The following is a 72,089-nucleotide window of genomic DNA, read 5'->3' on the forward strand; positions in this document are numbered from 1 at the left end:
CTTCGAGTTCTTATACGTATCAATAATAGAATTCACACTAATATTCATAGTTAAATAGATTCCTGATATAAAGGATATTCCTTTGAACGTAACGTACAAATATCTGGTATGCTACGTACAAAATACACGAATCTAGTCCTTTCAATCGAACGTAAGTCTCTTTTAGCCATGTCCAATAATTTCAATATCTTCCGATCGGGCCTCACAATTACTCCAGAACAACTTAAACCTTCTAAATATCTCCCCCTACTGGAACAATAGACATACGAATTCATGATCTGAAGATAAAAACGAAATAAAACTTGGAGCAGAGTGATTGCGCAGTGGAAGCGATTTCACGATTGTTTGTTCAACCATGCAATTGGGAAGCTAGACGACGAGCACTATAACTTTTGTCTACGACCATGATTTCGATTAAAAACGATCTTTCTAATCCTACGTTTATTTACATAATATATACATTCACATATTTGAATACAATGTTTACCGATCGAACTCTGATTTCTAACTGACCATAATTATGTGCCGAATCTGAACAAATAAACCCAATTAACCTAAATGTAACTCCCCAAATTACCAATTTGAACTTTTACCTTCTCATTGTCTGTCTGATACAGATCATTAAATATGTTAAACAGCTGACCGCTATCAAAATAATTAATTAGTTCCAAGTACTGGATGACCAGACAAACAACGACTATCTTATCTTAACTAGATCAAGGTTACAATTCGATTTCTATGTAAAATTATCAATGAAAATTAAAAGTGAAAAGAAATAAAACTAGCTAAAAAAACGTTATCTAAAAACATATGAAAATTGAAGTCAAAAAACATAATTGTCTTCTAAACATTCTCCCCTTCTTGATTGAGCATAGCCAATCAACAACAACAAAAAAAATAAAAAAAATAAAACGAAATAAATGAAAATATTCGATAGTCTATAATTCATAACTATAGCGATAGTCCATATAAACGGAGAAAATTAAAGTCACTGCTTCTTGATAGTTATTGCACGTTAAATTTAAGTCAATTAACTTCCAACGGGCACAGTTTGGTAATTGGTCGTACTAAAACAGTTTGTCCAAGTCTAATTTTGGCGACTCGAACATGATTGTCCTTTCCTGAGTACACCTCGATGATTCTGCCTAACGGCCAATGTCCTCGTGGAAGATTGGGATTCATTACAAGCACAATGTCATTGGGTTTCAAGTCCTTTTCAGTTTCAGTCCATTTATGTCTTCTATTTAGTCCTGGTAGCCACTCTTTAATCCATCTTTGCCAGAAATGTCTAACTAATTCCTGGATTCGACGCCATCGTTTACGTGGGTTAAAGTCAGTTGTATCAACGGTCTCTGGTGCAAACGCTCCTCCGATTTGTCCATGTAGGAAATGGTTAGGCGTTAACGGTAAGTCATCTCTGGAATCTGCCGACTGGTATGTAAGCGGACGCGAATTAATGACTGCTTCGGCACCAATAAATGCAGTTAACAACTCTTCGTCAGTAATGTCCGCATTTCCTAAAATGGAATAAATTGCTTTCTTTGCGGCTTTCATCATCGTTTCATGTACGCCTCCATAGTGAGGCGCGAGAGGAGGATTGAAATGCCACTTCACACCTCTATTCGACGTATTGTCACATATTTTGTCTTTATCTAATAGTGAAACTAGTTCCTGTAATTCCTTGTTTGCACCGATAAAGTTTGTTCCATTGTCCGAAACAACTTCTTGTGGCATTCCACGTCTACTGGCCATTTTATAAAACGCATTAAGAAAAGAGTCAGTATCTAGTCCAAAAGCAACTTCCAAGTGCACGGCTCTCGATGCCAAGCACGTAAATAAACACAAGTATCTCTTTTCACGTCTCTTTCCTCGACCCTGCACTGTTATAAATGGACCACCATAGTCCACTGCGATACGCGCAAATGCATGTAATGGCGTTCTGAAACGAATGTCCGGTAAAGGAGCCATTACTTGCTCTGCTGTTTTCGCCTTTCTCTTACGACACGTATAACACTCATTTTCACACTCGCGTATTTCCTCTCTGGCGGATATAATCCAATATTTAGATGACATCATGGATAATGATTGATTTGTCCCGCACACATGTCTACCTTTGTCGTGGTAGTATTTCACGATTAGTCTTGTCACGCGATTTTTCCTCGGAAGTATTATAGGATACCTAGTGTCATACGGCAAGAAATCTGCATGTTCAAGACGCCCGTCACATCTAAGTAGTCCATATTCATCGATTTTCGGTTTTAAACTTAGAAGTTTACTGCCCGACGGTAACTGTTTTTCTTTCATAATTGAATTATAATCCTCTAGAAATTCACACCTCTGCGCGTCGCGCACGATTTGAGTCTCTGCCTCTTCGATTTCATCTACACTAAGTCCACCTTTTCTACGCAAGTCACGCGTAAGTTTACAATTTTCAACGAATCTGTTAACCCATGAACAAACACGAACGAGTCTCAACCAGCTCGAATAATGTTCTGGATTTAAACGCCAATCCTTCTCCGATACAGACACAATTTTCATTGTAAATATTTCACTGTCCTTGGCAGTCTCTAATTTAGCACCCGATTTAGCGCTTTTAACTTCTTTTTCGCACGATAGTCCTTTGTTAATACGACATTCAGGCCAGTCACATTCTTGTTTTGATAGAAAGTCTGGACCTTCCCACCATATAATGTCCGATTTCAGCTGAATAACAGTCCTGCCTCTCGATACCAGATCCGCGGGGTTTTCTTTCGTTGGTACGTAGCGCCACTGTGTTGGACTCGAAGCCCTGTGTATCTCTCCAATGCGGTTCGCGACAAACGGCTTGAAGTCTCTGCTTCGACCACGTATCCACCATAAAACATCCATAGAATCTGACCAAAACACAAGTTGTTCCGTCGGTATTCTAAGCGGCTCCGCAATGGAAAGTGCAAGTTTTAATCCTAAAACAGCAGCCATCAACTCTAATCTCGGAATACTAACTGCAATAATTGGTGCAACTTTCGATTTCGATGCAATAATCCTTGTCGAAATTAATCCACTCTTATACTCGATTCTCATATACGAAACGGCACCATATCCTTCTTCAGACGAATCAACGAATGTATGAATATTAGTATGAATAATTTCCTCATTTTGATCCACAACTTGTAAACACCTTTGAACTTTGATTTGATTCAAATCATTTAGCTCTTTAAACCAAGATTTTGCTTTACATATTAAATTTTCATCTAGTAAATTATCCCAATTATATCCAGTTAACCACATTTCTTGAAGCAACATTTTAGCTCTCACTATATACGGCGAAATAAATCCAAGAGGATCGAATAACATAGCCACTTTTCTCAAGAAATTTCGCTTTGTGTACACAAAGTCCTCGCCTGGAGGATTTGCTTTGAATGTGAATAAATCTACATTCGCTTTCCACATAATTCCCAAGGTTTTCACAGTAGGCAAACTACCATCATCAAGATTAACTTCGGACGCGCGATCTTCCTTCGGAATAAAATCTAACACTGCCTCTGAATTTGATAACCATTTGCGTGCGTACATTCCAGCTTTCCACCATAAATCAGACAATTGATTATACAATAATATTCCCTCATGTTCATTCATTACTGAATCCATGCTATCATCCATGTAAGTCGAATGAAGTACTGTTTCCGCAGCTCGCGGATGCGACGCTTTCATGCACTCGGCATGCTTCTGCACAACATATTGGGCCTGAAATGGCGAAGAATTAACTCCGAAGACAACACTATTGAATTCATATTCATCCGGTTCTCGATTTAATTCCATTGAGCGCCACAAAAACCTGTGAAACTGCCTATCAACCGGAGCTATATTTATCCTCAGATACATTTCAGCAATATCACAAACTAACGCAACTGGATTCTTTCTAAATCGCAATAGAACATCAAATAAATCCCTCTGTAATTTTGGACCTTGATGAATGACACTATTTAACGATGCATTTTCACACTTTGCAGACGCGTCGAATACGATCCTTGTCTTTGTAGTTTCCTTGTCTGGTCTTACAACTGGAAAGTGCGGTAAATACCATTTTCCCGATTTCGGCACCTCTTCTTCAGCTGGCACTTTACGGACGTAACCTTTGTCAAGATACTTTTCAATAGTTTTAACGTAATCGTTCTTCACAGTCGCATCCTTAATTAACCTCTTCTCAGTATTCTCAAGTCTGCGATAAGCCATATTATAATTGTCCGGTAAATTAGCAGGGTCACTCTTCCAAGGCAAGGCTACTTCATAGCGACCATCTTTGAAACACATTGATTGTTCAACGATTTTGACAGCTTGTTTATCTTCGGCACTTAACATCTCATTCTTATCGATAGGTTTGACGTGTTCAATGTCCCAGAATTTCTTTAACAATAAATCGTATTCATTTGATTCATTGATACTTCCGACGAAGTATGTGTAATTGTAATGTGTCAGATTGTCATCAGTGTCTGGATTCCCAATACACGTCCATCCAAGGGGAGTTAATCTTGCTATCGGCTCGCCTGGTTTACCACGAATATCCTTGTACGAATAATGTAAATCGGCATAATCCAAACCAATTAACATATCAACTTTAGGCTTCGAACCTATGTCCGGAAACTGTATGCCTTTCAAATGTTCCCACTTAGAACTGTGCTGTCGCCAATCTATGGGTTTCATATTCCCGGTCACCTTGTTTGTCGTGAAAGCTACGATTCGATTTCTTGTTCTGCCATTCACACTTTCAATTTCGAACTCAACTGGCATTGTTTCAAACGATTCACATTCATCATTTAAAACATTTACTGTCATAGTTTGTAACTGTCCATGGAGACCTAACTCTGCGGCTACATCCGAATTAATATAAGTCTTTGTACTAGCATCATCGAGTAGTGCGTTCACTTTCAACTTTCGATTACCAGTTCTGACAATTACTGGTACAGTTCTTAAAATTACATTATTTACCTTTTCTCGGTCTTTAGCGATCATCGTTCTGTTTTGACGCTCCCCTTCAGTGTTCGGCTCTGTAACACTTTTGAATATTTCTGAATGTCTGTGCACATTGTTACTGTCCACTCGCCTGCGTTGATTAAAATTGTTAATCCTTTCATAATGTAACATTCTATTATGAAGCTCCCTACAACCATCGATTCCACACGTTCTACTTCTTGGACACCTTTGTCCGAGGTGATTATCTCCTAAACAACGATAGCAAAGTTTATGCTCCTTTGCAACATTCCACCTTTTTTGCAAATCCATTCTTTTGAACATTTCGCAGTTCCACACACCATGCGGCTCATTACATTCTTTACATAGTCGTCTACGAGCATTTCTATCTGTGTTTTCAGTGTTACTGACGAAAGTTCTGTTTGTACCCGGTCTCGGACGCCTGACGTCATTGTTGTTCAAGTTGTCTAATCCTCGGACAGTTTCGCTCGCGATAGTTTGGAATTCCGCTTTCTGAATTATCCACTCCCTCAACGATTCGACTGATTCCGGTCTCCGTTTCTCGAATACCCATCTATGGTACTGCGCAAGCATAGACTCGGGTAACTTTTGCTGTAATTTATTGTATAACGATCCATTACCAAGTTCTTCACTACGACCGGCATCCCTTAGATTCACAACAGTTACGTCAATTAAATCTGCGAATTTGTCAATGTCTCTTGAATTTCCCACTCGAATTGGTTTGAAAGTTTCTAACTCTTCTATATAACGTGCGATCTGTCGTCGTTTACCTCCATATTTACGCTCCAATCTGTCTTTTGCAGCCACGTACGCTGATTCCGAATATCCAAGATTTTCAACCACTTTTAATGCTTCTCCCGATAAGTATTGTCTTAACTGTCTTAACTATATTCAGGTGTAGCCGGCGCTTTGTCCACACACGACATGAAGGCGGCCCTCCATGCTTCATAACTTCGTTTGTCACCCGAAAATATTGGAATCGCAATTCGTTTCAAGTGCTTCCACATGTCATTTCCGATTTCGATACGATTGTCACTTTGAACTTCAACTGGTATGTCACGATTAATCCGATCTGCTAATTGTCCAATGTCATCTTTAATTTCACGTCTATCGCCACTATCGTCGGTAACTGGAACATCTTGTCTATCTATTTCTTCTCTATAGTTCGATGAACGCGATGAAACACTAGAACCGTCTTTTGTACTTATCAAAAAGTTTTGACATTCATTTATCGCTTCAGAAAATTCTGATTCCATTTGTTCTAGTTCATTAGCTGTTTTCCGTACATTTAATATTTCGTTTCTCTTCTTATATTCGTCATATAATAATTCCATAATGTTCATAGCATTTTCTTCTGCATCTGTAAGTTTTTGTCTTATTTCTTTGATGATATCACGATCTGGAATTTCGTCCGGTTCATCGATTAATTGGAGAAGGTTATGTCTCAATTTTGTGAAGGCCGATTTAGCTTTTGCCTTGTCCTTTTTAATATCCTCGATTTTTTCATTTTGTTGTTCGATCATTGTCTCTTCCATTTTTTCGTTTCTAAGATCTAACTCCCAATTGCTCATTTTCGATTAACGATCACTAAATGTCAATATTAATTCCGATTATGAATTATAATTTCGATACGATTTCGATAAGTCCGTTTTGTCCATATTAACCACGCTCTGCTACCAGAAAATGGAGCAGAGTGATTGCGCAGTGGAAGCGATTTCACGATTGTTTGTTCAACCATGCAATTGGGAAGCTAGACGACGAGCACTATAACTTTTGTCTACGACCATGATTTCGATTAAAAACGATCTTTCTAATCCTACGTTTATTTACATAATATATACATTCACATATTTGAATACAATGTTTACCGATCGAACTCTGATTTCTAACTGACCATAATTATGTGCCGAATCTGAACAAATAAACCCAATTAACCTAAATGTAACTCCCCAAATTACCAATTTGAACTTTTACCTTCTCATTGTCTGTCTGATACAGATCATTAAATATGTTAAACAGCTGACCGCTATCAATATAATTAATTAGTTCCAAGTACTGGATGACCAGACAAACAACGACTATCTTATCTTAACTAGATCAAGGTTACAATTCGATTTCTATGTAAAATTATCAATGAAAATTAAAAGTGAAAAGAAATAAAACTAGCTAAAAAAACGTTATCTAAAAACATATGAAAATTGAAGTCAAAAAACATAATTGTCTTCTAAACAAAACTAAACAAGAAAGTAAAACTGGAATAAATGACTGGTGTCAAACTGATCTAGTTGTGGCAATGACCGCGCAACAGTCAATTCGACTTAACTTAATAAATATCAATAATAAATAAAATCTCCAAATCTATCCGGAGGATTAACATTCCTTCTACTTCTGTGGACTAACTGATCAGAACTGTTAGAAACTGAATGACTTCTATCCTCAACTACAGATTGATCCGTATTATCATGAACATCCTCACCATGAAAAGTAGAATTTGAGAGAGCAAGGAACGGTTGTCTATCTATTGAATTAGGTGATACATTGTAAAGTGGCGAATCGTGAGATTCAACCGTAACGCGGGGATCAGAGCTCGGAACGGTGTCCGTTACTTGAGACGGCGTAAATTCGGGCGCGGAAGGATTCAATTCCCTCGCAACCGTAACTCGTCGTACAGTGTTCCTATATGGTACGAAACACTCAACGTCCTCTGAAGTATCAGATATAGAATCTTCTACCTCCTCCTTAGAATGAGTAATAGGATCGGACGTACACGTAACGTCAGCACGATCTTCTGACGAAGTTATCTCTGGTGTGGACTTACATGCATCAGCGGATGAAACTTTGCTTGTTAACTTCTCATAGAGTGGTAACGAACCGATCGGAAGCAATATGTTCCGGTGGACAGTTTTCATATCGCCTTGTCCATACTCACATTTCACGACATATACAGGTATATTGACATCGGGCTGAAATTTCACAATATATTGGATACGATTCCATTTGTTTGCGAGTTTGTGCATTCCTCTCAAACCTACGTTCTTAAGCAGAACTCTATCGCCGGGTTTAAGTACAGAGCTACGAACTCTGAAGTCGTATCCAGCATTGTGTCGTTTACCCGCCTTTTCTGCTTCCTTCTCGGCCGTTTTGTAAGCAAACCGGAGACGTCGCTCTAATCTCTGAACATACGAATCGCGAGATTTATCGCTCAAAGAATCAGTCTGAGTACCGAAAAACGCATCAATAGCAAGTCGCGTATCCCAACCTAAAAGTAGAAAATGTGGACTTTATCCCGTACTCGCATGGCGCGTCGCGTTATAAGCATGTACAAGAGGTGAAACAAAGCTCTTCCAATCTGATTTGTGGTCATCATTTAGTGTACCAAGCATACAAAGAAGCGTTTGGTTAAATCTCTCGCACTGTCCATTACCCTGAGGATTATATAGGGTCATGCGAGATTTCTTAATTCCTGCTAGGTTACAGAGCTCCTTAATGAATTTGGATTCAAAGTTCCGCCCTTGATCACTATGCAATCGAGCTGGAAAAGAATAACGTTGAATAAAATTCTCCCATAACACCCTCGCTGTCGTATGCGCGGACTGATTTTTGGTTGGAATTGCGTGCGCGAGACGCGTAAAATGGTCAGTAATTACTAGTATATTCTCGTAACCTCCCTTACATCTCTCTCGCCATTCAAATCACAAAACCTGTACAATACACCATTTTTAGTGACAATTTATTCCACTCATTCAAAATTCTACGAACCTCTTTCGATTTCCTCGCTAAAACACTTTTTGACGGTTTTCGACCAGACAAAAATATATCAATAATGTTCAAATCCGCATGTTGCTCATCAGACCAGATAACATCACCTATAGTATGATCTAAAGGTGAAAAAGTATCTTAACTCTCAGCATCCTTAGCCACAAATATAGATTCAACACTCGGATTATCTGAAACTACAGCAGATGTACACACGGCCTTAACAACATGACAATCAACTGAATGATATATTCGGGACAGAATATCGGCGTCGACGTTAGTTTACCCGCTTCTGTGAGTAATAGTGAAGTCATAGTCGGCTAATGAAGCAACCCACCTTTGTGCAGTCGCGTCTAATTTTGCTTTATCCAACACATAAGTAAGAGGATTATTATCAGTTTTAACTTCAAAACGACTGCCAAACAAATAATCATGGAACTTGTCCGTTACAGCCCATTTTAAAGCCAAAAACTCTCTCTTATGTGCAGGGTAAAGTTTTTCCGCACCGCGTAAACCACGATTCGCGTAAGCTATAACTCGGTCTATGCCGTTTTGCCGCTGATATTAAATAGCCCCCAACGAATCTGAACTCGCATCCGTATGAACTTCGAACGGAAGCTATAATCTGCATAAGCTAGAATAGGAGGAGAGATAAGTTTCTCAATAAGGGTATATCTAGCCTGCTGCTCAATATATGTCCAACGCCAAGGAGTTTTAGCCTTCGGTTTCGTTTTCTTACCAACTGATTTGTTCGTAGGGTGTCCTACAAGGAGATCATTTACAGGTTTTGCTATTTTACCGCAATCCTTAACAAAGTTGCGATAATATGAAGTAAACCCTAAAAACTTCCTTATATCTTTCACATTTTTTATCTCTGGCGAATCTCTAACAACCCTAATCTCGTCATCGGGCAAAATACCGCCCTCAGAGACCACAAATCCCAAGTACTTAATTTCAGTCTTGAAAAAATCGCACTTGCTTCCTTTCAACTTAAGACCATTATCCTTTAACCGACTGAATACGGAATCGAGGCGTTTTAAATGTTCGTCAGAAGTTTTCGAATATATAATTATATCGTCGAGAAATACCCAACATTCTCGTAAATGCATCTCGCCCATGCACTTTTCCATAAGTCTCTGGAAGCAAGCAACGGTGTTCGTTAGACCAAATGGGAGTCGATTGCATTCATAGAACCCGAGCGGACTCACCGAAAAAGCGGTCTTGAATTGATCGGACTCCTTAATTCCGCATTGCCAGTACGCCGATCGGAGGTCAATTTTGGAGAAATACTTAGACCCAGCTAAGAAATCGATCGTTTCGTCGACTCGTGGTGTCGGATAGGCGTCTTTAACCATTCGGGAATTCAACTTCCGGTAATCGATGCAGAAACGAAGTGAATTATCCTTTTTACGAACAAGCACGATATTGCTCGAAAATGGGCTATTCGATTCACGAATCGCACCTGCTTCTAGCACCTCCTTTAAGTGTTCACGGACTTTGTTTGACATAGCCGGAGAAATTCGTCTATATGGCTCTTTGAGGGAAGTTTCGTCACTCAACTTAATCTCATGTTCCACCAACGTAGTGAAACCTAAGTCGGTCGGTTCCGTAGAAAAAATATTGACTTCTACTTACCTATAAGATCGTAAAATTACGTTTTGACATCGTCTGATAGATCCGCGTCTACCTTAAAACCTATAGCATCAAAATACTCTCGAGCGTCTTGTTTAGATATATCAGCGCTGCCGACTGACTCGGTCTCGTTATCTGCGTTGAAAGGATCGGCGTGTCGAAATACTTTACCTTCACTTGCACTACAAAGAATTGATTTGGGCTTAACCTTAATGACCTTTGCTGTCATGTTACAAACTCGTACCGGAATTCAACATTTACCCTCTTTCTTCAACTCAACAACCCGAGGACAAACCATAAGGCTATCAGAAAACTGACTATCGATACCCTCTGGAACAACTGTAATGGCAGAACTGTTGCCGTTACGAACCACACCTGACAGAGTTTGGCTTGACATTGGCATAAGCGTAATAGGCTTTTTGTTCGTTGAATAGACCAGAATCGAGTTTGTATGTGTAAGTGAACGGAACGCCACGTTCCATTCCGGCGGAATGTTTTCATATACCTCGGTATAAGATCTTAACATGTTCAGTACATTTGTACCAATAATAACTGGGACATTCTGGTTATATTCAGTATTTGAAACTACCAACATAAGAACTGGAACAGTCTCGTTGTTCATGAATGGTACTGTCAAGTTAACCTCTATATAAACTGAATAAGGTAATTTGTCACCAGAAGCTATACTTACGGATATGATTTCTTTAACTTTTGATGACACTTTTAATTGCTTTATCATCGTTTCAGAAATCGTCGAAATCATAGATCCACAATCCAAAAGAGCTTTACATAGTTATTTATTGTGACGTCGGACTCATTCCTGTACCAACTTATCATTAAATGGGCCATCATTTCTTTCGCCCGAGTCCCTAACCTGCCCTACGTTTGAGACTCCTCCTACCCGTTTAAATGTCCGTCATTTGAGTCTCCACCGCGGCCCCGGTTATTTCCTCCACCTCGGTTACGATTCCTGTCTCGGCCCTTTCCATTACCTCGATAATAGCCGCGATTCGATTGGTTCGAGGATTTATCAGTTTTCAGACTTTTAAGTTCCGACTCCATTGAATCCATTCTTTTGTCGAATGTGTCTAGTTTTTTTAACACTTCGGTTATTTTCTGGAGTTCAACAGAAACGGAACTCTGTTGTACACTATTACATGTAGCCGCTGTGTCATTCGGACTCGAATTTGTTAGTTCAAGTTCGATTGCTCGGACCTCTCGCCTTAGCATATCAAAACTAGAAACAGAGTCATACTTATGTCGGGTGGCATTTCTCAATAAAGGGTCATGTAAACCAGACCAGAATTTAGATCTTAACATGTCATCCTTAGATTCAGGATTTACATGGCCTCGCTCTATAGCAGACTGTACAAGAGACTCTAGTTTCATACCGTAGTCAGCCACTGTCTGATTAGGCTGCTGTTTCTCAGTATAAAATTTCTGGAGCAATGCTTCGCTCGAATATACATTACCGTATATACCCTCCAACTTATCTATGATTTGCTCAGGACTTACATCCTCTGGCAAAGTCAATAAAAGGTTACGGGCTTGCCCTTTCAATGAATTACTCAGGGACTGAACTATAATAGTTTCATCAAAATTCCCTTCTCTAAGTATACACCTGACCTCATACTTCCATACCTCAAAAGTTGCCTCTCCTTTTTGATCACCAGAAAAAGTTGGGATCCTAGGCCTTTGCCAGTTGCCATGGGAATTATTCCCGTTCTGGTCAATAGGAATCAGGGAGTATTTCCCTATAGGAGTAAGAGGGTGTGGTCTAGGGGGTGCGTGCTCGGACTTAACCTTGGGTGCCGGGGTGCTACACTGAAATTTATCAAACTCCGCCTCAGTAACAACCATATACTCTGTATGATCAATCAAATAACTGATCATTCTCTGTATATCTGTGGTATCTAAACCCAAAAAGTCTAACTTCTGTTTTGTTACAGATTTGTCAAAACCTGTCGCCATTTTAGTGTCTGAATGGCACTTAGTAAAATTTTAGCAAAAATGATAATCAATGAAAATGAATGATATATATGATGCACTTACCGTCCCCTAAGTAGTCAAGTGCATGCAAGTCATATTATTAATGGTGCAAACATGCAAACTGTAGTCTTCAAAATACACCACGCACTACAAAACATGAATAAACATATGAGTAAATTTAAATTAAGCGAAAAACAATATTATATACAATTTATAATATTTCAATTTAAAGTTTTTGTTATTGTCAATATAATAAAAAAAAATAGCTGGAAATTTATAAATGTTCATGAATAAAGTTAACGGACATTGCACATTCTTCCATGAAACATATTAAATTGACCGACTGGTGCACTCGAATGTTTACTGTTTATATATCGGAATGTCGATGCAATATTGGTGTTCTCAACTCGAAATGAAAGTTCAATAACTACGAATGAGTAATCAATAACATCAAATAACAGAATGCGCTTCAAGAAAACGGAACATTTCTTATTCTGTCGTCGTGAAACAAAAACCCACTGTATGTACAAAGCATCATCGTAATACACAACGTTGTGATTTTTGTCGAGCTTCTTTTACGCTATCGCACATATTTGTGCATGTCCATTTAACAAAAATCGTAAATAACGACTCTTTTCAATAATCTGGAGTTGCGTATTATCATGAAACCATAAACAGGTCAAAGATGAGCTGTGGTTATAACGATAATTCATACTACTATGAAATTCCTTGTGAAGTGAACGATGATAACGTCGTCGGCAGACAATGTCGTTGACAAGAGTCTTTGGCATAAGTCATTGACAAGAGTCGTTTGCAAAAGTCGCTGACAAAGACGTTGAGTCAAATTAAGGGATGAATTACCAAAACCAAGGTTTGTAAAAACTTTGTAATATAAAATTACAGTAGCGAGCTTAACATTTCTCGTATTGAACTATTAAATAATTCCGAACATTTATTATATATATAATTGACTAACCTGAAAATATAGGGAACTGTTGCAAAACAGTCCACTCTATTCCACGTATGCCTATACAATGTAATGACTACAGGCAGTTAGTAAACAGGTGGTATTTTCCATGCAAGAGTGCATTCAAATTAAGGTGTGTTTGACTTTTAAATTTGGTCTGTCAGTTAATATGAACTGATGATATAATGAATGAATAATGAGTGAAATTACTTGAATAAAATGTTTATCATATTTTATCAAAATCAATAGTTTTAATTAAATAAAAACAAAAATACGGAAAGTTTAATGGACCTTCCCGTGACAAAAATACGGAAAGCTAAAAAAAAATACGGAAAGCTAAAAAAAATACGGAAAGCTTAATGGACCTTCCCGTGACAATTGTAAATATCTAATGTACATGAATTATAATACATAACTTACACAACACATGTGCAGCCTCCACTTTTAACATGTCCATCAGACATGACCAGTACCAAGGTTGAGTATGGCTTTTCTGACTGCATTGTTTCTGGTATGCAGCTGGACATTATATACATAAAATCTGTGTTAAATAACTGTGTGATTTCTACATTCTGTATATGGTTAGCCAAATGCAGTTTGTAACCATTATAATCTTCCAGAGATGCCAACCTATCTTTACTCCAGCTACTATTCTTCATCAAATAAATCAGAACATCATAAGGCTCTATCATCGGAAGTGTTCTTAAATTGGTGGACCAGTTTTGCACATCGTTTATGTTAGGTAGAACCACTTTTGATCCATTCACCTGAACTGTTCGTCGTGTTATGTCCATATCGTGATAATCGTCTGCTGCTGTTACCACTTCCAAGTCTAATTCCATAGCTGTTTCAGACAAAGCCGGTATAAAACGATAGAGGCTATATATAGAATATGATAAACTTGCATTAAACATATATATGTAATACTAGTCTTCTTAATTTGTTATGCATATTTGGTTAACAATTAATGCATCCCAGTTTACTGATCCTTGTCTTTCAATTATCCACCATCGATGATATATATAGATGATGGCATCTGCATACAAATGATTAGATAATAGTGTAGGTGTGCCACATGCTGCTATTGAAATAGGTCAGAGTAAATTTTTATCAGTGTGGGTCTTATTTTCCACACAAGTGCACTGAGCACACACTATTTAGAAGACGATTTAAAAGGACTGGATCTGTTCAAAAAGATGAAGGTACAATTCTTTGTTATAAGATAGTTAAAAACTGTATGCCAAAGAACTTTGAATTAGTCTGTGTAACATTTTTTATAAACATAACTGATTAATTAGTCATTTTACAAAGTTAGGACAAACACTCAAGTGATTTCTGATTTTGTTTTTATTTTATTTATGAAATGCCCCGAAAATTTGTACTGCTCCAGAAAATTAACGTGTTTCTCGGTTTCCGTTTTTTTATTCAATTGCATGTCTGGAGCTGTTAACCCTGCACGGAGAAAGTTTTTAACTTTTAATTATTTTCTGATGATAGATAAGTTTCTCAGTTAAATTTATTGATATATTTATATTGCTGAAGTTTGTGTAAATAGGTGTATTTTGAGCATCACAAAAACGTCCTAAATATTAATCCGATCACTAGTTTTGCCAATGTTTACATTCAAACTATACATTAATTCCTGATCAAACTTGGTACCTTTCGTGTATTTGTCAAAACGAACAATTTTTTTCTGAATATAGACGTTAGTTGTCAACAGTTTAAAATCATTTTGAAGAGTGTATTTTCCAGCAGTTTCGCATTATATATGTATGTTTAAACCGTTTTCATTGTCATGATAGTCGTGAAAATTGTGATTATGTTTATGAATACTTAAGCTGATATTTTGCATTGAATCTGACCAGAACATTATTGTTGAAACTTTGCAAGTTATTTTTAGAACTTATAACATTACTTCATGTACTACGTGAGTGGAAAGCCAAATTGACAGAAACTTTGAAACATTTACACTACACATATTGTCAAAATTGGATTTATGATATTGAATATGTTCTGTTAGTTTTGAATATTATGATTTTTGGTTATTCGTGTTTGTAAACCGTGTTTTTTATTTCTTAATTGTAGTGTTTTAACCTCTCCGGGGGTTTGGATCAAGCTAATAAAGTTCACAGTTTTGATTATATAATGCTTGTTATTTTGAATTTATTTCTTTATAAAAAAATACACATGATTTCTCTCTTTTTTTTCAGGGAATATGGATTACATAGAAGCTCATACTTAATGATTTAATGTTCTCATTGGACGATTTTTCATTCCCTATTGTCAAAGATCATAGGGTGTTAACATATCACAGTTTACTCGATTTGCTCATAGTTGTATCAATGATTCGAATTCTAACGAAAGAAAGGCCTCGTTGCAAAAGATTTGAATTTATTGAGTTTGGTGAAGTTAATGTAGCTCTTTTTTCAAATAGCAAATAAAAAATATTTCTGTTTCTGACTTGTCCTTCAACAAACGGGGGAGGGTTGGATGTGTACATTTCATTTTTGGTGTATATTTGTGGTAGTAAGTGTTTTAAGTCGACAGTAACTTAGAAAAAACAAGTAATTATTCAATAAGAATGTATGAAAGAGTTGTCAAATCCACGAATTCAAGGATCCACGAAATGATATTGTTCCCCTAAACCACGAATATTGGGACCCACGAATATATGTACTGTCACAGTATTACATAAAATATCGAAGACATGTAGGTAATTGTTCTAATAGAAAATAGTGCCCAATACATACACGTACCTGTCCTTTTGTAAAACAATTTGCAAGTGTATTGGGTTTTATTTTTTTCTGCCAAGTTCTGTGTGCAAATATATGTTAACATCAATGAATGCTATCTTTATCTATATCCGTTGCGAGTTAGTCTATTCGATTTATTGGGTGCTTGCTGAGCTTTTCGTGCGTTGTATAGAATATTAATTTATAATATAGGATGGGAGATACCCGCACGTAATTACCGTTTTAAAGTACAACTGTTTTTAAGAATGAGTTCCGTGTATTGGTTGAAACATTTTCTGCATGCTTTTACGACCTTGTGATATCAAAAACATTGATGACGTAACTTGACTTGAATAATATGGTATTTCATCATTTCAGCAACTCAGCGGGTGTTTCTAGAAACGCAGAGGACGCTTACCCTACCGGTGCACCTGGTCCATGCTCCCAGTTTTTAGTGGAGTCCGGGTTGCTCATTTGCCTTTGTTACTTTGTATGTATGATTTTAGTTACTTCATGTTCTTTGTTGTGTATGTCTGTTTTCTATGTCTGGTCTTTGTCCATGGATTATATTCTTTTGTTTACCGCTATAACCTTGGTTCCCTTGATTATTCTTTTTAATGTAAGTTTTAATGATACAAAATCAAAGAAACCATAGAAAGTAATTACTAAACCTATCACTTGCCTTGCAGTGGGGACAACTGGAATGCATTGAATCCTAGATTTTATGGTATTCCAATCAAAATGTTTTATTTTTACCACTTATAGTACAAAAGGAGACTGAAATATCTTTTAAAAAAGCACAACTTACGAATTGTATTTAATGGCAATGACATACACTTAGTTCTTTAACAGTCTAATTGAAAGCCACCTTTGAAAGTGGAATATTCTTTTCTAATTGATCGAGGCATTTCATCAATAGCATATGCTCTTTGCTAGACCGATTCACTTTGTTTATGATATTTACAATGTATCCAGTTATACTATCGTGTTTTGGAGGCATTAGAGCAGAGACTTTAAGTAAAGTGAAAGTGTCTTTCATTTGTTTTAACTTCGATTCTAGTTCAAAAATTGATTTTTCATAGTCTGCTTCTAATTTCAGAATCGTTGACTTAGTATCAACTATCTGAGTTTGGGCGTCGTTAAATGCTTCCACCATTTCTTTGTTTGGGACTTGTCTGATTTCCCTAATCTCTACATATCTATATGGTCCTCGTTTATGGATTGCTTTATTGCACTCACAAATAGTACATTTACCGTCTTTGAAAATTTCACATTGACCAATACACCAATCAAACTGAACCCAGCAGTTAGCATGGCAAGTTCTTTCATGTTCCGGACAATTGATTGAATTTTTGCCGGTATACTTTTGTTCATATCGAACGACTTCTGTATCAATAATATAATTCTTGTTTTCATGCATTGATTTTTCATGATTTTGTATTTTTTCCTTTAGATCGGAAATACGAACTGCTTCACGAGCTTTTCGGTTGATATCATCCTCTAATCCACTTATCTGTAATTCAAGTCGTGACCGATTTCTCATCACCTCAAAACTCGATTTTACAGTAGTACGCGGAATTGTTGAAAGTACCTCAAAGACCTTTGAAAAACTTTCCGTTCTTGTTTCCCAAACTGAAAACTCTTTCTCGGGTTTTTCGGTTGTCGAAAATGCCGAAAAGATATTTGAGTTATTGAAACGAAAGTAAGGTTTATCACTATTGTACCTCATCCCTGCAGCTGTAAGAACATTCATGCACCCATCGATGCTGCCACCATCATCAAAGGTAAAGAGAATGAAAATGTTTTGATCAATGTCTTTGTCAAATAATTCACATATGTTTGTAAACACGTTTTTTTGTCCTGTCGTTAAACGGTGAACGGACATAGGCAAAACAATAAAGATGGCATCTAGGTGTTCAAGATAATTTTCAAATAAATTTGAAATCTGAGTTTTGATATTGTCGTCAAAGCTGTCTCTAGTATCATTGAATCCTGGAGTGTCTATTATATTAACCTTGCAGTTAACTCTTAAACCTTCCAGCTTAGGAATTCTATAGACGTTAATAGTTGAAGTCTGTGACCAAGTCTGAAAAATAATTAAAAAAATCCTTAATAATACTTCTATTACTGCATCGGAAATTACTGGGGTTTTCACTGTCGTACACGATGGTTTTCGTTCTATGTGTATTTCATTGAAAAAAAAAAATTTAAAAACCCTTTTTAATTTAAAGTTAATGAAAGCGATTTATAATGATCAGTTCTATATTTTGAACCATACTGAATAGTATCCGATGTGAGACATGTGTTAAATGTAAGATGAGACAGTCCACTATAAATTGTACTTTTCCATATATGAGCAGAATTTCAATTTCATTTTAATTACAAAACCTTTCCTTCATTGGCTACAATAGGACATGAATATTACAGAGGAATAGAGAAATGTTATGAGTGTTTTTTTTCTTTTAATTGTAATATGAAATCCTCGGTTTCTTTTGATGACTCACTATTTAAATGTATTGTATCATACAAAAACTTGTTTGAACTACGGTACTTGAAGGAGTAATCAAGGGATTCAAGATTATTCTAGAATAATTCAAAGAATGAAACCCAGGGATGAGAAAAGACATGGAAAACAGACAAATACAACAGAGAACATAAAGCAACCAAAATAATACATACAAGATTAAATGAGTAAGTCAAACTTCACTAACAACTGGGGCATGGACCAGGTATACCGGTAGTGTAAATGTCCTCCGATTTTCTAGAATCACTCGGCGAGTTACAAATAAGGAAATCAAGTCCGGGGTAGATGAAAGAGAAATGGAAAACTATGAGACGTTGAACAAATCAGTTTTCGTGTTGCAGATGAATACTCCGTAACGATCCACGAGTTCATGACTTCTGTAGTGATGACTTCAATCTTGTAGCAACATAACCCTGTTCCAAAAGCCTAATTGTAAGATGTCTTGCGCGATAGAACAAATCTACGAAGTTTCGGCAAGCTCCTTCATAACATATGTGTTTTTATATCAAAACTCCGTACGCAGTTGATGAAGTAATGTTGCCACAGATAAAATGAAAGTTGACAATTCTGAATGAAAAGTAGTCACTTTTGTCTTATAGTTCGGTCAATAGTTTTCCTTTACCATCGACCTCTAAGTGTATGTAAAAAAAAACAAAAACGGGTGTTACAGAAGAAAATCTGGAATTCTCAAAATTACTCGTTTTACGATTTCATAATAACTGTAACCTTAAGGAATATTTAAGCACCTGAGTAGGTCATAAATGTTGGATACATCATTATCGGTTTTTCTGAGTCGATATACTGTGACAAGATGCTACGACTGAACTAGTCTAGGGGTAGGTTAAATAGTTTTTACTTTTGTTGAAACTGTTTGGCCGACAATAAGTTACATATATTCGTGAGTTTATCAAGTAGAACAAAATTTCTATCGATAAGAAAGTCAAAACGTTTTGGTTAAGCAATAATTTGAGGAGTCGGAATTACGTGACTTTTCATGGTAAAAATTAAATATTTTTGTTTCGTTTGATAAAATTACTACAAATCATCAAAAGACCTTCGGGAATACTAGTTATGATAGTACGAAACAGAAAATACAAAATAAGCTAGTTTTTTACAGACGCATAATAGCAAAAGTACAAAATGATTTTTCGACAAAAGACTTCTTCATGTCATTTTAATAATTTGGTTGATGAGTGGCAGGCGTTAACTGATGTTGTCTAAACCCACAAAAGCCAAAATTAAACGAACAATTAAGCTTCTACAGAACAACAAATAATATTAAATGAGAAACATAAACAAAACCATAAATCCAGCCGTGAAAGACCCTAACATAAATAAAGTTAATATATTCTTTAAAGCCATAAAAACGAAAAAAACTTAAAAACAAATGATAATGAACATATAAAACACAGCGACAACCACTTGACTACATGTTCCTGACTTGAACAGACACATAAAGCATATGGCAGGATAAAATATGTTTGTGAGCTTTGCACTATATACAATATAAATATTAAAGATCAAAAGGCAGTACGTTTTACCAATATCGAAAGAGTACAAACCTTTTTTGTAAGCTGATTCTAAATCCAATTAAACAGTTACGAACAACAAGTTTTCTCAGTTTTTTTTTAAATCCAAGAACAATTCATTTGTATCATTAAAAGATCTACTTGAACTGGTTCTAGTCGCGGATCTTCTGCTAGAACCTGAACTAAATCATTTCAATGAAATGATGCTCTGATAGATCCGTCAGAAAAACCACCCAAAAATTGTGGTTTTGCACTATTGAAACAGTCCAAGAACAATTTTTGTTTTGTTTTATTTTTTTTTCTACATTTCAAATTCGGTTGTTATTACCTTGTTTGTTGCTCTGTATTTTTCTTCTTCTGTCTGGTTAATAAGGGCAAAACGATGATCTTCGCTATAGGCCACTTCGGTGATGTAGTTTATCAGAGCATCAATGAAAGTACTTTTTCCGGTTCCAGTGGCTCCTAACAGCATAATAGTCTTTTCTTCATTACTATTCCATTGTTGTTCATAACAGGAAACTGTAACATGATGATACATCGTATACTAACATAACAATTCAACAACATTTTCTTCTTGACTTTATAACCAAAAAATTAACAATAGTCTATAAATTGTAAAATATATTGAGACAGGCAAACATAACAAATATATTTTTGCCAAAGCTAAACATAGTAAACGGTTTGATATTTATTAAGAACCTTGTTCATTTTATCATCATGAAGCACATCTCCGAATCTCCTATTTGATTTCATGCATTATATTTCGCCCTTATGTTTTATTTACGACATTCAAAGATGAACTTGCTATTTATTTAGCAAGACATCTTTAAAACTTTCATGGCCATTTATTACATTTCAGTATTAATTTCGATAAAGACCATATGGATGAGTATTTCAATTAAACAAATTATCTATGACTTTGTAAAAGACACAAAATTTAACATAAAATTACCACTCTTGTTTTGGAAAACAGGCAAATAATAAAGTAAACCAAATGCATTAGTTTCAGCTATCTTTTTACTTTTTCTTATTTACATGGTACAAAATCGTAAGGGTAAAAAGCAATCGTTAATTGTACTAGAAGGTGCACTCTGCCATTGTTTTTCTTTTGTAAATAATGAATCTTTAAGTATATAAAAGTATTAAATATATGTCATAAAATGCAATTGAACTCACCCATATCACAAATTCGTACATCAAAGCTATCTCCCTCATGGCCTTTTAAAACATTTGTATTCACAGGTTCTAGATGAAAAATAGTCGGGTTTCTAGTGTTATCAATGAACGACATTTTGCTTTTCTTTAACATTGTTGACTTTGATTCAGTAGTTGTTGCCTCATCACTAAACAAAGGAAAATTCTCTCCGCCTTCATCAACCCAAAATACTTTCAATTCGTATTTTGTGCATGGTTTCAAATTTGATATTTTGATTATACTGCAAGGTGACTCCTGGCATTTGAACCTTTCTCCACCTTTTGAAATACGATATTTTATTTGAAACAAACGGACACCACGATTTCCTGAAGCACCCCATGCATGTGCATCCCATGAAACGGTCAATGTCGTCGATGTCGGTATGGTTACGTATTTCCCCAGTTGTGATTTTGCACCGTCACTAGTTTCTACAATGAAATGATATATAACATACCAATGTACATGTCTGTATCTGATCTCATGATGAATACTTATTTCATGTAAATGTACACATTGGATAAAATCAAGAAGACATATATCAAAATGTGTAATATTTTCAACCGTTTCACACTCTCAACACCTGTGTGGAGTAAACTCCTTAGCCATGTTTTATAACAAAAATGAAATATTTACCTTTCATCAATTTTCGGTATTAAAAAGTAATAAAATTCATAATTGATTATTGTAAAATATAAACGTGAAGAAAAAAAATCATATTTATACAATGTATATAATATTTTGTTGAAGTAAACTTTAAGCTTGCAAATGCACTAAGGTAAATTCTAAATTGATAAACGTCTTGAAACTGGTTTTAAATTCCATCAGCTGATTCAAACCTTTGGAAATAATAGTTGTTGATGAAAGTGTTGTAATAAAATCACTGAACAAAAAGGTAGAATTGCCCTCATTATCGATGAGGAATACTTTGACTTCATATTCGGTTTCTTCCTTCAAACCATTTAATTCTGCTTCTGTAGTGTCAACTTCTTTTGTATGAAAACGTTTTTCCTTTGATGAGCGATACTTCACTTCGTATGACTGTAGGTCATTTATTGCCTGTAATGTCTGCCATTTCACCAAGATTGTTGCTGATGTGGGACGCAAGAAATAATCTTTTTTCTGCATTTGATTGCACTCGATTATCGAACCGGCAATATAATATCATCCTAAATTCACATTTCTAGTATACTTATTACTCTTGTCTTGTGATCCTATTGGACATATGGTTAGCCCTGATTGGCAATACTTATAACATTTTATTAAAATAGGATCAGTAGTTTTGATCTGTCTTTGACTGTGCCGTTTACATTTATTTGCAGTTCACAATTGAATTTACTAACGTACTTCATATCAAATACACCGATTGACGTTGTTTCGAATCAAAACGAGACAATGATTTTTTTTTTAATTTGTTTTACAATTTGGTGATATTTTATATGAAAACTTGATTCCAAGTAAATAAGTATTGTCAAAATGAAATAATGGAATTGGTTTTTTTTAAATCAACTAGAAATTGAACATAATTGCACATATAACATGACAAAGAATTATGGTATTAACAAAAACAAGACATTCGATACGTTAAAGAAACAGTAAAAACTATGGCATTTTGATCGCACGAGAGCTTTTTTCCAGGCAAAATTTTTAAAAAAATAACACACGGAATTTTTCTTAACATCACATATAAACTTATTATTTATATTACAAATATTGTGATTTAAAACAAAACAAATTTCTTTTATATTATCCTTTTTTTTAAAACGTATGATGGTGATCATATAACTCTATGGAATGCAACCGACACAGTAAATGTTACTACATTTTTCTAATTCAAAGCATAAAACATGAAAACAGAATAAACCTATTCGTGTTAGATAGACAGATTGTAGAGTGTTTCACTTTAAAAACAATCGAACTTATCACCAATATTGTCGACAATCTATCTTGAACACACAATACGAACCTGCTTTGGAAGCATCTACATTTGCTACCGTCGTAGTTGCAAAATCGTGAAACATTAAAAGACTGTTACCATCTTCATCGGTCCAAAACACTTTAACTTCATATTCAGTTTTTTCCTTTAAATCAATTATTTCAGCTTCTTCAGAATAAACTTCTATTGTGTGAAAACGTTTTTCTTTTACTGAACGGTACTTCACTTGATATGATTGCAGATCTTTTGCTGTCTGTAGTTTATGCCATTTTAAGGAGACTGTTCTCGATGTGGGACACAAGGTGTAATTCCTCTTACGTATTTGTTCACACTCGCTTTTGTGGTCTGCAGTATAATATTATTAATATGAAAACATGGACGAGTTAAGGTTTATTATGTATAGTTGTAACAGACGAAATTTCCGAAAGGGCAAAGTGAGTTGTTTTCTGGAAGATTATAATTTTACATTGTAGTAAAGGCATTTCAAGCGTCAGGTGACCTTATAGGGCATGACACTGACCCTGGTTTATTGTACTTGAATAATTTGATCAAAAAGACCCAGTATGTTTTATCTATTTGTAGCTAAGCAAATTTGATTTTATATCCAATACAGACATACAAGTCGTATTTTGTCATTCAAAATTGAATTCACTTCACTGATAATTTATAGTTGTTGCTCGGTGTATGAATGAAAATAGATTGACCGTATTCAAAGTCGAATTTTGAAAAAAAAACATACTAGAATTCGTCATAAATTCTTTTGCAATAAGAGGATTTTCTCATATACGAAATGTTGACCATTACGACCATGATATAAAAAAAAAATAAAAAATGATATAATGGTATCCTTCTAACATTAATCAGAGTTCATAAATGACACATACAATTGCAAAGATAGTGGTCTGACATTTAACAAAACAAGACATTCGAAACATACAATAACTATAAAATGTAATAGTTTTTTTACACCAGAGTATCTTATTAAGAAAGATATTTTCTCTTAAAACACAGGGTTAACACAATTCCATTACACTTATTCTAAATATTATCTACTATTAAATGAGAGATGTGGTATGCTTGCCATTATGAAAACAACCCACAAAAGCCAAGCAACGAACAATTAAACCTCTACATGTCACCACACGCTTTTCGATGATGGGCAAAACCCATAACATGAGGCACGCTATGAAAGGCTTCAAAACCATTAAAAAAGGACAAAAATCGACCTTTTCTATAGATAAAAATGTTAAAGGAATAAAACAACAATGACAACCACTGGACCACAGTTTACTGGAGAAAGACAGGCACAAGCAATATTTTGCGTGGTTAAACATGTTTGTTAACGTTCAACTACTTCTTTACCTGATACAGTGGAGAATAAAATACACCAATAAAAAGAACTATAAAAATCTATCGATATTGGATTTAACCATTGAGAGCGATGCACAATACGAACACATTAACACATAGTACAAAAGACAAGCTGCATCTACCTCAAAAGAGTATGTGCTGTTTTTGTAAGCCGGTCCAAAATCCGAAAGCAACTGATTAACACTCCTTATTTACTCAAACAACAAATGTCAATAACAACATTTCCAAAAGGGTTAAGTGAAGATATATCATAAAATGTCTAAGTAAAACAAGGTCTTCATGAAAATTCCTCAATAAACAGCAATAGAAATTAGGTCTGTAACTGTAACTTTACGGTTTTGGTTTTCTTCTACAATCATTTCTATCAAAACTTGGTTAAGTTAAGGAAGTTAAGGTGTTCGTAATACATGTAGTTCATAGAAAAACTACCATTTCTAAAAAGTTGTTGATGTTCTGCTGTCTATAATCATAAAAATGTCCGAGGAGCAAACCAATTCCTATTCGTGCTAGCAGTCAGACAGGTTGCAACACGTACGTATGACAGAACTTATGATAAAAGTATGTGGTTTTGGTTATAGCATATTATACACATTATACAATTCTGTTTTTTTACTTACGCAGTTGCAAAACTTGTCAAAATGTTCTTGGAAGATATTAAGATGTTGTATATCTATATACATGTAACATTTTATGTACACATGTTAATTAATATTTTTAAAATTGTTTTGGCCTAATCTGTTTGATCTATATCGCTATTCAAAGAAATTTTAAATGTAAATATTATAATAATTTGTTCTAGAATTTTTTGAATAGCACGTGTTGACTATCCGAACCGTTTATTAAAAATTGGTTTCCAAATTACTTTATTGGCATTTTTAGAGTATGTATGAATTTATATATAAATATATGGCAAATGACAAGACAATAAATCTATGGTAATTTGAAGACTTATCAATTAATGCAGTTTTGAAATAACTTCATGTCAGTACTTTCATTCTTTACTTCTAAACTCATGAATACATTTTTATCTTTCAAATAAGTATTTGAATTTGCTGTGGACTCTACTTACTTGTACAATATCCCGTGTCTGGTGTCATTGTAGTTGCAAACTCCTGGAATATGAAGTTACTGTTACCATCTTCATCAACCCAGAACACTTTAACTTCATATTTGGTTTCTTCCTTTAAATCCTCTATTTCTGCTTCTTCAGTGTCAACTTCTATTGTGAGAAAACGTTTTTCCTTTGCTGGACGGTATTTAACCTGGTATGATTGTAGATCATTTGCTGTCTCTACTTTCTGCCATTTTACCAAGAGTGTACTCGATGTGGTACACAATGAATGATTCCTGCTCATCATTTGATCATATTCAGTTGTTAAATCTATAGAACATTAAAACATTGTTAATATGTTAACGTGAATGGAGTTGAGGTTTGTCTTGAAATATTATCATAAAAGAAATAGCCAACAAGGCAAAGAGAGTTTTGTTCCTAAAGGATTCGAATTTTATTTATTATATGCCCCCCAACATGCTTCTTAGCTTTTTATCGAAAATATCTTTCAATAACATAGTTCTGTTTTTCTAAGTTACCTCCTTCTATAGATAAATTATATCATTTTCTTGCTTATGTGTGCCTTATTTAAGAGCCACCGTCACGTGCCTTATGTGCATTATATACACATTTCTGCCGAACCACAGATTTATCAATAAACAACCGTTATATTCTCAAGTATTATCAATGCTATCCAAATGGTTACCCATGTTTAGCTAATATTTAAGTATGCCAAACAAAAACAATATTCACAGTAAGACTAATTCAAACAGCATCTGTGCATACGTTTGTCAGTGCTTGTTAATTAATTTGTTATTTTACGCTAATGCAACTAGGTCAATACGTCCGTAAAAATGATATCATGAGCCAGTCTAGAATAATTGTACCTACTTGCGCTCAATCCGGTGTATAGTGTCGTTGTTGTTGCAGAGTCTTGAAACATGAAGTGACCGTTACCATCTTCATCAACCCAGAACACTTTAACTTCATATTTGGTTTCTTCATTTAAATCCTTAATTTCAGCTTCTTCAGTGTCAACTTCTATTGTGAGGAAACGTTTCTCCGTTGCTGGACGGTATTTAACCTGGTATGATTGTACGTCTTTTGCTGCCTCTACTTTTTGCCATTTTACAACAACTGTCCTTGATGTGGGACACAAGGAGTATTTCATCTTAAGCGTTTTGTCACTCTCTGTTTTTGATTCTGTAGTATAATACCTTGTATATTATAATACATGAACATGTAAACAATGCTGATCTTGAGCAGTAATCGTAAAGAAGGTTATTGTCGGTCATGTGCAAATTTAGTTATATCATTTTATTTCACAGTTAATTATATTATTTGTCATTATTGTAAAACGATATCTGCTGGTTGACAGCACTTGCAATACTTCTTCAAAAACGGTCAAGCAGAAATTAATAAATTGTGTCAATGCACTTAAGATTAATTTGCTATAAAGAATTGTTAGTTGTATTTTGTCGTTCGCGAACCAGTTCCATATATTGATAACCGTTGTTGGTTACACTGATCAACAAAGTAACTACAATTTACCCTTACCATGTATACGTTTGAGGAGATTGACCATACGAAAGTTAAACCGTACAAACCACGCAACCAATCTTAATTAATTTATTTAGTAAAATCGAAAATCATAAAAAATGAAAGATACATCGATTGTAATTTTGAATTAACAAACTATTACATAGGAATTGCACCTACAAGAATTCAAAACTTGTATTAACATGTCACCTTTTGACTAGATTAACATCATACCTTTTGATTCCTTAAGGTCAATTTTTAACGTAATATGATGATAAGGGGTCTTACTTTTTTACAACTCTACCAAAACTGTTGAATTAATTAAACTCAATGATTGGCTATACATCTATATTATTATATTTTTTTTTATATACAGAAAATACAAGTTTTATATCAAATCTACCTGTTATTCATTTTGGTTGACGTGTTAGGAATACAACACAAATGAATGAATAGAAAATAAAATGGAAAAAAAAATAATAAAATAACTTAATAAAAGACCTGATGTAAAACTAATTTTGCAATATACACAAATGACAAAACCGAAATTGAACAAAACATACTTTTGTTATCTTTTCTAATGAACAGTATCTCACCGGAAAAGTGAGTATTTAGATAAAGAGATGAGAAACAGTCAAACTCGGAATCAATGCAATACTAAAAATTATGTCGCTGTCACAGCAAAATTTGAACCATTTCCTGCACTGACTTATATGGGAACATAGAATATGAAATCTACCAATAAGAATCAATGGATAAACGATAGAACTATCGAAAAAAAAAAGATAGCTAAGAATAAGCTAAGGAATGATATAGAATCGAAGGACTGAACATACCAGAAGAGATAGACTAATAACATGAAAAAACTCACTTTCAAATCAGCTAACGCACAAAACACTTTGCATAACAATTGATAAATAAAATAATGAATATCATGATTTTTTTTTCTTATGAATAAGTCAAAGTCAATAAGTCAAATATGTATGATGGTAGGGTTCCTAATCTTGTGAAATATAAATAATCTTCATAAATAGGTTCATTGAAACAATTGACCCATACTAACATTATACGTATAATATTTGTTATATAGATATATCACGATGCGTTTAATGTGTAGAAAAGGTTCGAAAACATTATAGAAATCAATTGAAATTCTTACGTTGATCGCATGTGCTTTCTTCTTTTAGTGTTGTTACAAACTCCTGAAACATGAAGTGGTTTTCGCCTTGTTCATCAATCCAGAATACCTTAATTATATATTCTGTTTTTGGCTGCAGATCACTTAGTCTGACTTCCTTGATTTCGATTTCTAAACTTTTAAATTGCTTATCGTTTTTAGAACGGTATTTGACTTCATAGGACTGGATATCCTCATCTGCCACAGCAGTCTCCCATTTCACTATAACAGCTGATGATGTAGGACTAACGATATGAACAAACTGTTTCGTTGGTATTTGCTTTTGAAGAGTAGTGCCTGTTACCAACACATCTGAATATAAATTTACGCGCGACAATAAGAAAGTTAAATAACCTGTAGAATGAGATCATTACTTTTTTAATATTAGCTACATATAAACAAAGATCTTACAATTGTCTATGCTTTGATTAAAACAAAGAGACCAAACAGAAACATTTTTTTTTCTCAAAAAAACATAATACAAGAAGTAGCCAAATTGCCAAAGTTTCAAACAAAAGTAGCCTGGACAAAGCAAAAGCGAAAATCAAAATAAAACTAACTAGGATTCTAAAAGATGAGGATCTGCAGTTATTACACAGCCCTTGAAAGTAATGATTGATAGTATTTGTACAGACAACACTCTGAAAAAGTAACACATCAAGAAGTATTAGGCTGATTACATCATAAAAGAGAGAAATCTATTTTTTCATAATTAAAGATGGTTAAAGAATGATTGAGCATTATAAAAACCAAACGCATGAATCGGATTGGGTACACCTGTAAAGAGGTTGGGGGCATTGTATCTGACAATTGTGTTGAATAAAATAAAAAAAAATTGCAAGAGCAGCCTGTAACCTTGAAGTTGCCCAAAGACGGTCTTATTCAAACAAAAGGACTAGAAATAACAAAGGCTGAATGTGTATGTAAAACTTTAAGTGTAGGAAACTATTTAAATGTGTTGAAGGAAAATAGAGCTGTATGATCCAGGCAACAAACCGCATCTTTCAGATTTTGGATATTGATTCGAAGGGAGTTTTATCAGTACATAAAGTACATAAATTTACACCTGTTGTTGCTTCTGCACGGTGACTTCTAGCAGATCTTTTATCGTTTTTGTTTATGAAAGTGAAGCTGATAATTCTAAATGATAAATTATGATAGTCATATTATTATCATAGTGTTTTCAAATGCTTATCATATTATTCTTATTGGTAAATATTGGCTAGACAACATATAGTTATAATAAATCTTTGTCAAAATCATCTGGTAGCCACGTGATAATAAAAAATCGATAACCATACGTAGACTAAAAGGTATGTTAATCATATTACATTCAATTCATATACTAATTCGCATGCGAGGCACGCTTCGGGGTTTACGTTTATTTGAAGTAGGTGAAATAGCCGGAAAAACTCTTTCTAATCAAAGTCCTCACTCTTTCTTTCGAAAAACTGTTATTTACCTAATTAATGATACTCTCACATCTGGAAACTGATATAAAGAACCCAAGAATAATGAATTACTTATAGAACAGCACGATAAAGTGTCAACACAACAGCAAATACGTGTAGCTGATTAAATAAAAATATATGATGAAATAGGTGATGCACAGGAACCAATATCTGACCATCGAAACTTCCGTAGAGGACAAATTGACTAGACTAACTAAGTAAGGATAGATGAGTGAAAGGAAAGAGACATAATTGGAATAATAGTGTCAGAGTAGAGAGTTACACTAGGAAAAACCAAAATCATTCACAGTTGGTTATAAACTTCAACAGAAACTATCAGTGGTAAGGTAAAAATCGATTAAAAGCAATCTGAAAAGGGGATAATATTATCAACAGTTCAAATGTCAAGTATTATTCAACCTGTGCAAAGTCGCATTCATGGATTTAGGTATGAAAACTGATGATGATGATGATGATGATGATCAGGTGAATGAAATAAATATGAGTTGTATTTACAAAAAAGTCAAAAGGCCAAAGAAAGCAGGCCGTAATTTTCATATTGAGTACAGTGATATAACGAATCATTTTCATACTTTGTTCATCCTATATGTATTGAACTCCTCGATCGGCTTATTGATAAATATATTTTATTGTGTTTACATTCATGACAGCAACTAAATTTGAATTTTTTTCTTCCTGAAATGGCCATTTGAAATATTAGGATATGTATTTATATATATATAAATGTGCATAAGAGGCATTGAAAATTGATATTTATCTGCATTGAGTTATAATACCTTGCCCGAAATTTGTTTTTGAAACAGGTGTATTTGTGAAATCTTGAAACATGAAGTGATTATTTCCATCCACATCAACCCGGAATACTTTGACCTCATATTTAGTGCCTTCATTTAAACCCGTTATGACAACGTCTTCAGTATCAGCTTCTTTTGTTTTAAACCTTTTTTCCGTAAAAGGCCGGTACTTGACCTGATACGATTTTATTTCTGTTTCCGTGTCTAAAGGCTGCCACTTAACTTTCAAAGCCGTTGACGATGGACAAGTTAGGGTAACTGTGCCATGTATCTTTTTAACAGCGGATGTAGAAGCTAAATTCAAAAACAAATGTGTATATAACAACTGTTGTATTATTATTCCCATAGACTATTTCAAAATTTTAACTGACACACAAATATGAACAGATATATAGACTTGTTCGTACAGAGTCGAATGCGAGAGCAAACATTTGTTTTTTTTTTCTTAGTTCAATTTTTATTAGTAACTGCTGCAGAGTGGGCACACTGCCCCAACATTAGACTAAGTTTCCGAATAGAAAGCAGTTATTATTTCTTTCATCCAATTATCTTTTCATCATTTGTTTCTTTGTTTTTCTTTTTGTTACTTTTTCTTATACATCATTCAGGCATTAATATGCAGAAACAATGAACCGTAATGGCAGAGAGATTGTTGAACACCCTATAAGACCTGGTTTAAACCACCATTTTCAACGAGTACATGTACCAAGTCAGGCTGCTGTGGTTGTTTCCAGCTTTTGTTGTTGTTGTTGTTTTTGTCTTTGTTTTTTGTTTTTGTTTTGTTTTTGTTTTTTGTTTTGTTTTGTTTTGTTTTTTTTTTATCATTGTTTTTTTCTTTTTTTTCTTTTTTTTCCTTTTATTTTGTTTTTGTTTTTATGTTCATTTATTCTTTAATTTATTTACGTATTTATTTAATTTTTTTTGCCTTTATACATTACATGTATAATGTCGTTTATTAAATTGACCTTCCATTCGGTCATTCCTTTGACTATTGCCTAGAGTTAAACAGTTTGGTATTTTTTTTCTTTTAAAAATACCCCTTATAACACATGTGTGAGAAAATACAAAAAGCAATACCTTCTGACTGTGCTTGCATCGTGTCAATTCGTTTTTGTAACGCCTTCCTCAATGGAAAAAAGATATCTTGGCCATTTTTGTCTTTGTTTGGAAGCGCAGAAGGTTCTGAAAGAAAACGAAATATTTTTAACTTTTTTAATCAGAAAAAAAACAATTTATGTATTTGAGATATCGCATTCTGAATGTGTACGGAATTTAACCAAAACGATTTATGAATTAGTTCATCATTTACAGTCCCTATCGTTTAGAGAAAAAAATTTGCAATCAAAACCTTAAAATTCAAAAGCCGTTTTTATCAAAATTAATAAAAAAAATGAATTGTTTTACAATAAACACCGATCAATAAACAAAATGTCATGTTCTATAAGGCATGTGGTAACTAAAAAATGTGGACATTGTAACTCACGAAGTGCATTTCATGCATTTCCGAATAAATGTATATATTTTTGTGGGAAACTACTTGTTGACAATTATTTTTGGATTAAAATATTACTTTGTATCTGATTCATATGCTGCTGATGAAAGGTTACTATTTGAAACACTTTGCAAAACTAAAGTGATTTGTAGTTTTGTATTTATATATATATTAAACAAAAGTAACATAATGTATGCCACATCAGGGATTTCCGATAATTATATTTCTATAAAGGTTTGTCTTAGATTTCCCTTAAATGCATTTAGGTAAAACCATGTTTTTAATTGTTTTTTTTTTTTTTTATATTTTTTTATTTTACGTACCTGTCTTTTCATGTCCACAACCATTGCAATTAGCTGCTGTGTTGTTATTGAGAAAAAAGCATTTTGTACAAACCCACATTTTAAGTTTACTGCTTCATTTGTTTCTGTATCAAACTATGAAGAAAAACGTAGCCAAATGTACATTTAAATTTTATATTGTATTTGGGATAGTATTTGCAGTGTGCACTTTAAATTAAAGATAAAATATGAAAATATGCTAAACATTTGTCTAAGTGTTCCATGGTACATCAATGAATGATAGTTGCATTGGTAAGTATTTTTACCAGTTTAAATATGACGTAAAACTCGGTGAAAGAGTAATCAAGGAAGCCAAGGTTATAGCGGTAATCAAAAGGATGCAATCCAGGGACAAAGACCAGACATGGATAAAAGACATACACAACAAAGAACATAAAGTAACTAAAATCATACATACAAAGTAACAAAAGTAAATGTGCAATTCGGACTCCACTAAAAACTGGGAGCATGGACCAGGTGCACCGGTAGTGTAAGCGTCCTCTGCTTTTCTAGAAACACCCGCCGAGTTGCTCATACAAATTCAAGTCCAGGGTAGACAAAACGAAGAAAGGAAAACTATGACCCAGTTTTCATGGTGCAGATGGATACACCATAACGATCCACGAGTTCATGATGATGACCATAAAACTTCTTAAAATGCTTGAGTGGTAAAAGTGTCGGCCGAAAATACCACAGCAGTATCATTTGAACAACTCAAAAAATTCAAAAGCAAAAAAACTAACCCCCCCCCCCCAAAAAAAAAAACCAAAACAAAAAAACACGTGGCTTAAATATGAACAAAAGAAACAAATTGCATACTCTAAAAGCCCATCGAACAAAACAAAAAAAAACATCTGCGCTCCAGAGTAAGCATGCTTCGCCAGCGACACCCGTCATACATGCATTGCAATTAAGTATAATCCTGTGTTAGTCTAGTTTAGTCTAATTTTTGTTTACACCATGGCAACAGCTTTCATATTAACGAAGTATTTTGATATAAATATAATTAATTATGTACATATTGTGGGAAATTATCCGACATAGACTAATTCTGTTCAAAAACAATAAAACATAAAGCATTATAAAAAAAAATTGTTGTTAATTCATGTTTTACTTACATTTTGTCAAAAGTCTTTTGTTTGTCCTTTCCTACAAATATGGTTATCCTCTGTAATGACCAAAATTAAAATCGTTAAGATGCTTAGCCAGGAAAAGTAAGTAACAAGGATATCTCAAAGAAATAAAACAATTGAACACAACCATAATAAAACCTTATAATGTACGAATTGTTCAACTCGGTCTCCCCAAAAGTTAAAAGTGCCTACCTAGATTGTACCTTAGAGAATAAAAACTTTTCTTTTCTAAAACAAAACTGAAATAGAAGGGTGCCACTTGAGTAGAAGACGTAAGACGGAAAATTCATGATAAAAATACTTTCAAAAATGCATAAAGTGAAGACGACAAACAACTAGTAAAACAGCAAAATAAAAAATACACACAGAGACTGGATACATGAAATCAGGGAGAGAACATACAAAAAACCTACGACACATTCAGTTCATTGTTCATTCTTGAAATATGAACGGCTTTTCCGTAGGTTATGATTGCGAAATTATTGATTAGCAAAGCGAAAAAAAATTACTTTCTGTTCATTAAAATGTATTTGTTTGTATATGATTGTACTTAATAAAAACGAATAAAGCAGCTTACCTGTGAAACATGTTTTCCAGAAAATAATTTGTTTCACGTATCGTCGTGTTAAGTAAAATATAAATATATATACATGCAAAGAGAGGGGCTGTTCCAAATAAAATGTCAAGTGATAAAATCTACAGTCAAGCTCCTCCCATATTACACTTAATAATACAAGAATGAAAACATCTCAGTTGACTGCTATATCTAAAATAGAAATCTTAAATGATAGGGATGTGAGTTGATCATATGTGAGACTCAGTTAGGAATGAACACTAGTAGTTCAAAATCAAGTAAGTGTATTTTTTTAGTGCATTCAAATCCATTCATGATTTTTCCGTCATGTATATTCATTCAATCGCCTAGTCATAAAGTTTTGTTTTCAACTCTATATTGATTATTTTAAAATTGCCTTTTTTTTTGTTTTTTTTAGGGGGGATGGGGGGCGAGGGTTCTTTTTTTTTGGGGGGGTTATTTTTGCTTTTTTTCATTTTTTTTGTTCATGTTGCTTGAACTTAGAACGAAATTTTTAATGATGATACAATTGCAACTTTAGTAAGTAACTGCTGAATTGCAATTATTTGGTTTATATATTAACAATCACATTTTTGTTCATCGGTATCACATACTTAGTCCGTAACACGTGTGACTAAAACGGGTTACTTCACATACTCCGTGAATGCAAATTTCAGTCGTATCAGGCATTGTATGAAAATACTATGAGCGCATATATCACGAGAAATTAAGTAAATGAAACTTGATTATCCTATCATGATGAAAAGTCAATTAATTATTACTATTACAAGGCAAAAAAGTGGGATTTGGTTATTGTGCAGGGGGTTAAAAATTTATATTGGTGGAAATTCTCAATTTTCTTCCAATTTTTGCTCAATATATTACCCCTTTCGTACCCACTAGCTACGAGAATTGATTAAAAAAAAATAAAGTGAAATTTTAATTAGATTTAGTAATACCGTAATGTAATGTTTGACATATATCAATAGGAATTTTCAGAATTTGGAATGGAGGAGTCAGATATAAATTGGACGGTCAAATCGCACTCAATTTCACTAGAATTTCCTCGACAAGTCGTCGAGAAAAATAATTATATTGTGAGGTGTAAACCAATAGATGTTTCACATGGTAAGACTCCAGAACCTGTCGAAGTACGAGAAAATAAAATCACAATTGACAATCTCCATGATGATACCGACTATGACATCAGCGTTTTCAGAGAAGATGATGATGGAAAAGAACACTTATGTTTTAAGGTCAGAAAGTCGACTGAAAAACCAGCTATCTTGTCTTTGCTAAGGAACGCAACTAAAGATAGAAATGATCCTGGTCTTTTCCATTTAGAACCTACCTCGTCAACGGAAGACGATACTCCAATTGAATATAGAAGGTTTATTTTCAGTAAGTTAAATTGATAAGAACCATACAGACCGATATGATAATTACCAAATAAAGTAAAAAATAATAAGGTAAATAAGAAGCAAAACTAGAATACCCTTAATTAACAAAAAAAACCCGTCAAATATATGAATTAAAGTTAGCCCAACAGCAACTATACTTATAAATAATGAAATGGTAAATAACATTTCACTCAGAGACTAATTACGTTTTGGAGTATATCTGGAGACAATAACAATGCTCCGACTTGACATTATTGGTATTAGTTTGAAGCTGACTACGCAAAGGTGTGTAGAGCATTTCCTAAGGTCTAATAAAATATGTTCATCTACGTATATAGACTTTTTTCAAGTCAGTGCACTTATCTTTGTATTGTAATTGTCCATGTTAGAATGAAAACCATATAGAATAAAATTGTTTCAAGTACAATAATCTTAACTGGGCATCGCCCGCAATTTTAATACAATTTCACGTTTTTAACGTCATAAAAATAAATATTACATTAGTGACCATATTTCACTGGTAGAACAATAACAGAATAAACATGTTTAAGCATACAACAGATGTTTATATTCATTTGCCAATGCAATGAGTATGTTAAGATGTTTATGTTAACTTAATCGGCGCATACTGACAAAGTATTACAGAAGCATATAATGAGGCCAATTTATCTTAAAGATGAGCCAACCAGGAATCAGATTGTAAGGACAGTGATTTTACTTGGCGGAAAAGATACGGGGAAAACGACATTAGTCAATACGATAGCTAACCATTTCCTTGGAGTGCATTTTGCTGATAATATAAGAATTTGCATAACTAAGGAAAACAATCCGGTATGTGGTTATTTTCGTTTTGTTTCATTTTTTGAAATGATTTTATGAGGTATTTGCATGACAATATATCTACAATTTTTATTATTCTCACTTTGTAATGAAATATTTGAAGCTTAATATTGTGTATTTAGGTCCATTGTTTCATCGAGTTGTTTGATTTATTCAACGGGTCATAGTTTTCTTGTCCTCGTTTGTCTACCCCGGACGCAACTTTTTATGAGCAACTCGGCGGGTGTTTCTAGAAAAGCAGAGGACGCTTATCCTACCGGTGCACCTGGTCCATGCTCCCAGTTTTTAGTGGAGTCCGAGTTTACTTCTGTTACTTTGTATGTATGATTTTAGTTACTTTATGTTCTTTGTTGTGAATGTCTGTATTCCATGTCTGGTCTTTGTCCCTGGATTACATTCTTTTGATTACCGCTATAACCTTGGTTCCCTTGATTACTCTTTTAAACTGTTGTTGACTGTAATTATTTAAGAAAGTATTTGACGGGCAAATCCTCCAGTAACTTGCAATTAATGACCAACGAAGCGTCAACAACACTTAAGATTTTAGATCTTTGATTTCGTTGTTTGCAAATCATTTTTAGGAACTAGCATTCACTACTTTAGATATATAATACTGACATTGATTATTAACCTCTTTTTCCTAATCCGAAATTGACACCCTAGATACTGCTGAATATTTTTGAAATCCTGCAGCAGTTAGTATTAAAGTTAATAATGACAAACGCTGTAATGTTTATGTGGAAACAGTCAACACCAGTAATTCTTCGCGAGCTAGTATAAGAAACATGCTAAACAGAAAACACAGATGATATGAACCGCAATTTAGAAATGTTTAAAGTGGTATAGCTGTGATAATAAATAGCAATTACTGGTTTTAACGCTTACCCTACCGGTACAACTGGTACATGCTCACAGTTCATAGTGGAGTCATAGTGTCATGTTATTTATGATCTTGTCTGTTTTCCATGTCAGGTCTTTGTCCTTGGATTACATTTTTTTTTTATTTCTGATAAATCTTGGTTCCCCTAATTACTCTTTGAATAAAAAAATAATTCAGAAAACTTGGTAATGGCAAGTCTTTTTTTTTTCAGAAGAAACCAACTTCATCAAATATCGTATGCTATGAACTAGAACCCCCCGAAAACTCAAGATATCCATGGACTTTAAACATCGCTTATACACAGTCGTTCAAACCGAAAGACAACGAACATACTATAAAAAGTCTACAAGCGTTTATTGAAACATTACAGCATCGTGTAAATATGTTGTGCTTGGTCATGAGGTCTACATCGAGAGACGATACATACGAGCGCTCGATTTTACAAGAAATTCAGTCAGGTTTCGCTAAAAGACCGGATAGCGTTTTTACACCTGTATTCACCTTTTATTCCGGTGGTAGTCCATCGGCATTGAATGTCTTAACAAAAGCTGATTTTCCATGCAATTATGATGACTGCCTCTATTTTAATAACTCAACATTCGATGAAACAAAAAAAGACCGAATTGACATTTCAAATGAAAGAAGCGAGTCGTTAAACAAATTGTTTTCTTGTTTAGACAAACATACTGACAACATAGAGACAAAGGATACAACGAAAACCGATGAAGTTGTCTTGATGAATAATGAAAATGACATTAAGATTTACCCATCTTCAAGTGAATTGTTAATAAAATGGGCGGGAGCACATAAAAAGAATAAGATACAATACCGCAGGAAAATGGAAATGGATCAATTGGTTGATATTTACACCGACGAACCAGAAGCAAGGATTGGTGGGCTAAAAGGCGACACCTTATACGAAATTAGAATTTTTGAAGAGGATCAGGAGACTGGGAGTGAAAGAAAGATTTGCGAAACTGCAGTGAAGACACTTTACTCAAAAGGAGCCGTTTTCTTGACGTTTACGTCAAGAGATAAAGAAAATCATTTAATACATCACTTCAATACAGAAAAGAAGCAAGTTCCTGGTGCTGACGTAATTATCCCTAAAATCGGTATGTTTACCTTTGTTTCATTGTTTGATTTCATGTTAATTGATTTGCAGAATACTAAGAATACAAAGAATGAAAAAAAATCTATCATTTTTTGAGTGATTTGGCAGGCAAAGTTAGATGTTTATTTTATTTTTATTTATTTTTTTTTTACTTCTTTTCTTTTCGTTTTTTTTTTTTTTTTTTTTTTTTTTTTTTTTTTAAAGCGTTTGGTGTATTTAATTTTGCGTAATTATAAGATTTGTTTACTATTTTCCAGTATGACTATTTACTTCACAAGAAATAAGCACTTTCATTAATTATATATTATTTTTCAGAATAACAAACTTAATTTAACTTATTTTTAACCTACCTAATCGCGATGTAACGTAGCTCCAAATATTTATGCAATCACCCTTTTATTGTAAGGATGAAAATATGCTGCTGTTGTCAAAATATACTGCAATACAATAATACCCAAGGTAGCTTAGGTACAATTTATAAGAACTATGTTTTGATGCATAAATTTTGATTTAAATGGCTTCTAAAGGAAAACGTATATATTTTGACAAAACAATATCAAAATGATGACTGTAGAAATTTCTTTGCAACAGTTGTGTCATAATTATCAGTGTTTTAACATTTTAGGTCACCGTACACAACATTTATTTAACTTACCTTCTTTTCTGTTAACAGCTCTGGCTTTTGTTTTATTATTAAAGTTGTAGCAAGGAGAATATTACTCTGAAATCAGCAACAAAAAACACCCATTTTAAGTGTTATGTATTGAGATTTTTCAGAGGTTTAATGTTGCTCGACAAATATTTAGCCAGAGGGTTGAAATCGCCAGTCGGGAAATATTGTTTTCAGCATAAACATATTACGCCATATGGAAATTGAACTAACCAGTTCTGACGCTAGGAAGTTCATGAAATTTCAATGAAATATTCTCAAGTATAAAGGCATGGAAATAAGCTTCTACAAATATAGGTCACCGTGCTTTTAATGAAGATATAGCAGTTCACAAATCTGTAAAATCGGGCGTTTTTGTCATTTTCCTAAATCAATTCAGACGTCTCTGATTTGTCAGTGTTTTTACGAATGACTTATGACATACACTAGTAGATTAACAATTGTCCCTACTTCATTCATAAAACATTAAAAACAAAATACAATGAATTTTATCCGTCTAAAAAGAATTTTTTAATTTGCCAGCCAAAAGAAAAAAAAACAACTTTTAAACCGTATTCACAGAAATCTGAAATACTTCTCACATTAATATTTGTATAAACTTGAGGTATGAAAAGGTATTCATTAAATGGTGGTATAAACCCTTTATAAAGTTGAGGTCACCGATAAAATATAAGAAAGTTAATCACATTTGTGTACCATTTCTGCATAATGTTGTCTGGTTGCTGGAGGTTTCCTATTCCAAATGTTATGTTGGATGACGTTACGTCATCGTAGGGACGAGGCGTCTTTACAAGCTTCGAAACAGGAAGAAGATATATAACATTAAAATGACAATAGAACAACCTGACTGTTAAAAAAACGAAAGATAAAGGAATTACGACTGGAGGGGAAAGAATATTGGGCAAAAATTGATATACACATAAAACTTTTCTGGTTGCATGATCGTGTTAACATATTATTATTCGTATTCATATAAGTTACCACAATGCTTATTTATACTTAAATAGCGAATAACTTATCGGAATCTGAAGTGCAACATTTACAAATGTACGTGGATCATTTCAACAATTAGTAGTAATATTTTTATTTTTATTGAACAAAAAGAAGAAAATATTGCGCGACTGCCGCCGGTGAAGTATATTTACATGTAAGAGAGTCCTACTATTTTTACTTGTACAAGGTTGTGTCTTCTTGTGGCGTACTTTGTATCACATTTAAAATAATGCTTGATTGAGAGCAGCAGTATTCCATCATATCCAGGCGATGAACAAGAAACGGATGATAAAATGAACCGAAATGATGATAAAATCATAAGCATGAGATCTAGAATAAATAAAATTTAAAGGCTGAGCAAAGCGAAGAACACTTGTGCAGATAGAATTTGTAAAATAAATTATGATTTCATGCAAAAGATATATCTTCAGACTTCAGGAGAGGTGAATTCGTCGGATCCGCCCGTCTGAATCCGTGCCTGGATTAGATAGTTAGCGTGAAAGTTTTTTTTACCTCAGTAAATGAACTGGCAAATTATGTTTTATTTGCTATACTAAGGGACTATTATTTATATTCCTCACTTGAACAACTTGTCGGGATTAGGAAAATTAGTACACTGAAAAAGAACATTTTTCTATATTACCCACCCGACCCTCGCTAAAATGTTTAATAATTAAATTGGCATAACTCCCCTTAAAACTATCGTATAGTGATGATAATCATATTTTTTCAAAGTCTAAGTACTCGTAACACTTTGTATAAGTTTCCTCGGAATCCGTTGTTAAATTGTAGTCGTGAGTTTGCGTAGGACAGACGGACACACGGACGGACGCCTGGCATATAAGGAAGATTTTTCATAGCGGCCCTCGAATCTCGACGTTTATATTGCGTTTACGTTGAAAGGGGGATAAATCTCGAATTTCGCACAAAAAGCGACGTCACAAATTGAGGACGATATAATAGTTCGCGCCATATAATGCGTATAACAATAGTTAGGTTTGTCTTTAAGTGTTTATGACTGGAACATATGTGACTTACTTGCGATCAAAACTTCAATTAGTTATTTAAATTTTTAGTTCTACTTCACTTGTTGTCTGTTTTCAAAGAAAATTATTACCGCATTTGTTATACCGACCATTGATATTTCGACAACTCAACTGAGATACTCGTGTGCCTGGAATCTTTTTTTTTAACGTTTGTAAGATAGATTTGAAACATGATAATCTTGTGGAGAATGTTGATGGGATAGAAAGTCCAATTTGACGCGAGTAAACGGAGGACTGTAAAGTTTGTATTTGGACCAGCTTATAGCTTTTCTCGGTGCAAAAAAGCTGTAGGCTTAGATCATAAAAACAGTTTATTACCTGGACGAAGGTCTTAGTTTTAGTTGTGCCATTGGCACATTTAAGGTTTTTAAGTTTAAAGTAACGATGATTTTTTTATATAATTTTCACGATTGCGCAATGATTTGAAATACGGATCAAATTGATTAAGCATAACTCAATTTCTTGTTTATTTTGGGGTTTCTTTAACATCCTACTTACATTGTCCCCATTGTTTTCTTTTAAATTATATCCGATCTCTCAATATATTCAATTGTTCCAATATTTTATTTTTATTATTATCATTATTATTGTTTATAGCTACACTTACTGTCTTTTATGTGTATTGTCAAGGAGGTGGAAATTATTTTATTCCAGCTACAGAAAGTAACATTCAAACGACAAAAACAAATGATTGTGAATTGGTGATTAGGGTTAAAGGCATACCGAGAAGGGGGGAATCTTACATGTACAAAAGAAGACAGAAGAAGAGCGAAAAGTTAAAAATCAAAGATCAAAATGTTGTAAACAAAGAATTACGTTTGCAAAACGACGAAATTTATTTAAAGACCAAAGATTAATGTATAAAGAAAAACGAAAACTGTTCTTAGAAAAGATAAATTGCTTACTGATGCAAGAGGTTTACAAAACAATCAGTACAAAATGTGACTAATTTGTAAATATTCATCCTTAAACAATAAAGGAATCAAATTGGAATATAAATTATGCCATTATTATGATTTCATTTAGGAATAAGCTACTTCGTGATTGTCATTCATAGGTTAAATGGTCTCACAATTGTTTATTATTTATTGTATTTTATTTTATTTTTTAATTTTGTTTTTATTTATTTATTTATTTATTTATTTATTTATTTATTTTTGCAATCGATCTTACACCCACTATTACAATATATAATTATTCTGTTTATACATTAAAAAAACAATTACCACAGGTTAGCGTTGATAAACACGTCCATTCTTGATCTACCTATTCATAAAACAAAATAAGATCACCAACGTAGAAACGCAAACAAACGGAGGTGATTGGGTTTTGAATTGGAGACAAGCATTATACGACAGATTTAAGACAGATGTGATCCAATAATTGCAACGTCAGTATATTTTGACAAGATATCTTCATCTTTTTTGTTTTTATCGTTTTCATAATTTTTAAGTTTTGGAAATAAATATTCATAGATTGAGATTGATTAATTCAAAAAATGAGAAAACATATAACAAAACAGAAAAATCTACGTTTGTATGGGTAACAAATAATAACAGAAAGTAGTTTGAATAACAGATAATATAAATAATTAAATTGCAAGTCGTGAAATCAGATTCAATTAGTTTAATATCGTTTCAAGTCCAAACAGTAAGCAGGAATGCTAAACTCATTAGACTTTTTCACAATTCTGTTGATACTAAATGCATACTAGATAAGATATCATCCTCAATTACCCTCAGAATTGAAGCACTGTTGTAGGAAGTGGTTTTGATTACTATAAACATATTATTTTTCGCGGTTGCTTTTTTTCTCGGATTCTATTAAGTGAACGCTAATTCAAAAATAATGTTTAGCTGTATATTGTGATCAAATTAAATTCGTGGGTATCTTTTTCGCAGTGTTCTGTCCACCGAAATTCAGAACGTTTACAGGACCCTAGACCCCAGTGGATACTTATGATAACAGAGGCATAGCTAGAAGGAACAATGCAAAGTACAAAATTAAAGCGTAACATATATGAAGCAAACATCATTTGAATAACAAAGATGTAATTGATTTCCTTACTTGATATATTATAATTTTACATAGATTGTTTGCCCTCAAGAGCAGAAGAAAGAACTGTGTTGATTTTCGGGGAAAGAGGATGCGGAAAGAAAAAGTTAGTTGATGCAATGATTAACTACATATTCTTAGTTGCCCATGCAGATGAATTTCGTTACTGCATTACAGAGAAAGATTTCAAGGTAATTTTCGGAAATCGTTTATTAAAGTTAGTATATGAGTATTCTTGTTTTCTAATCGTGATACGGTATGGGATAATAGCAACATTTCGAACAGTTACAATGTATGGAAGCAGAACCATAATTAGATTGATAGGCCTACTGCACATTAATGCATATCATTAAAACAATCGTCAAAACAGAACAATTGCGTGTCCAAGAACTAGAAGACTTATAAATTGAAATAAAAATATTACATTAAAAACGTCTTTGTCGTGTAATCTGACAGAATTTTAATACACATGAAAACTATTTTTTGTTGAATTGCAGAACAGTAAATGGACTGGAAGGGTCACTGTGTTTCGTATAACACCACCTACAGATTCAAAATTTAAATATGTTTTGAATGTTGCAGTTGTGCCTGGATTTGAATATCGCAAGGAACAGAAAAATACAAATATTCTGTCAAACCTGCAAAAAATGCTTGATTCCGGTACTATTAAAAACATAAGTCTCGCTTGTTTAGTTATACGATCTACATGCAGATTAACAGAAGATCAAAGACATTTGTTTACGTTTGTAACTTCCGCTTTAGGAAAGGACGTGAGTTTCCTTGTACCGCTTGTGACATTCCATGATGGTGGTTCTAGTAACGCTCTTGCAGTGTTACGACAGGCTGCAGTTCCATTCTTTGATCACTTACATTTTATCTTTAACAATGCCAATCTGAACTCATTGAAGGAATCCTTGATTTTATGGAAAGAGCGAAAGGAAGTTTTACAAAACCTCCTTCAAGAAACTATGACAACTCAGAATATATCGGTCGAAGTAACTAGAAAGGTACTAGATTCTTTGGGAAAAATATACGAAATCGAACAGCAAGAAAAGACCGTATGCAATAGATTCAACTACATTAAAACTCAAATACATTTGAGACGTGAACGAAACACCAACAACGAAATTACTCCAAAAACGCAAATGCAAGAAAAAAGAAAAGAAAGATCCATTCACAAAAATATCAATTGTGAACGTTGTAAAACAACATGCAAATCCAGCTGTCGTCGACCATGGGGATGGTTTTGGTATTTTCTCATTGTAATTGAAACGATATGCTGTCAGTTTTGTGGGATCTGGAACATTTTGAACTGTGAATGCAAATGCAGATTAGAAAAACATGTTGTCGAAAATTTTATTTACGTTTTCTCTGATAAATTGTTTTGTCAAAACAAACAAGAATACAAACTAGACAATGATGAAATTGAAGCGAAAGAGTTGCTCACCGAATATCGTATTCTGTATAATAAATTAAAATTTGAAAATGAACACTTACGAAATAATGCTTTGTATTATACCGATCAAATGTTAGTAACAAAAATGAAAAGATTTCTTGAAAAAGAAAACTAGAATGACTTTGTAACATTACTCATCACAACCTACAAATAAAGATATGTAATCAGAGTGAATGAAATATTGGTTACTCTTTTATTTCTTGTTGTCCTTTCTTTTTTTCTGTGCCATATTGATTTATGAATAAAGAACTTTATGAATATCTATTTTTTTTAATATGGGCGAAAAACAGGATAATTTAGAGATATAAGAATTAAAAAAAAACGACGACCAAAACTTAGAAACAGGATATAGAGACGATCGAAAAACATAATGTAGACACTGACAATGCAGACAAAGACATTGACCATATAAACTTAAATACAAACAAAAACAAACAAACACACAGGCGCGACATCAATGCCCGGGATGGATAAACTTACAGCTCTCGTCAATTGTTTTCTTTACAGGAAGTAAAAAAAACAATTGAAATCTAACGTAATACATGAAAAAAATGCAGATTATGCTTATAGATAAGAACATAATAATATGTCTCATGTATCTATATAATAAGGAAAAGATTATCAAAATATATTTCTTTAGCAAAGATGCCACATGTATCTTCAGTTTTTGCAGTTATCTAACGTCATGTGATAAGGAGTACCAATCGTCTCAACAAATGCTGCAGTCAATTTTTTTTCTCTGAAATTTAAAGATAAAAAAAGAGGACAAAAATAGTTTTTTTTTTCTTTATATTTGATAGCTTGGCTTTATAAGTATGTATACAAATAGAATGTTAATGTCATGTGTTTTACCATATCCATTTCTTAACAGTTTATTTCTTTTATAAATAACTATAAAAAGTTGGTTACTGTACAAGAAATATCATTAATTGGATGGGGTTCTGGGTTGCTCGTGTATTCTTTCTTTATACTTCTTGTTTTGATTTTTTTATGTTTCTGTTTAAGCTATCTAGTTGCTATCCTTGGACTATATATTTTTAATATCATTTGTTATCTTTCAATACACTTTAAAATGCAGAGAATTTATGGCCAACATCTTTCAAGTTTTAAACTAGATAGTTGTTGGTGTATTATTCTAACTGGTAAATTGATGTATTGAATGGCAATAATTGGTAAATTATAATAAAATACCAACGTCTTTCCAATCAGCAGATGATTGTAAACATATTAGTTTTCGCGCTATCTAATTTTGCTGATTCTGTCAAGTGAACATATTCGCGGTGATAAATATTTCGCGATTATAATATAATTAGCAATGTATTATGTTTAAAATAAATTTCACTAGTTCTATTTGTTGTAAACATCTGTCCATAGCAAAACTTAGACTGTTCACAGTACTCCTTTCATACAAACTTTCAATCGATTTTTTAATAGAATAGAACTATGGGTTTTGATCAGTTTAATTCATAATACAACAAAAATCAGTGAAATGAATATGAAACGGACAACGTTCACCCATAAAAGTATTTAAAGAACAAATGGTGTCGGGCGTTTATGCGTTGTAATGAACAATGGAGATATTAAAAGAATACTAAGTAATTACATGATCTTGTCAAATACAAAAACACCAATCTTTAAATATTGCCAAAAAACATATTGCTATACAAATTTTTAATGGAATAATCTCTCATCAACAGCATTAGAACCTAATGATATATAATTCCTAAATGATAAATATTTTTTTACACAAGAACAATATCAAAATATAAAGCTAAATCTAGCCCCGTCTATTTTCTACTCAGAGCAATACAGTCAATGACACATGATTGTTTTAAGTATTTTGATACTCGTGATGCTGCAAATATTGGTAAATAACCTCTTACAGTTCGGGTCTGACAAAACTGTCTACCGGGGGCTTGTGAATGCCTTCGACGACATTTTGTCAACTATCTGTTGAATTTGACCAAGTAGTTTTTAATAACAAAAATTGCAATATATACAGGTTTAATTATCAACGACATACAACATAAAATTATATTGTAAACCTGTTTTGCTCGTAGGTAGTATATTTATAACAGGCACATGTATAATGCATGCCACAAGGTGTAATACATGCAAAAATTAGTCAACACGACCATCGTCTTTTAGGGATTTGATAATAAGAAATCGTGTTTTCAATAGAGTTGCGATCACTAGTAACCTTTCTTAAATTACGCCAGGAAAACTGTTCTAAGACAATAATTAGAACATAAATCCTGACAGATTCTGACAGAATCTGACGGAGGCTGTCCTGAGTCAGGACATATTTTTCCCTCTTCGCTAACAAATCCTATCAGAAACTGTCCAGGTCGTGAAAAAAAAACACTAAAAGTTGTTCTTATTTGTCACACCTCAGGACAGTTTCTGACACTTAATCTTTCTCTTTTGTATGACGTAAATACGAACAGGAAGTACGCAATTGATAATTGACATGTAATGCAAATAAGCAAATCAAACGAGAAAAAAATCTTGATTTCAAAATTTTACTGAATTCGTAAATTATATAGAGTTCGCCGTGGTCATCGTCCCACAATCACGTGATCGTTTTTCAAGTCCCATTCACTCATCCTTCAACATCTATCACTGTCTTCATTTTATCAAAGTCCTGTAATTAAATTAAGTTACCTAATTTCAAAACTTAAAGGTCTATGTTTCTGGTCTAAGTTTAAAAACGATAACCGATAACTTTCAGATGTTTGGTAATTCTCACAAAGTTCAAGATTGAATAAAATACTTTTTCAGTGAAAGCTACTTTTAAATTACATAAGTGTCAATATTCATTTTATAAAATCATAAAATTAATAACTTTAGCATAAAGTGAGTGACTTATACCAGGATATTTCGGTCAAACTTCTTCAAAATCCCATTTTAGCAACAAATATGAACTTTTAATTTACCAGTATGGTCTTATACGTAGGAAATATAGAAATTAAAATATTAGTTTCATATCACTGACTGTGACACGTGTTATTTAGGTACAAATTTAAAACATTATGCCAAATGTATTAGTGCGAGCAATTTTGTTTTTTTGTTTTTTGTTTTGTTTTTGTTTTGTTTTGTTTTGTTTTTTTGTTTTTCAAAATGGTATAAAACTATTGACTAAAATGCTATATATAACTATCATGTAGGTGGCTCAGACACATTAATTTGAGAAAAAGTTCTTAACAGTGTTATATTCTTGCCAAATGTATTAGTGTGAGCACTTTTAAATTTAATACCAATCAAAAGCTATTGTATACAATGCAAAAATTGTAAATATAAGTATCATAGGACAAATATATTTCAATCAGAATTCATTAAATTTACATATTTTTGCAAGATGTGTGAGTGCGAGCAACTTAAAAATCCAAAAGGGTCTAAGATTAATAACTTAAACAATTAATTTAATTTATTCCGAGCAACTATCATGTGGGTGTCTGCGACACTTTAATTTGAGTCAAAATTCTTTTAAAATGTCATATTCTTGCAAAATGTATGAGTTCATACTTTTAATTTTTAAAAAAGGTTCTAAAATTATTGACTAAAAGGCTATTTGTTTTCCAATAAACTATCATGTGGATGACTGACACGTTAATTCCAGTCAAAATTTTCAAAAATGTCATATTCATGCAAAATGTATGAGGGCACGCATTCTAATTTCAAAAAGGTTCTCGAAAAATAAAATTGCTCGCACTCATATATTTGGCATAATGTTTTAAATTGGTACCTAAATAACAGGTGTCACAGACAGTAATATGAAACTAATATTTTTAATTTCTATATTCTCTACCATATAGGTAAATTAAAAGTCCTCACATTCATATCTTTTACTAAAAATGGGATTTTGAAGAATTTTGACCGAAATATCCAGGAATAAGTCATTGATTTAATGCTAAAGTTATTCATTTTAACATTTTATATAATGATTATTGACTCTTAAGTTAAAACTTGCTTTCACTTAAAAAGTAATTTGTTCAATCTTGAATTTTGTGAGAATTACTAAACATCTGAAAGTTATCGATTACCGTTTTTAAACTGAGACCAGAAACATAGACCTTTAATTTTGGAAATTAAAGTAACTAAATTTAATTACTGGACTTTGATAGAATGAAAACTATGATAGTTTTTGAACGATGAGTGAGTGGGCCGTGATTGACGAAAGTTGGAACATGAAAAACGATTGTGATTGTGGGATGATGATCACGGCGAGCTCTATATAATTTAAAAGTTCAATATAATTTTGAAATCAAAATATTTTCCTGTTTTCAATTACGTCATACAGAAGAGAAAAATTCAGTTTCAGAAACTGTCCAGGGTATGATAAATAAGAACAGCTTTTAGTATTTTTCTTGTCATGAACCATGACAGTTTCTGTCAGAATCTGTCACTATTTATTTTCTAACTGCTGTCGTAAAACACAGTTTTCCTGACAGAATATAAAAGAGGTTGGAAGTGATCGCAAATGTATTGTATACACGATTTATTATTACCTAATACCTCAAAGACGGAGGTCGTATTCACTACCGTTTGTATGAATTACGCATTGTGGTATGCATTATACATGTACCTTTTCAGATAATATAACGAGTAAAAACAGGTTTATAAGATCTTGTATGTTGTTTCCTGTCATAGAGGATGAAATATGTTTCTTTCTTTTATTTCAATTTTTTCCCTGAATATTTTATATAATTGTTATTTTTTGTTCAAATGCCACAATCAGTTAACAACAAATCATTGACTATGTTCACATGCCCGGTAGTCAATTTCGTCGGACCCGATCTATAACAGGTTATTTACCGCTAATTTACAGTATCCTGATCATTAAAACCAATTAACACTTATTCCTCAGTCATTGTATTGCACTAAGTAACGTTGTTGGTGCTTAATTTGGCTTTATATTTTGATATCTTTCGGTTTTAAATACTTCTTGTGTACAAGTTATTTGGGATGATGAGAGATTAATCCTTGAGCATTTATACAGCATACCGGAATATACAATATGTATATGATTGGTATTTTTGTATTTGCTAAGTAATTACTTAACATCATAGTAATATCTCCATAGTTCATTACAATGCATATACGGCCGATGCCAATTTGCCCTGTACTTATTATATTCGTGAATGGTGTTGGTTTCTGTGACATTGTCATTTTTACTGACTTTTTGTTGTATTACGAATTAAAATGATCAAAATTCAGTTTTATTTGATGTCAAAATGGATATTTGCTTTGGGCAAAATGGATCGGTAGTTTGTAATAGTAATCAAGGTTATAGTGATAATGTCAGAATGTCATCCAGGGACATGTACCAGACATGGAAATCAGACATACACAACAAAGAACATAGAACATAAAGTAATTAAATAATACATACAAAGTAACAAAAACAAATGAGCAACTCCGACTCCACTAAAAAATGTGAACAAGGAGCATGCACATCGGTAGGATAAGCGTCCACATCTTTTCTAGAAACACCCACCAAGTTGCTCATAAAAAATCAAGTCCAGCATAGACGAAAGAGGGAAGGAAAACTATGACACGTTGAACCAATCAGTTTTCATGGCGCAGATGAATACACCATAACGATCCACGAGTTCATGATGACGACGATATAACTTTTGTAGTGATGACTTCAATCCTGTAGCAACATAACCCTGTTTCAGAATCCTACTTGTCTAGCCTAGCTGGCCGAGTGGTCTAGGGCTCTGGACTTAGTGCAGGTGGTGTTGCCATAGATGTCACAGCGGAGGGAACGACCAAAAATTTGCATCGCACATTTGACAGTTCCAACATCGTTGGGAATTTTTCAGACCCTATATATATATAGGAGACGTTGTATACATACATATATATATATATATATATATATATATATATATATATATATATATATATATGAACATTCCTGCTAAAGCTTTACATCAACTAAAGTTTATTTTTCCTCAAATATTAACATAAACTTAAAGACTTGAGCAATAAATATATCAACATTTCGTTTTTTTTTTAAGTAGTACGTGATCTGAGGTAACCCCCCTGTGCACCCCAATCCCCAAATCATCAACATATACCACCCATTTAAGAATATTTTTGTCGCCAAAACATTCACTGAAGCATTTTTGTATTTTCGGCTACTTTTTTATACCTCGTTGTGGCAAAAATCAATTTTTCGATTATTTTGATTCTGCGAACTTTTTCAAAACGAAGTAAACTTACATATGTATATATCACAATTTTGCACAACGTCTCCGCGGTACAATGGTACCAAAAATGTATCAGTAACACGTTAGGTTTTGGGTAACATGAATAAAATGTACCCCTACCCCTAGAATATTCATATGTCGGTAAAAAACGGTTTATTTGGTATTTTCTGTTAAGTATTACCACAATTGAAACATCACGGTTTTTTTGTATTTTTGTTCTTTTGGTTTTTTTTGTGGTTTTTTTTTTTTTTTGATAATTTCAGAATTTTTTTTTCAAAAAATGGTGAAAATATTACCCCTACCCCTGGAAAACTGGTCACAGTATCTAACAAATTCTCATTTACATCATACCAAGACTGTAGAACTCATATTTTAAGCATTCATTATTAAGATAAAGATGTATAAAACATATCTGACCAATTCAGGCGCTTAGTTTTTCCTTTTAGGGTAACAATTACTATAAAATCGGAAAAATGGGAAATTTCAGATTTTATGAATTTCTTACATAACACCCGTTATTTTCTTTTTTTTTTTTTTTTAGAATTCCGTAGTTTAAACAAGCTTTTATACAGCAAATAAAAAATGGCTAAGCTTCAAATGTAGCTTATGCAATTAATATTTGAACATTTTCATGCCATTTTAGATGGGAAAATGTCACCCTTACCTATCAAACAATTCCTCAACATGAATTTAAATGTTATTTTCCGGCAAATAATGGGTGTACAATAGACATGTTGGGTTCTTTTGTTTAAATAGAGATGTATCTAACATACCTTCACTCTCATTTCAGGCGCCATGTTTTTTTTTTTTTTTCATTTTCAATGTAACAATAATTAGTTTTTCATAAAAAAAGGAATTTTCAGAATTTAATATTTTCTCCAATTTCACCAATAATTGTCTTTTGTGCTTCAAACAAGCTTTTCTCTACTCAAACACAATTATATAGTGTCTTAGCTTTCTAATGAGCCCGAGAAATAAATATTTGAACTTTTCTAAGACAAATTAGGTGAAAAATTGCCATCCCTACCCTTGAAAAGAATACCTCAACTTGGACCAAAATGTTAATTTTAAGCGTATAATCGATGCAAGAAAGACGTTTTGGGTACTTGTGTTTAATATATCAATGAATTAAACGTATGTTCTCATTTAAGAGGAGTTGATCATTAATCTTTAAGGGGCACTTGGTTTTCTTTTCGACTCAGATTTTTTCTCTTTATTTGGGGGGGGGGGGGGCCCAGCGTGCAAAAATATGTATTTTATTACGCATGTAAGCGAATTATTTTTTTTCTTTTTTTATTCTAAATGTGTGGCACTGTCATTTCCCGATTGTTTGTGATTAATAACGCAGTCATTCTTTGGGTATTTTGGGAGGGGGTTGGTAAGGGGTGGGGATTTTCTGAAAATTCTGCTCCATCCAGTTCAAAGGTGCATAATAATTAAATTAGTTAAAACAAAGTTGGGGGTTTACCAGTCATGCCAATTTCTACATAGAAAAAGGGAGGGGTTCAGATGGGCGCAGAAAAAAAGGAGTGGGTTTATTTCGGCACGTTCTGTGTCTATCCATGTCTGGACAAGTTTGCATCCCAGAAAAATGGTGGATGTCGTCTGCTTAATCTAAAATACTCGTGTAACACATGGCAGTACGTCGATTGAACATGCACGAAAGTGTATTATAACACACGGACCAATGACAGTCTCCGCATTGGGTTGTTTTCCCAAACAAATCGCGTTTTAAGTAAAAAAAGAGTGTTTCTAAGACAAATGCAGAAAGTACATTACACTCCATATCCTTAATATCACAAATATATTCGACCTTGTATGGTTTCAGAGGAGTTGCGGCTCAAAGAAATCGATTTTTGTCATTAGTAATATAAGTAGATACAAGTTAAACTAGATCTGTAAACCTGTAATATTATCTTAAAAAGCACGTGTGTAATTCATGCCACAACGTGTAATACATACAAAAGGTAATCAATACGACCTCCGTCTTTTAGGGATTAGATAATAAAACATCATGTTTACAATACAGTTGCGATCCTTTTCCTTATTTCCGTACGAATCTGTAAGGAAACGTGTTCTACGTCAGCAGTTAGAACAGATATCCTGACAGATCCTGGGTCACATTTTGCGCTAATCCTTGACAGAAACTGCACTTGGCCATGACAAAGAAAATACTGAAAACTGTTCTAAATTGTCATACTTCTGGACAGTTTCTGAAACTGAATCTTTTCATTCTATGTGATGTAATTCAGAACAGGAAGTCCGCGATTAATAATGGAAACTGTGTGACTAATATCAATTATTCAATCCGATTAGGATAAAAAATCTTGATTTCAAAATTTACATTGAATTTCGAATTATATAAAGCTCGCCGTGATCACCATCCAACAATCACTCAATCGTTGTTCATGTTCCAATTTTCGTCGATCACGACCCGGTCACTCATCGTTCAAACATTATCATTGTTTACATTCTTTCAAAGTCCTGTTATTACATTAAATTATTCAATTATACAATTAAAGGTCTATGTATCTGTTCTAAGTGTAAAACAGTGAAAGCTACTTTCAACTAACATGAAGATAAAAAATCATTCTGTTAAATGTTAAAATTGACAATTTTATCATTTAATGGGTGGTTGTTACCTAAACATTTCGGTCAAACATCTTCCAAATCCCATTTTAACAACGAATATGAATGTGAGCACTTGCAATTTATCTATATGGTCTTATATGTAGAAATGCAGAAATTATAAATATTAGTTTCATATTAGTGACGTTGACACCTGTATTGAGTTACAAATGCTAATTCTGCCAAATGTATGAATGCCAGCAGTTTTGGATTTCAAAATGGTCTAAAACTATTGACTTAAATGCTCATTTTTACAATAAACCTATTATGCAGGCGGCTGCGACACATTAGTTCGAGTCAAAATTCTTTACAAATGATTTATTCTTGAAAAATGTATTAGTGTGAGCACTTTTAAATTCCCTAACAGTCAAATAATTACTGTATATAATACAAAATTTGTAAATATAAGTATCATATAACATATACTTCAATCAAAATTCTTAACATTTACATTATTTTTCACGATGTATGAGTGCGAGCAATTTTAAAATCCAAAAGGGTCTAAAATTCATGACTTACGCAATTAATGTTTCCATACGACTTTGATGTGGTTAGTTGCGACACATTAATTTAAGTCAAAATTTTTTAAAATGTCATATCCTTGCAAAATGTATGTGTGGACTCTTTCAATTTCAGTGAGGGTTTAAAATCAAAGACCAAAATATTACATTTGTTGATATAGCTGTCATGTGGTGCCTGCGACACGCTAACTTGAGTCAAAATTCTTGAAAAAATGTTATATTCTTGCAAAATGTAATGTAATGTAATGTGCGCTTACATTTAATTTCCTTGAGGGTCTAAAATCAAAAACTAAAATGCTATTTTTTTCATATAACTATCGTGTTGGTGGCTCCTACACATATATTTCAATCAAAATTCTTCAAAAATGCTAAATCAAGCCAATTGTTAGAGTGTGAGCATTCTAATTTTCATGAGGGTCTAACCTTTTAACTAAAATGCTAAGATGAGAGAAAGTCGTGTTTACAATATATGTCCAAATTGAATTCTTTTTTATCATCTTTACGAACACAGGATTTTTTGATGATATGATATTGATATGACCCCGATAAACCTTGACATAAGTCATGAGAAAAATAATAAAGTATGATAAAAAAATATCTTAGAGAAGGGCATCTCGGCAAATTCATTGAAATCTTTGTTTGATTTGATTTCGTTATGCACTTTGTTCGTTTGACATTTCACCTTTGTACTAGGATAATTGAAAAAATAACTAAAACTCAATTTCACATCGATATTCAGAAGTATGTGCATCGGTTGATTAATACCTATCTATAATTATGATGATGTTATTACACTTTCATTTATACCCACGTTCAGGTTTATTTCATCCGCAGTGCATGGATATATTTGCTATTAGAATTATACTTAAAAACTAGTTTGGAAGTAAATGCAGAATACGTGTGAAGCAATCCCTCATTAGTACCCTGTAGTGAAGCTATCCTGTGAAAAATTAATCCCTGAATCATACGCATTCGATGAAGGTGCATTAGATCAACCCTACAAATTCATGTTAACTGTGATGCTATCCCTCAATACTATCCTGTAGAAATATTACTTCATATTTTCGCTGACCAGATATATTTTGCATCGTAGACAATGATTTGAACAAGGAATAATAAATAAGGTGTGTCGGACACAATGATTCACAAAACTTGTCTATGTGTTACATTGAACATTAAAATATCATGTTTCGAGCTTCTTAGAAATTAACATACAGGAGAGTTCTTCTTGATGTCATCACTTACCTGTGATTTGGTTTTGGTTGACAAAATATTCATTGAGTACCACGGGGCATCAACTTTAAATCATCATTCATATTTAAATATAATTGAAAAATTATTTTGGTTCCCTGCACTGCCAATAATACTCTTTGTCCATCGAATTTTTAAATAAATATTCAGTAATTAGACTATATGAGCATAAAATTTTAAAAATAGTTTTATATGACAATGAGGTTTACATGCAAATATCATTTCAAATTTATTTTTTGAAGTGAAAGTTTTGTAAATTCACTTACAAAATATGTATTATTATATCCTAATGTAACATTTTACAGAACCTAAATTGGATGTAAAATAACAAAGTTATTAAGTTTTGAGAATTGAGATTAAGTCCGTGGGCTGGGAGGGTCCACCGTGCACCCCCACTCATCAACTTCATGGTGATTTTTAGATACCTTCATACTTCCCATCAATGAATAGTTTGTCACCAAAGAATATTCTCTGATTCCTTTTCAGTATAAGCCTATATTTGTACTCCACTGGGTCAAAAAGCCAAGATTTTATTACACAATTGTTTGTGCGTCTAAGCCTCACTGGGATAGCATGTGTAAACAAACTAAACACATTGAGGTATTATTGTTTAGCCCAGTGTCGCATTTTTACAATGGTACCAAGAAAGTTGCAGTAACGCTTAGGGTTTTGCGGTAAAATAAAAAAATACCCCTACCCCGCCGAAAAATCGCCTAAATTGACATATGTTTCAATGTCAAAACCCCTAGAGTATTAATGCTTCAGTAAAAAATGGCTTATTTGGTATTTTCTGTTTATCATTATCACATATTATACTTCTGGGGTTCTGTTGATGAAATTTAGTAAATTTCGTAGTCAGAATTAATCAAGAAAAGATTTTCGATGTTCCTGTCAAAAGTCACATAAATTCAACTCTACAACTTATCATTCAATTAAAACGTTTCAAATTTGGTATCATTCAATAGATAATTTAATGTTATACATAAATGAACCACAAAAAAACTAATTTTCAAGAAATGTTAAACACATCGCCCCCACTCCTACAAGTTGGTCTCAGTATCAAACAGAATTCTCATTCACAGCATACTGACATTGAAAAACCCATATTTTAGGCATTCATAATTAAAATAATGATGAACCCATCATATCTGATCAATTCAGGCGCTTAGATATTCCTTTTTGGTGACAATTACTATAAAATCGGAAAAAATGGGAATTTTCAGAATTTCAGATAATTAAAACAATAGTACCCAACATGTCTATTTTACATCGTTCATATGCCAAAAATTAACATTTAAATTCATGTTGAGGCATTTTTTTATCATGGGTAGGGGTGACAATTTTTCAGCTATTTGGACTTGGAAAAGTTGTAAAAATTTATTATTTCGGCTCGTTAGAAAGCAGAAAGCTAAGACAATATATAGATGTATTTGAAAAAAGCTTGTTTTAAGGTCGTTATTTGAAAAGAAATAGCCAATTATATGTGAAATTGAAGAAAATATGAAATTCCGAAAATTTCTCTTTTTATGAAAAACTCATTTTTATCACATTGATACTGAAAAAAACACGCCTGAAATGAAAAGTTATTTTGAATACATCGATACAAAAAAACAAGAGTACCCAGCATGTCTATTTTACACCGTTTATATACCAAAAATTTACATTTTAGTTCATTTTCAATCATTTATAACATGGGTAGGGTTGGTTATTTTCTACCTAACTTGGCAAAGAAAAAGTTCAAATATTTATTACTTGAGCTCATTTTGAAGCTAAGACACTATAATAATGTGCCGTATCACACTAAAGCTTAAACCATGGTATTCTGAACAAAAAAACAATATTGGGTGATATAGAAGAAATTCTGAAATTTTGAAAATTCCTTTTTTCCGATTTTATAGTACTTGTCATCACAAAAGGAAAATCTCAGTGGTTTATTTATGTAGTAAATTAAATTGTCTGTCGAATGAAACCATATTTAAGAGGTTTTAGTAGAGTAATTACTTGTAGAGTCGAATTTATGTGACTTTTAACCGAATAATTGAAAATCCCAATTTTTTTTTTAACTTTTTGATAAATTCTGAATACAAATTCGGCAAAATTCACAAAAAGAACCCATAACTATCAAATATGATAATACTGAACAGAACATATCAAAATTTTTGATTGAAGCATTACTACTCTAGGGGTTTTGACATTAAAAAATATCTTGATTTAAGTGGTGGTGTAGGGGTATATATATATATATATATATTTTTTACCGCAAAACCCTAAGTGTTACTGCAATTCTCTTGGCTTCAATGTACAGCTGAGACATTGGGCTACATGATAATATATACATATCAGTTCACTTCAATTTGTAGAAAGAAGAAGTTTGCAGAATCAAATAACTTTCAAAAAATTGATTTTTGCCTCAACTAGGTATAAAAAAGTAGCCAAAAAATACAAAAAAATGCTTCAGCTGATTTTTTAGCGACAAACAGATTCGTAAATGGGAGGTGTAAAGAAGCCTGAAAATTATATTTTGGTTGATGAGTGGTGGTGCACAGGGCGTTAATTAACCCATGTACTATCTGATCAGAAAGAAAGAATATTGTTTAGCTAGATCCTTCAATCTCAGTTTCCGCTATATAGATGACGTGTTATCTTTAAACAATCGGGGATTTGATACATCGCATCTACCCACAAGAACTTGAAGTAAAGGATACTACAGACACTGTGAAGTCAGCCTCATATCTTGACCTACACTTAGAAATCGATGGTAAAGGAAAACTATTGACCAAACTTTACGACAAACGTGATGACTTTTCATTCAGAATTGTAAACTTACCTTTCATCTGTGGCAACATCACTTCGGCTCCTGCGTATGGAGTATTCATATCACAACTCATACGTTATGCCAGAGCTTGCCGAAACTACCCAGACGTTTTGTATCGCGCTAGAACTCTAGCAAATAGGCGTCTGGAACAGGGTTATGTTGCTACAAGATTGAAGTCATCACTACAGAAGTTTTATGGTCGTCATCATGAACTCGTGGATCGTTATGGTGTATCCATCAACACCATAAAAACTGATTTATTCAACGGGTCATAGTTTTCCTTTCCTCGTTTGTCTACCCCGGACTTGACTTTTTATGAGCAACTCGGCGGGTGTTTCTAGAAAAGCAGAGGACGTTTACCCTACCGGTGCACCTGGTCCATTCTCCCAGTTTTTAGTGGAGTCCGAGTTGCTCATCTACTTTTGTTACTTTGTATGTATGATTTTAGTTACTTTATGTTCTTTGTTGTGTATGTCTGTTTTCCATGTCTGGTCTTTGTCCCTGGATTACATTCTTTTGATTACCGCTATAACCTTGGTTCCCTTGATTACTCTCTATAATAAACGATGAATAATATTTCCTAATATGTATGCAATCACCCCTTTATTGTAAAGGAAAAGTTAGAAACTCATTCAAAGTATGTTTGTGCCGTAAATGACGTCATGATTTTGAAGCTTTATTGCACTCAATGCAATATGGAAACATATTCTACGCTATTATGAAAATATACTGCTGTATTCAAAATATACTTCAATACAATAATACCCAAGGCAGCTTTAGTACAGTATATAAGAACTATGTTGTGATGTATAAATTTTGATTTACAAGGCTTCTAAAGGAAAACGGGTATATTTTTACAAAACAATATCAAAATGATGAAGATAGATATTGTTATGCAACAGTTGTGTCATAACTATCAGTGTTTAAACATTATTGGTCACTATACACGAAATGTATTGGATTTATGTCCTTTTCTGTTAATAGCGCCGGCTTTTATATTAGTATTAACATTGTAGCAAGGAGAATGTAACTCTCAATTTTGTTTTGTTTTGGTTTTTTTTTTGGTTTTTTTTTTTGTTTGGTGTTTTTTTTTCTGTTGTTGCTGTTGTTGTTGTTGTTGTTATTTGGCCAGAGTGTTGAAATCGCTAGTCAGAAAATATTGTTTTGGGCTTAAACATGTAATGTCATATGGAAATTAAAAGACAAATAACCACACTATATATATATATATATATATATAAAACGTCTCAGCTATATTTTATAGCCTAGGTGGCCGAGTGGTCTAGGGCGCTCGACTTTGTGCAGGCGGTGTTGCCAGCGGTATATATATATATATATATATATATATATAGAAAGGTCTGAAAAATTCCCAACGATGTTAGAACTGTCAAATTTGCGAAGCAAATATTTGGTCGTTCCCTCCGCTGGACTCGAACTCGTACCGCTGTGACATCTATGGCTGCACTAAATCAAGCGCCCTAGACCACTCGGCCAGCTAGGCTATATAAAATATAGCTTTCGCTGGCCGGGTCATTCCTCCTCGTAGGATTAAGACGTTCGTATATATATATATATATAATCGTCTAAGTAATAGTCAACAATCACTCTTACGGGGTGATGGATCGTTAAAAACGATGCGAAACATAACAATAAATAAAATAAACGTCTAAATATGTTTAACATCACCAGAAGATGGTAAAATTTAAATTGAATATTTCGGATAACAGATATCCTTCCTCAGCATAAAACTATATGAGCATAAAACTCACAAAACTTAACGAGCATAAAAAAGTTCAAGATAAAAACAGATTCAGAAGCTGAATCGCGTACGCTGTGGTTATTGTACCTTTATCAAAGGCTCACATAAGCAACTGATGAGGAGCCTGAATGAAAATAACAAAGAGGATCTTTTTATCAAAGTTACAATTAATTGTGGAAAACAATTTAAAAAAATATAAAAAGTCCAAATATAGTATGGCGTATTGATATATAGCAAGTAGTGCTGTACCAGCCTTAGATCCAAGACCTAAAAATGAATTATTTTTTCTCGTTAATTCCATCTGGAGAAGTTGTTAGCAATTTCGTCATCCAAAAGCTTTCCCGAGATACTCTTTTTCTCTTACATTTTCACCAGTTTTTATTATGTTCTATGATCGTCACAACAATCTTCTGGTGATGTTAAACATATTAAGACGTTTTTATATATATATATATATATATATATATACAACGTCTCAGAATGTGACGACTCTATTTGCTACACTGCTCCATCGGATCAAATTGATACAGGGAAGATATATAAACGTATAGAAAGGTCTGAAAAATTCCCAATGATGTTAGAACTGTCAAATTTGCGAAGCAAATTTTTGGTCGTTCCCTCCGCGGGACTCGAACTCGTACTGCTGTGACATCTATAGCAACACCGCCTGCACTAAGTCCAGCTGCACTCGGCCAGCTAGGCTATATAAAAATATAGCTTTCGCTGGCCGGGTCATTCCTCCTCGTAGGATTAATCTAGGGCTGTAACTTAGTACATGATGTATGGTGGTTCGGGACAGTTCATTTAGATGTTAATATGTAGGATAGAGGATCACATTAATGATGCATGTCACAACAAATCAATATTATACAACGTCTCAGAGTGTGACGACTCTATTTGCTACACTGCTCCATCGGATCAAATTGATACAGGGAAGATATATTAACCACCATACATCGTGTACTAAGTTACAGCCCTAGATTAATCCTACGAGGAGGAATGGCCCGGCCAGCGAAAGCTATATTTTTATATAGCCTAGCTGGCCGAGTGGTCTAGGGAGCTGGACTTCGTGCAGGCGGTGTTGCCATAGATGTCACAGCTGCACCAGTTCTAGTCCCGCGGAGGGAACGACCAAACATTTGACAGTTCTAACATCGTTGGGAATTTTTCAGACCTATATATATATATATATATATATATATATATATATATATATATATATATATTATAAACGTTTTCCAGTAAATGGACTGGAAGGGTCACTGTATTTCGTATTAAACCACCTGCAGATTAAACAATTCAATGTGTTTTGAATGTTGCAGTTGTGCCTGGATTTGAATATCGCAAGGAACAGAAAAATACAAATATTCTGTCAAACTTGCTTGATTCCGGTACTATTAAAAACATAAGTCTCGCTTGTTTAGTTATACTATCAACATGCAGATTAACAGAAGATCAAAGACATTTGTTTACGTTTGTAACTTCCGCTTTAGGAAAGGACGTGCGTTTCCTTGTACCGCTTGTGACATTCCATGATGGTGGTTCAAATAACGCTCTTGCAGTGTTAAGAGAGGCTGCAGTTCCATTCGTTGATCACTTACATTTTAACTTTAACAATGCCAATCTGAACTCATTGAAGGAATCCTTGATTCTATGGAAAGAGCGAAAGGAAGTTTTACAAAACTTCCTTCAAGAAACTATGACAACTCAGAATAATATCAATCGAAATAACTAGAAAGGTACTAGATTCTTTGGGCAAAATAGACGTAATGGCACTGCAAGACCATATGCAATAGATTCAACTACATCAAAACTCAAGTACATTTGAGACGCGAACGAAAGTACTCCAAAACAAGCAAATGCAAGAAAAAAGAAAAAAAAGACCCGTTCACAAAAATATTAATTGTGAACAACATGCAAATCCTGCTGTCGTCGACCATGGGGATGGTTTTGGTATTTTCTCATTCTAATTGAAGCGATATGCTGTCAGTTTTGTGGGATCTGGAACATTTTGAACTGTGAATGCAAATGCTGATTAGAACAACATGTTATCAAAAATTTTAGTTACGTTTTCTCTGATAATTTGTTTGGGCAAAACAAACAAAAATACAAAACAGACAAAAATGAAATTGAAGCGAAAGAGTTGCTTACCGAATATCGAATTCTGTATAAAAAATATCGTATTCTGTATAAAAAATTAAAATCTGAAAATGAACTTACGAAATACTGCTTTGCATTTTACAGATCAAATGTTAGTAACAAAAATGAAAAGATTTCTTGAAAAAGAAAACTAGAATGACTTTGTAAAATTCCTCATCCAAACTTATTAACGTATAATGATATATAATCAGATTGAAAAAAATATTGGTTACTCTTTTATTTCCTGCTGTCCTTTCTTTTTTTCTGTGCCATTTTAGTTGATGAATAAAGAACTTAATGAATATCTATATTTTTTTTCAAATATGGGCGAAATTAAAACAGGGTCAAAACTCACAATCAGGACATATATATATTTCAATCATGATTTTTAAAATTTACATATTATTGCAAGATGTATGAGTGCGAGCAATTTTAAAATCTAAAAGGGTCTAAGATTAATGACTTAAACAATTAATTAAATTAATTAATTAATTAAAGTATCAGTGGGTAGCTGCGACACACTTTTTTTTAGTAAAAATCTATTAAAATGTCATATTCTTGCAAAATGTATGAGTGAATTCATATTTATTTTCTATGAGAGTCGAAAAGTAAAGACTAAATTGCCATTTTGTTCATATAACTATCATGTTGGTGAGTGTTACACATTTATTTCAATCATAATTCTTCAAAAATGTCCTATTGACGCAAAAAGTACTATCATTTTAATTTTCATCAGAGTCTATAATGTTTGACTAAAATGATAATTTGTTCAACTATAAACGACATTCAAGATAAAAAAAGAAAGATCTTGTAAACCTGTATTTGCTCGAAGGTAATATATCTAGAACAGGTACGTGTATAATGCATGCCACAACATATAATACATACATAATCTGGTCAACACGAACCATGTCTTCCATTGGTAAGTTATTAGTAAATCCTATTTACAATATGTGTCAAAATTGAATGATAAATTATTGTGTTATTATCTTTTATTAATACAGGATTCCTTTGGTGCTATGCTATGATATGACACCGATAAACCTTGATGTAAGTCATGAAAAAATAATGAAATCTGATAAAATTTATTTCAAACAAGGACATCTCAGACATTCTGTTTGCATCTTTAGTTGATTAGGTTTGAACGTTATCAGTATGTTCGATTAGCGATTTATCTTTGTAGTAATTCCCTTTAGAGTGATGGAAAAAACTGAAACTCAATTTGTTTAGACAAATGAGCATCGATATTCAGAAATATGTCCATCAATTGAATGCATTTCATTTATTATAATGCTGTATGCACACGTGGGGGTTCATTACGTCCTCATTGCATGGATATATTTGCCACTGGATTCATACTTAAATGCTAGTTTTGAGGTAAATACAGAATACGTGTAAAGCAATCCCTCAAAAAGTATCTTGCAGTGATGCTACCCTTTGGAAAATCTATCCCTCAATCATAATCATTAGATAAAGGTGTGTTCAATCAACCATACAAATTCACGTTACCTTTGAAGATATCCCTCAATACTATCCTGCAGAAATACAAATTTATATGTTCGTTGACTGAGCATATTTTATATCGTAGACAATGACAATGACAAGGAGTACTACATAAGCTATAGTAGAAACATATATTTACAAAAAATAGCCACGATTCGTTAACCACATTTTCCACCAAGATATACATCATGTTTCGAGCTCAGTCAGAAGCATGAAATATTTGGGCTTAATAAAAAATAAATATATTGTCCAATAATTAGACAAAAGTCTCATACGGGTACAGTACCTGAAACGATCCGTGCATCAAAAACTGCGATCGGTCATCGGTCACCAATCAGTTTCCGGTCAGTCAACGATCCATCAAACCGATCCATTAAACCGGTGACCGCATCACGTGACCACAGAGCGGTCACTGTATTTTAAGGTTTTCATTATTTTCTTTGTCAGTTTTACACACATTTACATAACTTAATATATCTAAACATCAATTCATACTTTTATTTTACATTTCTTTTATTTCAAACAGATCTGACGTCATTTTACATAACAAAACTGCAATCAGATCGGTCATCGATCCGTCATCCATCAATCAGTCAACGGTCCGTCAAATTGTTGCGCAGATCGGTTCAGGGACTGTAACTTATGTTTTTCTAATGTCTAGAGTATAGGTTCATAAATTCGAAATAATGTCCATTTTCCTGGATAGATGTATGCTAGTTTCGTGACCTGTAAGAAGACGATGCTGATTAAATTGACGTATTTAAGAAAAATAAACATTCATTGTAAAGCTTTATATCAACTAGGATCTATTTTTCTACAATATTTAAACAACATAAAGACTTGAGCAATAAATATATAAATATTTCGTTTTTTATATATTTGAAAACTAGAAATAATTCTTACTTGGAGTTACAACTCAAAATATATTAGTCGAAGTAAATAGAAAGGTGCTAGAGACTTAAGGAAATATAGACACAATCGAACAGCAAGAGAGGGGAAATTTTACTGAAGTTTTGTTCGGTAACTTATTTAAAATAAACAAAAATACAAACCAACCAAAGATGAAAATGAAGCGGAACAGTTGCTTACCGAATATCGTTTTCTGTATAAAGAATTAAAATCCCAAAATGAATACTCAAGAAATAATGCTTTGTATTATACCGATGAAATGTTAGTAGCAAAAATGAAACGATTTCTTGAAACAGAAAACTAGAATGATTTTGTAACATTCCTCATCCAAACTTACATATAATGATATACAATCAGAATAAAGGAAATATTGGTACTCTTTTATTTTTTGTTGTCCTTTTTTGTGCCATTTTGATTGATAAATAAAGAACTTTACTTGGTGAATATCTATTTTTTTTAATATGAGTTAAAAAAAACAGGATAATTAAGACACATCAGATTATAAAAAAACAGGACCAAAACTTAAAATCAAGATAGATTGACGATCGAAAAACATAATGTAGACATCGACAATGCAAACAAAGACATTGACAATATAAACTTAAATACAAACTAAATTAAAACAAAAATAGAAAAAAAACAGGCCCAGGATAGATAACCTTGCAGCTTTCGTCAATTGTTTTCTTTACAGGAAGTTAAAAATCAATTGAAATCTAATCCAAAACATGAAAAAATGCAGATCTTCATCTTCATCTTTGCCTAGTTTGTATTCTTGTTTGTATTGAACAAGTTACCGGAAAAAACTTCAATAGATTTTCCCCAATATGTTTTTCTAATCTGCATTTGCATGTACAATTCAAAATATTCCAGATCCCACAAAATTGACAGTAATTCGCTTTAATTATAATGAAAAAATACCAAAATCACCCCCATGGTCGACGACAGCACGATTTTCAAGTTGTTTTAAAACTTTCACAATTGAATGTTTTGCTTATTGATAAGAAGATAATAATATGTCTCATGTATCTATATAATCAGGAAAAGATTATCAGAATATATATTTTGAGCAAAGATGACACGTCTCAACAAAAGCTGAAAAGTCATTTATTTTTTCTCTAAAACTAAAAGAAGGAAAACGAGAACACAAATAGTTTGTTTCGTTATATTTGATAGCTTGGCTTTATAAGTAAGCACACAAATAGAATGTCAATGCTGAGTCAGCCAGGTGTTTTATCAAATTCATTTCTTTTCAGCTTATTTCTTTTATAAATTTCTATGAAAAGTTTGTAACTGTGTAAGAAATATCATTAATTAGATGTAAATTTCGGGTTGCTCATTTTATTGTTTTTTTTATATTTGTTATTTTTGGGTTTTTTATGCGTCATTGACTGTATTGCTCTAATAGACCAGATCGGTGCCAAATATTTCAATATTGTTCGGTATTTAATACTTCTTGTATACAATTTATTTGTCATTAAGGTATTATTTAACAATTGGTTCATGTTCCAATTTTCGTCGATCACGGCCCAGGAATTATTGAATTAAAGGTCTATGTTTCTGTTCTAAATGTATAAACATTGAAAGTTACTTTTAAATGACATAAGGGTCAAAAGTCGTTCTATCAAATGTTGAAATTGACCATTTTAGTTTTAAATGAGTGGTTTATATCTAAATATTTATGTCAAGCTTCTTCAAAATCCCATTTTACCAACGAATACGAGTGTAAGCACTTCCAATATACCTATTTAGTCTTATATGTAGAAATTATAAGAATTAGTTTCATATTAGTGACTGTGACTCCAGCATTTAAGTAAAAATTCTAACAATTCTGCAAAATGTATGAGTGCAAGTAGTTTTGTATTTCAAAATGGTCTTAAACTATTGAATGAAATGCTATTTTTAATATAACTATCTTGAACGTGGCTGAGATACATTAATTTGAGTAAACCTTTTTTTATAAATGTCAACGAATAATCAAGGGAACTAAGGTCATAGCGGTAATCAAAAGAATGCAAACGAGGGACAAGGACCATAAATGGAAAACAGATATACACAACAAAGAACATGAAGTAACTAAAATCATACATACAAAGGAACAAAAGCAAATGAGTAACTTGGACTCCACTAAAAGCTGGGAGGATGGACAAGGTGCACCGGTATGGTAAGTGCCCTCTGCTTTTCTAAAAAAAACACCCGCCGAGCTGCTAATTTAAATTCAAGTTCCGGCTAGACAAGCGAGGAAAGTTAAACTATGACACATTGAATATATCAGTTTTATAGGGCAAATGGATACACCATAACGATACACGAGTTCATGATGACGACCATAAAACTTCTGTAGTGATGACTTCAATCTTGTAGCAACATAACGCTGTTCCAGAACCTTATTTATTAGAATTCTAGCGCGGTATAAAAAGTCTGCGTAGTTCTTGCAAAATGTTTTAGTGTGATCCGTTTTAAATTCAAAACCAGTCAAAAACTATTGTATAAAATGCAAAGATTATAACCATAAGTATCATAGGACATATATTTCAATCACAATTCTTAACATTTACATATTTTTGAAATATGTTTGAGTACGATCAATTTTAAAATCCAAAACGGTCTAAGATCAATGACTTACACAATTAATATGTCCATACAACGTTCATGTGGTTAGATGCGACACATTATCTTGAGTCAAAATCTTTAAAAATGCCATATTCTTGAAAAATGTATGAGTGCACACTTTAATTTCAGTGAGGGTCTAGAACTAATGACTAAACTGTTAATGAGGTTTATTTTTTTTTTTTTTTCAATATAATTGTCATGTGGGTCACTGCCACACAAATATAACAGTCACAATTCTTCGAAAATGCTACATTTCCGCAAAATATATGAGTGTGAGTAATTTCTATTTCCATGAGAGTTTAAATCGATGACTAAAATGCTATTTTTTTCGATAAATCTATCATTTGGTGGCTGCAACATTTTGAATTGAATCAGAATTCTTTAAAAATGTCATATACTTGCAAATTGTTTGAGTGCATTCACATTTAATTACTATGAGGGTCAAAAGTTTTGTGTCCATATAACTACCATGCTGGTGACTGCTACACATATTATTCAATCAAAATTCTTCAAAAATGTCATATTCCAGCAAAGTGTATCAGTGCGAACATTTTTATTTTCATGAGAGTCTAAAATTTTGACTAAAATGATATTTTTTTCATCTATAATTGATATACAAGATAAACAAGATCTTGTTAACCTGTTTTTGTTCGTAGGTCATATATCTAACACAGACACGTGTGTAATGCATGCCACAACGTCCTATACATACAAAAAGTAGTCAACACGAACTTTGTCTTTAAGGGGTAAGATAACAGAAAATCGTGTTTACAATATGCGTCAGAACTGAATGATTAATTAATTTATTATCTTTTATTAATACAGGATTCCTTCGATGCCATGATATTGACATGACAACGATAAACCTTCACATGAGTCATAAGAAAAACAATGAAATTTGATAAAATTTATTTTAGACAAGGACATCTCAGACAAATGTTTTATACATCTTTGTTTGATTAGGATTTTGCGTTATCAATATGTTCGTTTAGCGTTCGATCAACCCAACAAATTCACTATGAAGCTTTTCTCTAATAACTATCCTGCAGAAATATTGATTTATACTTTCGCTGACTAGGTATATTTAGATCGTAGAAAAATGATGTAAAAAAGTTATTATAAATATGCTATGTCGGACACATTTATTTATTAAAAAGGCCTAGATCCGTGTGCCACATTTTACCTAAAAATATACATCATGTTTCGAGCTTAGCCGACAGCAAGAAGTTGTTATACAGGATCGTTCTTCGTGATGTCATCACTTACAAAATACCTGTGAATTGATGTTGGTTGACAGAACATTCGTTGAGTGGCATGGGACATCCGCTTTAAGTCATCACAACTTTTTTGTCATTTTTAAAGATAATTGAAAAATACTTTTGCTTCCTTACATTGTCAACAAAACTCAAAGGTATTTTGATACAAACAGTCAGTAATAAGACTAAATGAGCATAAAATTTAAAAAATAATCGTATATGAAAATGAAGTTTACATGTAAATATTATTTCAAATGCATGTGTTGAAGTAAAAGGTCTATAAGAGTAATCAAGGGAACCAAGGTTAAAGCGATTATCGAAAGAATGTAATCCAGGGACAAAGACCAGACATGGAAAACCGACAAGAAACATGAATTAACTAAAATCACAAATACAACGTAACAAAAGCAAATTAACAACTCGGACTCCACGAAAAAAACGTGGAGCACAGACCAGGTGTACCGGTATGGTAATGCTTGTATAGAAACATCCGCTGAGTTGTCCATAAAAAGTCATGTCCGAGGTATACAAACGAAATAGAAATGTTTCCTTAAAAAGACTGAACACATTTTTGAAACATTTCTATTTCGTAAAGATGTATGGTTGCAGAAAAGTTGTTATAACGTTTCCAATACCCATTCACTATAATGTCATTATAACATTTCCTTGAAAAGACTGAAAACATTTCTTAGAAATGTTTTTAAAGCTTAAAAACGTATGGTTGCAGGAATGTTATAATAACGTTTTCAACAACCAATGTTATAATGTTTTTCAAGAATATTTTTTTTAAAACAATCTCAATTATGAATATTTTGATAATTTTAATACAAAAATTGAATACACATACAACAGGTTTAACATGAGAAAAGAAATTTGTAGAGTTCTCTATATTTTGTAGATGTAGCAACAAACTAAACGGAATATCAAAAGAAGGTTTTGTCAGTTCTCTTATTCATCGTAGGGCATCTCAGGCAGCGTCCATACAAAACGTGTAGAAGTCGCCTCCCGTCTCCTGATCTGTCTTTTGAGAAACATATCGTCAAATGAACTGCTTATTATTAATCAGGGAAGCGTAAATGACTTGGATAACGTATTTCATTGAAATCGAACCACTTTGAATTTTTCAACGGGGTGGCGGCCATTTTGAAAATGGTGGTCGATACTTAGTTTGAATTATCAATTGAGCCGTAGATTCTTAATTAGGACGTCTTAAAGAACCTAGGTATCAATTTTCATTAAAATCTAAACTCTAAAATTTAAAATTTAAAAAAAGTTTTATTTCCATTGGATGAGCCACTTTTGAGAAAAAGGGTGGACACACCGAAGAATTTTTATGACAGAAGAATTAAAATAATAATAATAATAATAATAACTAGAATTGCCATTGCGAGCACTAGCGAATGTCGCCCCCATTTCAATTCCTTTGACAAACCTATTTTGAAATTTGCAGTTATTCATGTTGTTGAGATTTTGCCATTTTGAATATTGCGTCTTTTCATCAACGTTTTTGCTTGGATTCCGAGGTCTGACTGATACGCATAATATTACTAAGTTTCATTAAATTTGCTCAATGCATGAAAAATTTTGTCGTGTGCAAAAAGTGGATTTTGAAATCCAGGAAATTTACAATTGCCATTACAACAGATGACATATCGATTCACTTTTTTGCTTTATTCTATTATCTTTATCCTTAAAAGTTACCACCATCCCAAGTTTCAAGTTTCTAGCCACCTAGGTTTCCGAGATATCGCAATGTCCTTGATTATGAACTTTGGTAGGCATTTTGAAATTGGCGGCGTATTTGCGAAAAAGTTTTATACGATATTCGAGATATCAATGAGACGCAGCATACAACAAAGTTTCATTTAAATCGCCTACTAATTTAAAAAGTTATAGGTATGAGAAAGAAGTGGATCTTGGTATCATTTAAATTTTCAGTTTTTTTCGTTGCCATGGTAACTGACAACATATCGATTTACTTCTTTGGCAAAATTTTATTAGGCACAATGAATTTCAAGTTTGTAGCCACCTAGGTTGCCGAGATATTGCAACTCCTAGATTAAGAAGTTTTTGCGTTTCCATGGAAAGGTACCCATTTCTTTCCTCAAAATTCTGAGTCACCTCCTCTCAATACCATCTACCTTCATACTAAGTTTAAATTCATTCCCTTTAATGATGCTCTCTAAACACTTCCGACAAAAATCATTGGAAGGAAAATACTAATAATATTAATAATAATAATAATAATAATAAGAAGAAGAAGAAGAAGAAGAAGAAGAAGAAGAAGAAGAAACACAGTAAAAACAGTAAGTCGCCGCCACTTCGTGGTCGGCGACTTCATCAAAATTTATTTTTCGACGAAACGAACAATCTTTTGAGAAACATATCGTCAATGGAACTGCTTATAATTAATCAGGGAAGCGTAAAGAACCTGGATATCAATTTCATCGAAATCCAATACCTTTGGATTGCTTTCCCCGTGGCGGCCATTTTGAAAATGATGGTCGATACCTAGTTCAAATTTCAGATTGAGCGGCATAATCTTAATCGGAGCGCCTTAAAGAACCTAGATATAAATTTTCATTAAAATACTCATTAAAACTTTAAATATTCGACCGCCGTGGCGACCATTTAAAAAATTACGGCCGACACGTTGTTCAAATTGCCAATTGAGTCGCAGATTATTACTCGCGACGGCTCGAGGAACCAAAATTTCAATTCCATCGAAATTATACAAATTTGAATTTTTTAAAAAGACAGCCGAGATACACGCAATGTTTTTCATTATTTTGTTTGGACTATTGAGCCTAACATATCCACCAATTTTCGTCCAATCCTGATCAGCAGTTTTCGTTATATATGATGTTCAAATTTCCTGTGCAAAATATTACTACGTCCAGTCCGGTGATCATTTTGAAGAAACTAGAATATACATTTTTGAGTTCTGCATCCTTCAAACAGTAGTTTTAAATTCCTGTGAAGTTGCATTTCAACCAGATGAGGCGTTTTCCAGAAAACGTGCGGACAAAACATTGAGTGTTCATGACACGAGAATTAAATTTATAATTATAATTTACGTTTCCACGAAACGTGTAGAAGTCGCCTCCCGTATCCTAATCAATCTTATGTGAAACATATTGTCAATGAACTGCTTAAAATAAACAAAATAAATAAAATAATAAATCAGCGCAAAGAACCTGGATATCAAATTTCATTGAAATCGAACAAATTTTAATTTTTAAGATTGTTGTCGACACGTTAAAATTATCGATTGAGTCTTAAAGACGTCTTAAAATACCTAAATATCAATTTTCCTCAAAATCTGACAAATTTGAATTTTCGTGCGCAGTGGTGCCATTTTGAAAATAGCAACTGACACGTAGCACAATTGCCAATTGCCAATTGAGCCGCAGATTACTATTTGAGACGACTCAAAGAACCTATATATCAATCTTCATCGAAATCGGAAAATTTAAATTGTAGACGGCGTTGGTGGCAATTTTGATTTTTTTCCTTGTCTAATATAGACTATTGAGCTTAAGTTATACACCAAGTTTCATCAAATTCTGATTAGCAGTTTTCGAGATATATGTTCAAATTGTCGGTGTAAAAAAATCGTAAAAAACGTGGATATCAAATTACAACGAAAACCGAAAAACTTAAATTTTCGACCGTGATGGACCGCCATTTTGAAAATGCCGGTCAATACGAAATTCAAATTGCCTGTCAAGCCGTAGATTCTTAATCGGGATGACTAAAAAAGGCTAAATATCTATTTGCATTAAATGAAAATTTTCGGCCGCAGTACCGGCAATTTTGAAAATACCAGCCGATACGTAGCTCACATTTTTGATTGA

At 33.1% G+C, this 72,089-nt stretch overlaps 3 protein-coding genes across 4 annotated transcripts; 1 reads left to right on the top strand and 2 right to left on the bottom strand.

Annotated features, from left to right (window-relative positions):
• Nucleotides 1-1,026: 1,026 nt before the first annotated feature.
• LOC148613848 (uncharacterized) lies at nucleotides 1,027-6,539 on the bottom strand. Its single transcript, XM_088586525.1, has 2 exons — nucleotides 5,996-6,539; nucleotides 1,027-5,822 (listed from the first exon to the last, which is right to left on the bottom strand). Exons 1-2 carry the CDS (start codon nucleotides 6,537-6,539, stop codon nucleotides 1,027-1,029), a joined length of 5,340 nt encoding a protein of 1,779 aa, XP_088442651.1.
• Nucleotides 6,540-16,848: 10,309 nt separating this feature from the next.
• LOC148613849 (uncharacterized) lies at nucleotides 16,849-34,214 on the bottom strand. Its single transcript, XM_088587487.1, has 12 exons — nucleotides 34,173-34,214; nucleotides 33,581-33,630; nucleotides 32,445-32,558; nucleotides 31,707-31,811; nucleotides 30,612-30,923; nucleotides 28,346-28,675; nucleotides 26,539-26,850; nucleotides 25,666-25,977; nucleotides 23,256-23,570; nucleotides 21,274-21,720; nucleotides 20,426-20,616; nucleotides 16,849-18,130 (listed from the first exon to the last, which is right to left on the bottom strand). Exons 3-12 carry the CDS (start codon nucleotides 32,521-32,523, stop codon nucleotides 16,898-16,900), a joined length of 3,636 nt encoding a protein of 1,211 aa, XP_088443613.1. The 5' UTR covers nucleotides 32,524-32,558; nucleotides 33,581-33,630; nucleotides 34,173-34,214; the 3' UTR covers nucleotides 16,849-16,897.
• Nucleotides 34,215-34,361: 147 nt separating this feature from the next.
• LOC148613850 (uncharacterized) lies at nucleotides 34,362-44,864 on the top strand. Of its 2 annotated transcripts, none has more exons than XM_088587489.1 (6): nucleotides 34,362-34,447; nucleotides 35,159-35,570; nucleotides 36,246-36,400; nucleotides 37,501-38,404; nucleotides 43,204-43,358; nucleotides 43,665-44,864. In XM_088587489.1, the coding sequence occupies exons 2-6, from the start codon at nucleotides 35,177-35,179 to the stop codon at nucleotides 44,736-44,738; spliced, it is 2,682 nt and encodes an 893-aa protein (XP_088443615.1). In that variant the 5' UTR covers nucleotides 34,362-34,447; nucleotides 35,159-35,176; the 3' UTR covers nucleotides 44,739-44,864. The 2 variants fall into 2 exon arrangements, with proteins under 2 accessions (XP_088443615.1, XP_088443614.1); XM_088587488.1 differs by having other exon boundaries at nucleotides 35,169-35,570.
• Nucleotides 44,865-72,089: the final 27,225 nt, after the last annotated feature.

This window comes from Perna viridis, chromosome 6 (genome assembly GCF_037379345.1).
Source record: "Perna viridis isolate PV_CMFRI_1.1 ecotype Kerala chromosome 6, ASM3737934v1, whole genome shotgun sequence".
Lineage (NCBI taxonomy): Eukaryota > Metazoa > Mollusca > Bivalvia > Mytilida > Mytilidae > Perna > Perna viridis.

Bases quoted from the DNA above. Each gene is read 5' to 3' on its own strand.
- LOC148613848 (XM_088586525.1), bottom strand. From the start codon at position 6,539: ATGAGCAATTGGGAGTTAGATCTTAGAAACGAAAAAATGGAAGAGACA. The intron at 5,823-5,995 runs GTATCGAAATCG...ACTTATCGGGAG, and splicing joins TGAAGTTCAAAGTGACAATC to AAGCATTAAAAGTGGTTGAA.
- LOC148613849 (XM_088587487.1), bottom strand. From the start codon at position 32,523: ATGTGGGTTTGTACAAAATGCTTTTTTCTCAATAACAACACAGCAGCT. The intron at 31,812-32,444 runs GTACGTAAAATA...GTTTTCTTTCAG, and splicing joins TTGTGGACATGAAAAGACAG to AACCTTCTGCGCTTCCAAAC. The intron at 28,676-30,611 runs GTATTATAACTC...ATTTATATTCAG, and splicing joins AAAAACAAATTTCGGGCAAG to ATGTGTTGGTAACAGGCACT.
- LOC148613850 (XM_088587488.1), top strand. From the start codon at position 34,423: ATGAACACTAGTAGTTCAAAATCAA. The intron at 36,401-37,500 runs GTATGTGGTTAT...TTTTTTTTTCAG, and splicing joins TAACTAAGGAAAACAATCCG to AAGAAACCAACTTCATCAAA. The intron at 38,405-43,203 runs GTATGTTTACCT...AATTTTACATAG, and splicing joins CGTAATTATCCCTAAAATCG to ATTGTTTGCCCTCAAGAGCA.